Source organism: Strix aluco, chromosome 14, assembly GCF_031877795.1.
Source record: "Strix aluco isolate bStrAlu1 chromosome 14, bStrAlu1.hap1, whole genome shotgun sequence".
NCBI lineage: Eukaryota > Metazoa > Chordata > Aves > Strigiformes > Strigidae > Strix > Strix aluco.
The window spans coordinates 19970173-20022470 of NC_133944.1; the positions used below are offsets into that span (position 1 = coordinate 19970173).

Here is a 52298-nt window from a genome sequence, read left to right on the forward strand (position 1 = left end):
ACTGCATCCCACGGAGGTTCGCCCACACATGTCCTGTGTATGGGAGTTCCACTTTCCCAGCCAGCTGGCAATCTTGAGGGGTATCGACTTGCATTTCATAGTCGACAGGTGCGGCGTTCCTCCTGGCTATTACACATGGTAGTAACTCCAGAGCCGGGAGCCTTGACTCACTTCCACACGCCACCAGGCAGCTTTAAAGACTCAGCTGGCACCTCTCCCATGCAGCACTTGTGCCAGCACCAACACATCCCCACCGCCTTCCCCTCACACCTTCCCCTCACGCGGCGGTTCCACTGGTGCTGACGCGCTGAAGTCAGATCACAGCAGTGGCGCACAGGGAAGGACAGAGAGGGTCTTCCTAGGGAATTCACCATAGCACACAGAACAGAGAATAGGTTCAAAGTGTATGCAACATTTTATTGAAAAAATACGAATGTTCTGTACATAAAGTACAACTTAATGGGCTTGATAAAATCTCCAGAGACTTATTGGTTAATATAGGTCTTCTTTTCTTCTCTTTCCTCTAAGGGCATAAAGCATACAATGAAGCAGCAGGTCCCCTGTACTTGTGCAAGTGCAATCCCATCGCTGTGCGTGCAGCATAGCACCTGGCTCTACACACGGGACTCCAACATGCTCAATGTACTTTGATGGATGGTCTGCAAGAAATTTAAAGCATGGAAAAACTGCACAGGACTGGTCCTTCAATCCACTGATGAGTCAAAATTTATTGTGAGATCTTTGTTATCCTAAACAGTCTGCATCAGCGTATCCAATATTTCTGACAAATAAATACAAAAATAAATAGGGATCTGGCCTCACAGAACCTCAAGTCTCAGAAGCAACACAATTTGTAGCAAGCTACATACATAATTTCAACTATATCAACATAATTTATTTAAATCTCTATCAATAAATGTATTAAAAGTATAAATTCTTATCCAATACTGAGAGTTTAGTTCTGGAAATAAACCCAGAAAAACAAAGCTTTTTTTCAGTCCTCTCTTACAATTTAGTGTGCTCTTAGAAAATGCTTTATAGCTGAACTTCAGCAGAAACTAGCTGCTATATAATGTAATTCTATCCCTCAAACCTAATATAAAAAGCTTTTAAAATCTTTTTACAGTAACTGGCTTTCATGTCCTAACTTTACATACAGTTACTAAAAATACTGCACATTGCAGTGCTGACTAAAAATAGGTTTAGTGTTAAAACTACATGCACAAATGCTGGAGTACCAAAGCAGAAACTGAATAATGTGGCAACTTCACAATTAACTTATGTTGCTAATTGGATGGTGTAACAATACTGCAATCTCAAAAGATATGTATGTTGCAAATGGAAAGACAACGAATAGGACTGGATGAGGAGAAAGTTAGGCAAAACACCTTTTTTTCTTCTCCATTTAAAACTGGAATGTCCGTTATCGCCAAGAAGGTAAATGTAGACCAGCGTTAGAAGCTTGTACTAAATCAGGAGTAAATTGTGATGACTTCTCGGCCGCCTCCTCTAACAAGTAATACTCTCTCCAGACCCTCAGTCAGGACTTCAAGAAACTCCATGTCTGTTTCAGTAAAGTCAAGGACAAAAGAAATACCAAAACCCAAACACACAGTGATCAGCCCCTGTATTGGGTTTCTGTAGCAAGGTTTTGGTAGCAGGGAGGCTGCAGGGGCATCGTCTCTGAGATAAGACCAGGGGCTGCCCCCGTGTCAGCCAGCTCCAAAATGAACCCGCCACTGCCCAAACCTCAGCACATCAGTGATGCTGGTGGCACCAGGCTAGAGTCACGCTCCCTCCCAGCTGCTCTTCATGAATATTGACTGGTTTTCAGCCACTGTGGCTCAGCCTCTCCAGGGAAGGGTGGAGAAATAAGCATCCTCACCCATAACCTCAAGTTTAAAATCTCTCCTGAGCTGTCACAGCTGTGGTTGAAACCCCCTTATGCCAAGAGGAATGTTTTTATCCTTCCTTTGGCCAGCACACTGTTGTGAAACAGCCGTTACTACTACTACATAGATTTAGGAGAAAATAATCATTTGGTCTGAGATTTGTGACTTTTTTTTTGGCACAGACCAGTGAAAGGCTTGCTAATTTAATGCTACAAACCAAGGCTGAAGAGCAGCTGTGGACAAAGAACTGCTGTATCAACAGGCTCACCAGATCACAACCCTCAGCTCTGGCCTTGCTTAGGGGCATGGTGCAAGTATCCCTTTAAGTGCCTAACACTGTGGGTTTGAACTTTAATCTTAGCAGAGCATTGCACTTGGAGCCAAGCTCCCAGATTCTGAGGTGTGAGCTATGCCCAAGCTACGCACTCTCCTTCAGGACTCGAGTTCACTCATTGCTCTGCCCAGAGCGCTGGCTGCTGTCAATGCCTTCTTAAACATCTGCTACATCCACTATTGAGAACTAAATTAAATAAATCTAATTAAATTTAATAAATAAATAAAATCAAGTAAGAATTTAGACATGACTGAATTCAAACCTACAAGGCTTCCAGAGCAACCAGTGGCAACTTTTACTTTAAACAATTACTACATAACAGCCACAAGCCAGTACCCTCCACTCAGTGGACACTTTGTCACATATTACAGCTTGACAGTATTTGTAACAAAATGAATTCAAGAGCACAGATTAAAGATTTTCTATGTAGACCAGGCCTTGCCTGAAAGGATACAGTTTTCATCACCATCGGTATTCTTTGGAGGACCGGGCATATTGAGGAGAACAAGTCTGGCATCATGGGATCTATTTACAATAACTTCATTTAGCTTCACTGCTGTGTGCATTCTTCGGACATTGGACTGGTTCCTGTAGAAGAAGCACATTCAGACTTACTGTTAGAAACATGCCTCTGAAAACTGAATTATTAGGAAGGCTCTTAAAAGCACACCTTATATCTCCTAAATACCCTGTGAAATGTCAACTCAGCACACAGTAATTTTTTTCAAACTTAATGATGAAGATACAAAAGAGATTTCACAGAGTTCTTCAGGCACAGCTAAATCCATCGGTTTCAAGATCCCTGCAGTCAAGTCTCCAGTTTACAAAGTTATATTGCTCTTCAAGAAGCATATTTTTATAAAGATCATTTAGTCTTGCATAAGAAGTTAAAACACATTTGCACAAGGGCACATGCTTTTTGACTGTGGACACTTGTGAGTACAGAGCCTTCCCTTCGGACAGCCTCTCCAGATCCCCTCCCTCCCACAGCAGCCCAGACCATGCACCTCTCTGCACTCAGTACCAGAAAACTTTCTCAGAGACCTGTTGGAACCAAGTAGGAGACTGGTACCATTGCGCTCAGCCCACACTTGCCACGAGTGCGCTTGTCTTTTTGTGTTGAACAGCAGTTGACATCTCCAGAGAAAGCTTGGTTTGCTACAGATCCATAGGCTGGAAGGCAGCCTCCAAACGGCTGAATGTATGCCTGCTTAGGGGCTTTTCTGGTGGACAGTAAGGATTTTAACCTCTCCTTCAGCTGGGCACTAATCAACCTCTCTGCCCGGCTATTTACAAGAAACACTTATGACCCAAGTATCTTTAAAATCTCAATCATGCTTTCAAATTTGAGCAGCCACTTGGTTCAAAAGTTATGGGAGAGAAGGGAATACATGCAGCATGATCTCATAAGCCTCTGCTCCTTAAGAATCTAGGCTGAGAGGTAACAGGATTAATTATTAAGACTACATTATCACAAAATAACACCAATTCATGCAGGAACAGAACTGGAAAGTATCCTTTGGGGATTTTGAGCCAGGGAATGTTTCCTTCCTACAGAAAATCAACCATTATTTTGGTAATGTAAAAGGAAAAAGAATACAGAAATAGACTTATCAAAGGGAGAAGATATTTGCAGCTCTGAGGATTTTCCACTTTTTTTTCTTCATTTTAATATATTAAAAACAAGTATTAGTAGAAACGTATCAAATATGAATCTATAGTTTTGTTAATTCAGTTTTACATGTTATGAATGAAAGTCTTTAGTAACCTTGCTGCTCTTGGAAATATTTAGGTTCACAAAGAAATATTTTATATAGATATAAAATAGAAGATGTCATAGTAAGAATAATGTATAGTATACTAACAGCACAATCTACCCACTGTGAGTCACCTCTCTGTTATTTCATGTTCTTATTTGATTTAGAGCAAGGACATCCTCTGTCTTCACCATGTCAGCTTCAGAAGGCCAGGGACAACACAGAGGCCAGATTATATTTACAGGAAGTAAGGAAGAAGCCAGCACCAGAAACAATATACTGTTATTAACTACATATAGTTTTGGAAAAGAAATTGAAAACTAAGGTTTGGTATTCTCTAAAGTCACATTTAAAATCGGCATCTCCCCAGTGATTTGAAGGTGTAGGCTGTAAGAAAGGGTTTGTTTGGTGCCCAGAAACTGCCAGAAATTACATCAGAGCAGTGTTGTGGAACAAGAGCTTGTCTAAATGAGTAATGTTTCCCACTTTGTGTGTCATACTCTGCTTAAGAAAATAGGTTCAGACCTGTAATTGTTTTCTATCCTGACTTAGTTCTTGTCAGGACAACTCTTGTAGTTTGTTATGTGCTATTTATAAAGATACTTAGCTTAAGTGGCTAATCCTGCTCCCTTTAAAAACATTGCTAAGACTGCTCAACTCTAACTCCTTTTCTTTTCTTCCATAATTATATGTAGTTTTCCTGCTTGTAGATGAGAAAATTGAGTCTTCCCTCTCAACCATCTTAATGTACTTCTAAGTTAAATAACAAACTTACAAGTTTTCCCACTCTCTGAAAGCATGGAAGAGGAAAAAGTACAGGTAGTTAACACCAAATTCAGCAGAATTTCTACAGTATGATTCAGCCTAAAACAGATTTGAATTCTCAGTGATTTATCAGGAAGAAAAATCTGGAACTTTGCCAGGTATGCAAAACTGACTGAGTGAACTCTTCGTGTAAGATGTAGTACACCAAAGAGGTCACAGGAGATTCACACATTTTTATACAAAGCCAAAAGAGAGCTTTACTTCTAGCCTATTCAAGGGATACACACATGCTAATACTAAGGCTGTTGTTATATGTCAGTGCTCCTTCAACAACAAGTCTGTCTTAGAGGGATTTATCACACGCATATTCTATTCACAGTCATTCATCACCATCTCCACAGCTTCTTCCTTGCTGTGTTAAACATCCACACTACACATTAGATAGTGAAATTATCAGTCTGGTTTTCAATTGTGTGTTTTGTTGAGGTATTTGGGAGACAGAGGGAACGTTATAATAGAATTTAACAGCTTCAGTTTAGAATTTGACTGTATCAAGTAAAATATTGAGGGATGTGTGCCACATTTAACTGGTTAGAGATTTCTCAGGAGGCTAACTGCTGTCTTTCAGTAGTCAGGTCTCAACGTTTATTGTGCAAGTCTAAACCAAGGATTAGGAGACAAAAGATAATAAAAGCACAGCACATCTAGAGTTTCAGGAGGTGCAAGCTGTTGATTTAGACAAGACTCACGGCTTAATGCTGATGAGATCTCTAAAGCTTCCCACAGCACTGCCTCGGTTCCGCTTCTCAGCGTCGCATTTCTCTTTTGTCCAGGTCATCTGGATGTTCTCAGGAACTGGGTCCCCCTCATCTTCTTCATCTGAGTAGAGGCTCTCCAGACGTGCTATTGAATGTCTGTCCTTTACCAGCTGAGCCTAGAGGGCACATGAATGAAAGGTGAACTCAGGGACTTTATTTTACGTTCTCAGGTTCTGTTTAAGCAGTGAAGGACCTTTTGTTCCATTGTATCCTTTATCTTGTACAGCCAACCTAGCCTTTAGGACAGCTCTGATACCAGGCATCTACCCTAGTCAATAATATTACATACCAAACTGTCTTTAAACAGTTTTCATAGAATCAGAGAATGGGTTGGGTTGGAAGGAACCTCAAAAATCATCTAGTTCCAACCCCCCTGCTATGGGCAGGCACATGTTCCACTACACCAGGTTGCTCAAAGCCCCGTCCAACCTGGCCTTGAACACTGCCAGGGAGGGGGCAGCCACAGCTTCTCTGGGCACCCTGTGCTAGTGTCTCACCACCCTCACAGGAAAGAATTTGTTCCTTACATCTAATCTAAACCCACCCTCTTTCAGTTTAAAGCCATTATCCCTTGTGCCATCACTACATGCCATTATAAAAAGTCCCTCTCCAGCTTTCTTGTAAGCCTCCATGTTTTGATTGGTGTAAGCCGTGCAGGATTTGGACTAACAGAGGCCTGGATCTACACAAGAAAAAAAAGACAGTCTAGGCTCACATCATGACATGGTCTGAAACAATGGACAAGGCTGACTCAAAATTGACAACAAAAGAAGTTGGACAAACACATGCAGAAAAATTACATCATCTGCACCTTGCATAGCTATGTGTCCTAACAGTCCAAACTGGAATTAAATCTACAGTAGGAAAACAGGATATACTATAAAATGAAACAAACCCCAGACAATCCATATAAAGCAAAACCAAGGTCAAGAATGGGTTGAGACTTACATCCTCAAGTCATCGAGTATCACTTACATCACCAAGGGAAACACACAAATCATTTCTACAGCGTACATACTGCCATTGTTTTTCCCCAAAATAAGTAATTTCTAGCATGGTTTTGCAAGCACAGTCAGGCTATTCGATGACTACATGCAATTTTGGAAAACAAAAAAGCTACACTAACAGTATTTCCTTACAGCTTTAAAACACGGGAGTTAAATTTAAGCAGCAGCTATATAAAACACTACTAGGAAGGTACTTTGTGTCATCCACCTCAGCAAACCACAATAATCAACCACAAATTACATACCTCCCTTTCCCTCTCTGTTTTTGTCAGTCTCATTTGCCTTAGCATCTGAGATCTCTGCTCCATCATAAGAGTTCTCTCGTAAGTATATGCTGAGATATCACTATTGTGCTGCAGAAATAAGAAAAAAAAATATTGTGCTTGTAATCAAGTCATAACTATATACCACCATTTACACCATAAAGTGAAAAACGGGCTCAAATCCCTTACCATTTCTACCACTTCTACCTCTGCCTCTATTCGGAGTTGATAGAGGAAAGTAGCCAAGTCCTTCTTCATCTGGATGCTGTTATCATCCATCTGAGCTACAGTAAAAATTCTCATTTTGCATTTTCTCCAAACCTGGTGAGGGAACGTAAACTCGGTATTTGAACCAATAATATATTGCTCTACAAAAGAGAAACTCATCAATATATCCACTCTCATTTATCAATTCAGGTTCTGATACCAGATATTGTTCCTTTAAGCTAATGCACACAGAAGAGATGGGTGACAAACATTCTTTGGCTAGCTCCTTACTTTGTGCTGTTTGAGAAGAAAAGGAAGCAACATCAACATGCCTCCATCATGCACAATCCACCACACATCAATGTTGCCTTCATTGTAACGCTCATGGTTGCTGGGGTAGAAAGACACATTTTTGGGAACCAGCAGAGCCAGATGGGCTGCAGTTGTGCAGCGAACAGTACCTGCCAAAAAGGAGAAGAAACTTCCAATTCTGAAAGAGTGACGTATCGTTAAAAAAGAAGTCACTCACTGAGCAAATGTCAGCAAACCATAAAAGTCATCACTTACATTAAAAAAAGTGTATAGCAAGGCTTGTACAGACAGGTCGGACCACATAACAAAGGTAGGATAAAGCAGACTTACAGGAACACAAGCCTGAAATCATGTTTGAAATAAAAGCAGCAATCTTCAAAGCTAAGTATGAGGATAAAGCATCTGCTCTGCTCTAATTTGACTGTAGGGGAAGGACAGGAATATAGGCAAGGAAAGTGTTAGCGAAGAGACATGAATAGGTTAGGACCTCTGAAAGACAGAGATTATCTAGGAAACAAATTATAGTTTGCCATAAAAACAGTATCTCAAGTCTGTAATTTTTTAAGCATTCATTAGAAAGATTAATTTTAGCTGCTAGATTAATATTTGAAAATCTTTCATAGGTCTTTTACCTACAAGTAATATTTCAAACATAGAGCAGTTTTGCGAGAAATTATCCACTTCGCAATCAATACAAGACAAAACAGACTAAAAATCAAAACCAATTTCACAAGGATTCTGTTAAAATCCCCTGTGTTTACCACGTGTGTAATAAACATCTCTGTTCACAATGTTTGATCACACAGAACCTTTAAAGCTCACCTATAAAGGTCTTCCATGACCTTGGATCTTCACTTTGTCTCCAGCCATACGGCCATCCCAAAACCACAGTATTATGTTTCATGCCACCCAGTCCACAGGACTGGATCAAGTGGGCAATTCCTTCTCGAACCTTATTGGCTACAACCACTTGACAAAATCCTTTCACCTTCTCAATGTCCATCATATTCTTAATAGTCTGCAAGACAGACAAGGAAAAATCTCACAGCCAAAGGGATCTTTAAATATTTCTCTATCATGTGATTACAGCGTAAACTCCTGATTCACATGTCCACAGGTAAAACACATTTCAAGGCAAAGTTCTGCTCATCCACTTTCCTTAATAGAACAGAACAGAAAACACCCACTAACTGTGAATGCTACTTGTTTAAAATACACATAGTTCCCTTCCAGACATAATGATTTCTAACAGACCAAGATAAGCGTTTTTTGATTTGTGCTATAATCTCTTATTCATAGTGGTAGTTAGTGATATCTCACTTTATGTTTTCTAATCCTAAAACACTCACCTTTTTAAACCTAAGGTTAACTAACTTCATTTGGATTTCCAGTTTCATATTTCTATGTAACATGCTGTGTTATTATGTTCAATTTACAAATATAAGCTCCAAACCCATCACACCTATCAAGAATATCATACCCTTTATTTGTTTAAAAACTAAACAAACTTGGTCAACACATAGGCCTATGAATTAGTTTTTCCCTTTATAACAGTTTTCCTGTATAAAAAGCCTCTGAGGACGAAAACAGTGATGTGTTGGCTAATACTATACAGATGTAAACAGAGCTATGATGTCATGTTTACAGAGTAAAGATGATGAAATGATTTATTAACAAATTTTCAGGACCATCCTTCAATGCTTTCTGTAATGAATTTATCACCACACTTGAAGAGACAGCACATTTGCTAAGTTTTAAAAACTGAGTTACTGAAATGTTTCTTGGTATGTTCAGAAAACTAAATAGTCCTCTTCCCTCCATTAATCAGTATACATAAACTTCCATAGTAATTATTTCTTATAAATTAAGACAGTTTTATGCAGTAAGGCTGTTTACACAAGTTGCAAGCATTGATCTTATACTTGCAAAGCCACAACTGACAGCTGAAACATGTTTGCAAGCCCTTTACTGAACAGCTGTAGTAGTACTACTCAACTATACTTTATGGAAGCTTTATTGATACGCTTCTTCCCATGTATTATTATGAAAATTTTAAGTTATCCGCCCACTCACCCCTTTTTACTTTAGCAATTTGTTTAAAACACTGACCTGTTCAGCAGCCTGGGCTTCTCCGTAAGTTTCCAAGAAATTTCCTTGGATCACTGATCCTATGATAGTCAAACCTTTACCAGCTTTCAGCTGGGATGCAAATGTTAACAATCTAGGGTATTTTACATGCAAATCTTCATCAAGTTTCAGAAGCACCAGCAACTGAGGCCTGGAGAAAATAAAAAAGGGAATGTATTTTTTACTAATGCTTTAACAAAAACACTTTAAAAAACTGCCTCTCCTTACTTTAGTTGTGCTCGAATATTAACTCTGAAACAGTACATTCTTTCTGTATCTCACACATTAGAGGGCTTTTAATTAATATTTTATTTCTCTTGATTCAAAGCAGATTTGAGGCATTGAGGGAATTCTACTGCTGCATTGTTTTGATAGTCATAAAACCTATTCATGTACTTAGGTTAAGAGGCTTGCATTAGTGTTGTATTTACGTGGTTGATTCTCAAGGCACTTTTAAGTACTATCAGAGCAGACACTGTGCTCATACTGCAAGGCTGTCCTCCCAGATCTATCTGTATACTTGTGCCAAACAGTTGGGAAACAGGAATATTTTCATCTAAACACAGATCCCACCTGCTTTCTGTCCCTTAAGGTATTGCTACACATCAATTCAGTTATTTTTGCTCTTAAGCTATGGTTGAGCAAATATAAAAAGATTTATAACTCTCTTCTTTGGTAGATTCCTGCTCCTGTAGTTCAGAGCTTAAGAGTTGTGCGATGCATAGCTGAGAGGAGGGTTCTTGCCCACTTCATCTGTCTTCAACACACAAAGCCAGAGGGAGAAATGTTCCAGTTTTTAACCCTAGAATGATAGCAGTGACTTCTTTGTGCCCCACTGCAAATTACCATGGGCCCCTGGACCTCTGTACTCAGCAACCTCCACAGTTTCCCCAAGTTCCACTTCTGAATTCACCAATTCAGAGTCCAGTTAAAGATCCAAAGGACACAAGAAGTTCTGCCCATACAGGGCCCACACAGGATGGCTTGGGCAGTGACAGGACAGCTTACTGCGGACTCAACAACTTTTTTTTTTTCCTAAATATTCTGGGCATTTAAATACATTCGCGCAGACCAAAAGCATTGTGTTAAGATTCCAGTTTAATTCCTTAAGTTTAAGTAGATAATCATGACAGTGCATTTTATTAGTCTCAAATGAGTACCTCCAGTTCTTCGTGTGTGGAGGGCCCTCCTCCAGCCTGAGTAAGGCATATCTTGCTGCGCTGAGTGAAAGACCTCGGATGCCATCACCCCATTCCTTCTCCGCACTGTGAAGAACACACAATTTAGCCAACATATGGTTTCATGAGCACTTAATTGCACACTTAGAGTCATGCTGTAGAGAAATCATTACCTTACAATGAGTTTAATAATATGATAAACATACGTGTGATGCACGCTGTGTATCATTTGTACATGTATGTATGTGATACCACACATCACACGAGAGAACTACAAATGTTTCAGTCAAATGTATACCATGACACCACCATTCTGTGTTTATCAGCACTCCCAAGTATAAACAAACATCAGATATTTCAATACCTGATTTGTTAAAACTAAGTTATACAGCCATACTACAGTCTGACTCCATCAGATATTAACCATCTCAGGCAACCTAACCTGCAAATTCAGTTTTTCAAGGACTGTTCTAGACAGACCTTTGCACCAGATAAACTGGAATAAGATGGCTGCCTTCACCTGTTCTGGGCCTGAAGTAATTACGTGTGATAGCAGAAGGATAGATCCCAAGCAGGGTTTCTGCTTCCTGTGACTCTCAAGTTTCACCAAACACCTTTAGAGGCTTAACAACAATGCACTCAGGGGCTTTTTTTAGCACTGACAAAGTAAAACAATGAAAAAAATTAATCAGTAAGGGAAGCCCTCTAAGTCGTATCTCTGAACAGTTCATTTTCCAAGTGTGAAGGCCAGAGATAATTCACAAAAAATAGACCCAATCCCCTTCCTACCCTTTTCTATCCAGTTATTACTTACCCTTGGTATTCAATGTACTTGTAAATCATGCCTGCAATAAGCATAGCCACCAAAGCGTAATACCAAGATGAAATGAACATCAGTGCCAGGCAAATACTCATGCCTAAAAACGAGAGGGCCCTAAAACGAAAAGCAAAGATACTAGTGAGTAGTGGGGTAGAAAAGCTTAAAAAAAACCCCTCAATTATTATCTTGCTCTTTTTAATTTAAATTGCCTATTCTGAACTGGTAGTGAAAGTAAAGCTTCCAAGGAATCTCCCCAGACCCCAACAGTTTTAACATCCTGTTGTTGAAATGAAACTCTCAAGCCATTAAATATCTGGGTCTGGTCCACTATGAATATTACATCTATGTGCTCTTGTCTAGAACTGATATCCAGAAAAATAAAACATGGCCAAAACCCACACTGCAGATTACAAACTAGGCGTTGAGCGTGCCAGCCTTCTGCTTACCAGTGATAGTATTTAAATCGAGGCCGCCAGTTTGGAGTTCTAAGAAGTGTTTGTACTGCACATGCTAGATTAACAAAGAGGTAACACATCAAGAAAAACCTGCAGAAGCAAAAAAGCACAAAATTTTTTAGTACACACACACCTATAGATTCTGGCACATATTATAATCACATGAATGATTTACAGTCAAAATACAGCTGCCCTGTCACATGTGACTATCCCTCTGATTTTTATTAGCCTGAACTATCAGTATAAACTAGAACAGTTTTTTTAATCGGATCAAGTTAGATCTATCCACAACATCAACACTTTGTTCTGTGATAAAAATAATATCTTCCCAAAGGAAGTAACAATCCAGCAAGACTGAAAACATATTTATTCACAGAATACTCCAGAGCAGAAACAAACAGATTTATGTGCAGAGCCTGAAGTCAGAGAATTCATACAAATAATCCAAGTGGAACTGAGGCTCCAGTAATTTGCTTTACTGGTTTAAGATAGGGTTCTGGAAGACAATCAAATTAGCCAAACTCAAGAGAGCATTGCTCTTTCCCTCCTTCTCCCTTAAACAGCAACCACCCTGTTTCTTACATCGAAAGAATTGGAGCCACCATGTCAAGCGAAGCAATAAGGATTCCCAGCTCAGCAATTAATGCTGTTAACAGAAGAGCCCATGTTGGTTCACCATTTGCTTTTCCATGACCAAAAACCTGAAGAAACAGACACATTAAGCATATCTTCCAAGTATTTCATAAGATTATAATGAGGGGGAAAAAAAAACCAAAACCAAATGAAAATATTTTAAAAAACAATAGTAATTTTCCTACACACTATTTTCTCTAGAGCAAGGAGTCAAATTATTCTAATGGCTTTCTGTGCTTCACTTAGATGTCAGACTTCCTCATAAAATGAATGACCATATATGTCTATTCAAACTCCTTTAAAAACATTCCTAGTTTTTAACAAAAGAAAACAAAGCATTAGAATAAAAGATATTGACCTTCACTTCAACACTGGGCAAACTAGGGAAAATAAATCCAATTTCCAAGAGCAAAAAGTCAAATAGCTGCTTAATTACTATGTACAGAATGCCTTTTTTTGGAGGGTGTTTTTTGGGTTTTGGTGGGGGTTTTTTTAGCATGTACGAACCCAGAGGAAAGGAATGATGTTGTCCTTTGCTATGGCCTGCAGCAGCCGGGGGGCTCCAGTAAGGCTCTGTAAACCTGCTCCACAGGTAGAGAAGAAGGATCCTATCACAATGACCCACGGCGAGGGCCAGGAAAGGGTGCCCACAACTAAGTTCTTGTTCACTGCATCGCCGTACCTGCAGAGAGGAACAGTGAGACATTCATATTCAAAGAAGTATTCCGACACTCACACTTGGTCTACTCAGTCTGTTTTAAGATGTCATTTAAATACTATACGTTTTCTTGAGTAGGAAATACAGGAAGTAATAAACAATCTCAGTTATTTTTAATACACAGATAGGAAGTGTCTGCAACCTGATTTCAACAATTTGAAAACTTTCTTTTGATTATATATTATAAAACTCTTATGTTATTATCACAACATTATTTTCTACTTTCACCTAGAAAGATGCAGTCCTTAACAAAAAAAAAAAAGGTTAATGTTTAAAACACCCAACACAATTCAATATCAGACATCCCTACAGAAGACTTTGGGGTTTTTTTTGGTTGCTTGGTTGGTTTGGTGGCTTGTTTGTTTTTTCCCCCCCCCCCCCAGACAATTATATTCACAAGCAATTCACTGCTTCTCCACTGGAAAGAGTCCATCAATGTGAGGGAAGTTTTCAGAAAAAGCACCTGTAGACTCTAGTACTGGGAACACTGTTATTGGGTTTACAGACAGAAATGTTTGATAACTAATAATTCAACGGTGGAGATAACCAAATACCAAACTTTGTCCAGTTACAGACATCTGATATGGTTTCTATGCAAGAAAATAATCACAAATGCTACAAGGAAATACTTCTTCCTATGAATACCACTAGGAGCAATACAACATATACAGATATAGACATGTGCTATCTGCCTGACTTTCAAGAATTTTTCTTTGGCACAGGTCAGGGAATGTACATTATACTGGTCATTGACTTAGGGGACCATGGTCAGCAAGCGTAAGAAAGATTATTTGCTAACATACTGTAGGCTGAAATAATTCCAGCTATTTGGCATACAGTGTGGAAGTCACCAGTACTTTTATAAAATATCAGTAGTAGTACCTCAGATAGCAACGAAGCTAGAAAGCAGTTTGCAAAGAGTAATTTTGCCAAACTCAGTAATTAACAAAAAGAGGACAACAAATGAGAAAAAAAAAAAAAAAAGGCTCATCTGGAGAAGGAAAAAAAAAAGAAAAAGAACAAATTTTTGTTGTTTTCTATCTTGCTTCTCTAGGGAAAAGAAAGAAAAGGTATAAATCTATAGTTTATTATAGTTTACTGTTAGGGATCTGATCTTTGAACAAGTACCCCTGGAAACTGAAAAGGGTACATCAACACAAGACAAAATAGGTTGGGGTGGGGTGGAGGAATTAAGACATGGGATAGAAAATCTGAGGGAGCCATGCCAGAAAATATCAAATCGAATTACAAGAAGATTCCCAAAATAGTGTTTACAATTTACATACAAGTAGGTTTTAAAAGGCACCCAAGAGTAAAAGCCAAAAAAAAAAAAAAAAAGGGGGGGGGGGGGCAGGGGTGGTGAGACACACATTCCCTGCAAAAAAAGAAGAAAGGAGAGCATTAAAGCTGTAAAACTTACTTATCTCTCAGGACCACACCTTCTATGCAGGCTCCAAATAATAATACACAACTGAAGTCTGGAGTACAGAGTGTGCTAAGGAAATAGGATTTATTTAGATGTGGCAGACAAAAACAAGCACAGAAAGTATTGTGGGAAGTTCAATACTTTCAAAGTGCCTCTGTCCTATGGCACTGACAGTGCAGGATCTCCATAAGTATGTGGTAAAGCTGGTGAGTAAATTAATGTCTCACTACTCATATATACCTGCTAATGTTAAAGTGATAAAGTTATTATTCTAAGTTTTTAACTTAGTTAAGTTTTAACTTTTTGAAATGTTACAATAAAGGAGATAACTTCAAAGGAAATAATTTTATATGTAAACATCAATTTAATCTGCTGGTATAGAGCAGAAATGATACTAAAGTATTGTTCTTTCCTCTCTCCTTCTCTTGTGTCTGAAGATATTTTGAAGATATAGCAAACCATTACCTTGCATTTTCTCATTTTTTTGACAGCATTCACACCACTAATAAGTCTTTGAATATTGGGTTTGTTATTAAACTGTATTATTTCTGCATTGGGGAGTACAAAATACTTCAGGTTTTTTGGATCTGACACTCTTTATCTTGTGATTTAAGTTTACATGACTGGTTAAATCCTAAACTCTACCCTCTACCACTGAAATGCAATTGTAAAATACAAAGACTAATAAAAGGGGAAAGATTGATCACTCCTAAAAATTATGCTGTAAGCCTTCCACTGGGTGGCGTATCAATATCTACATATAAAGTTACCCACCACAAAAGTAAGTTTTGAGCTGCAAATATTTTAACACTAGAGCCGGGGTTACATCTGTGACCTGTTTCAATATTTATTACGTTCATAGGAAATGCAGATTTCTTGATACAGGGTCAGGTCCCAGAGTAACATCTGGAAAAGGCCGTGCTCCTAAGAAGCTGCGACAAGTGAGCTGGGATCCTGATTTACAGCTTCGCAAGTTTTGGGAAAAAACAGGTTCAAACCAGCAGAATTTCCAGAAGAGTCACCATCTCAGCCAGCTGCCCTCTGGGTGGGATTTATTCAGAAAGCTCTTACAAAGAAGTTTTGAAGTCCTTGCTCATTAATTGCCTTTTGCATTTTCTTTTTTTTAATCTCCTATGTTGATAAACTGTAGTTTAGGACACCAACAGTTAGATGAAGCTGGAAGACCGTGGCTTCATCTCTTCTCTAGCAGGAGAGAAGAGATTAAGACAGTCTTTGTTAAGCAAAGCCCCTGTAGCCCTAAGCCCCGAAGAGTTTAACCACATACAAAACCCAGCAACTTCGACTGGGACAAAGGCTGTTCCTCTGAACACACACTCAGCACCTATGAATCTGGTACAAGGAACATCTTCATATTCTGCAAATCAAGTGCTCCAGGCTCAGTGGAAACAGGCAGGAAACAGCGAGTCATTCACAGCTACGTGGAGCTTGCTACTGAGCATGGTGTTTGTAACACTTCCACACATGCCAGCTGGGGATGTGTCTAAGAATCACAGAATAGCATTAAATCAGATGAATTTGTTAGAAATCAAGGGGGAAAAAAAATAATACAGTCCTGATGTAAGATGATCGTGTTTCTTTCACTGACTTCAGAATAAATACACAAATTCATTGGTACCAGTGAGCAGTTGACTCTACACATATACCTTCCCCCCTGCCCCAAAACCACACTTGGGGAATATATAGTCTAATTTCTAATTCCAGTTTATCTTGCCCTAAAATGTTCAAAAAGGCCTATACTCCTTAGTGTCACTCAAAATAAAAGGCCTTTCTTTTTTTCTTTTAAGGAGTTGAAATTTATGATCTCTCCCATTTAAAGCCTTCCCTCATCTTAATGGTCCACTGCATCCTAAAAAAAGATATACCTGTAGTCCACCAACCTTAAAAGCTATAGACCACTGTGTAGCAAAGAAAAGGAATGGAAATGCAAAAGAACAAAACAAAAACAACACACCACAAAAAGGGGGATGGAAAACAACAGGATAATAATTCTAATGCCTTCAACTCAAGGACTGTTTGTTGGGTTTTTTTTTTTCACTGACCAATCATACTCACACTGATAATTTAGTCACCTGAAAGCAGTTCCACAAATCAGATACACAGACATTGATCTAAGTCACAACATGCCAGGACTCTTCTAATTTTAAAAGGATACAGACTAGTGATGTCGTGACAATCGCAAGAATTGTTCCAACAGGAATGGATTTCTGTGCATCTTTGAGGTCACCTGATCTGTTTGAACCAGCCATGATACCTGAAAATACATTTTGGACATAAGATCATGAGAGAGAAGAAAATTCAGAGACCCAAGATGCCCTCTCATTCCAGTATTCTCACCGGTCACTGAAGGGAAGAAGATGCCAACCAGCACCATGAATGAAGTGGCTATATCCGAAAGCACGTATAGATGGAGGTTGTTCTTCTGGCCTGCTACATCAACAGATGGGTGATGTGCTTTCTCCAGTATCTCTCCTTTCTCCATATAATTGCTCCATAAGTTGTCTTCAGTGTTATTATCACACCACAGAAAAGAAAAGCATGTTTCAGTTCAAACCTGTTCTCATTATAATGGGTCTACAACTGAAGATTACAAATGCAATTCATGCAATTCAGCAATCAACACAAATTAAGACGTATACAAGTTACATGAAAAAATGTATAATGCATGCTTTCAAGAGAATCTAACAAAAACAGTAAATATGTATGAATAGCCTACAGAAGTCTAATCAGTTTTTATCCTTTAATATTACTAAACATAACATTCTTTTAATTTCATACCTATTTTAACCCCAAGAAATACAGTGAATATTTTTAATGAACCATACCCATACGTAGTAGCTCAGAGAATCCAAAGCAGCACTATTGACCAGCTTTCTAGATATAAATGGATTTATTCTTTAGACTGTGGAAGAATTACACGGTTGGCAGTTGAAATTTCACTAATAAATGCTGAGTCCATTCTAGAAACTAGACTACTCGTTTCTGTGAAAATGAGAACCTTAGGCACTCAGCACCTGCACAAAGCAACTGTTCTCTGGAGTTCATTTCAATAACGAACACTTTTCAATGATATTATATTCAGGAGTGGGCAAAGGAGGAGGTACGCTGTTTTTATCCAAGTACTCTTATCTTTCAGGATGTGATCTTAACCTGTCTAAAATGGAGAGTCATAGCTACACATAGTTCAGAAAATTTTAACAACTTACTCATGTTATTACAACTCATAATTACAGCTGACTTTCTGCTGAAATTATGAGATGTACAAGGCAAATTTATTCAATCTTACCGCAAACAAGTACTGTATCAGGACAGAAGTGCCAAAGATTGTAAGACTTGGTTTTCTTTATTGAAGGTAATTTTCTCCATTGTAATTACATTTCTTCAGTCCCTCTTTCCTAACCAGCAAGGAACAGTTCAACCCATTTCAACTGCCCAGCATGCCTCCTCTTTGAGGGAATAAAGTATTCTATCATACCTTTTAAAATGCCACTAGCAGCTCCTGGAATTCCTGCTATCTCAGAGACATTGTTCATTAGGAAATATTCATCACAGTTCTCAGTGGTTAAGTTTGTACTGTGACAGAAGAGCTCCCAAAGCTTCGAAGCCACAGTAATGTTATCCTTAACTATGGTTTTGGCACAAACATCAAACTGATCTCTTGACAAAGTCCTGTTGCCCAACATGCAAATCCTGGAAGGGAAGCATGAAAACCAGTGTTATTATATGGTACAGGAAAATGAAATCCACCCTTCCCCATAATTCTTCTTTCATATCATGGGACTTTCAAGTGGCTCTAGTCTGCTACCTCATTTCTCAGCTTCAAAAAGATGGTGGCAGCATGACAAAGACTGTGTATCTGTTTCCTTTAAGGGTCAGAAGTATAAAGCTACTTTTCCAACAATTTTGGGAGAGGTATAAAAAGCTACATCAGTGTGATTTATTAAATTTGGTACATATACTTTAAACAATGAAAGGGAAAGATTAAGCCACTTTTTTTTCTTTAGTTAAACAGAACTACTGGAGTGGAAGAGATCTGAAGAATACTTAGCATTCAACTTACTATATATTTAGAATATCTAAATATATTTAGAATTGCATTATCCCAGTTTCTGTATAGCAGCACTCAAATGACCCCCCGATATTTTAGCTTCAGAATTAGGAACATACATTTCTATCATAATAAGCAAAAGTTGTTTTTGTCAGAAAATACTACGGATAATTGCTAAAATCCTCCAGTGCCTGTTGTGTTTCACCTAACCAAAAACAGTTTATTCCAGCACTTATTTTTTATCCACTTCTCCAAAGACAGTTCCACAAGACACGGTGATACAATGTAACAGCTTGCTGCCACTAAAAGTTCATTTAGCTTCTCTTCCCAGTGCCAGAAAACACTCACCAAAAAAAAAAAATAATCATTTCTTCCATTTTAATAAGTTTAATAGTTTCACAGGTCTTATCAGTCACTAAAGACAGGAAAATGGAAGAGATAGGGACATTTTTGTAGGGTTCGCAGGCCTGTGAACTGTAACTTCAGAGAAGCCTTACCCTCCAGAATTAAAAATAAATACAGTATCTAGTTACTTCAGCAAAAGAAAAAGGAGTACAGCCCAAGGAAGAAAGATAGAACAGTCAAGAACAATCCAAGAGATAATGAGGGGGAGGTAGAAACATTGTTTTATTTTTACTGCTGTAAACCTGCCACTGTTGTAAAATATTATAATCATTTATATCTAAAGGGAGCACTTGAGGGTTGCAAGTACTTAGTTATGGTCACAACATTTTAAGATGTGAATAATTATGCAGACTCAACTCCTCTATTTCCATTCCATTCATCTCTTGTCAGCAGTATCAGGAAATACTGTTTGCATTTCTGGTAAAACACATGTGTCCACATTATTGCTGCTCCAGCTCCCAGTTTAAGAAACTGTATTACATGTTTAACTGCCAACACACCAAGGAACATGCGTTGTGTTCAGAGCAGGGCTACTCATATGGCAGACTAATCTGTTCTCAGTCCAAGGGGAAGTTTTGCTGGAGCCTCAGCATGGCCCTGCCATCACACCTCCCACATTCCTAAGAGATGCCCTATTTCTCAGCAAGCTGCTGCATCACACCACCACAGTTTCCAACCACGAAGGCACCACATCATGTCTGGCTGGTCTGGGGAAAATGGACCTGCCAAACTGCTCCCTACGAACTGCTATAAACAACCCAGCAAAATTCTTACTAAAATTTTAACTCAGCAGCTGTAGGCCAAGATACTGGATTGTCTTTGCAGGAAGCAGAGAAATGTCAGTCTCCATCAATCTATATACTCACCACGAGATTTAATTGTCCCGAAACAGTTAAAGAACATGATAATGTGTTCATTTTAGCCTAAGACACTTCTATTCCATGAGCTCTGCATGTGGAAGACTATCACTGTCACTATATACAGATCAAAAAAAAAAAAAAGCCAAAACCCAAAAAAAACCCCAAAAATGGAAGTAATTCACTTAAAAGTTAGCTTTGACAATGTGTTATGCACAAGTTTTAAGTAACTTCCATTGAACCCCACCTTCTAGACCTGTAGGCAAAGCTATACCCCATCCAGAATTATTACTCACGGAAATTCAGGTGGATCAAAGATGGACTTGATAGCTCCAGCATAAATGGACAGTATAGATATTACTACGCAGGCCAAGAAGAGGGAAGCAAATTTGTTAACATATTTCACACCTACAAAGACCACCACTGCCATTAGGATGAGGAATACAGTGCCATACACCCTCATGTTGTTTAGCATAGCACTGGATGCATCATGGGCACCGGATGGATGAAAAATTGCTGCTTGTGGCACAATATATGTCTGAAACAAGAAGAAAGCAAGCTGAAGGAACACGGGAACAGAACTCTGTCTATATTACTGTAGTGATCTTGTTCCTATACTAGAAATGTAAATCACTTCCCAATTCGCCACATGCTCTTCACCAGGAATCTTCAATTTATAGGAAAAGTCCAGGAATAAACGGCCCATTTTATTTCAGTAGTACAACTGAGCCAACTTTATCAATGATGAGCACATGTCTTTGATTAAGGCATACTTCCATCTATATTTTCAGGAGAGCTTCCAGTCTGGATACCCACAGAGTGTGCAACTTCTGAAGAGAAGCACTATCAGTACAGAATTGGACACTGAGAAACTGGAGACCTTCTGGTGTCTCCCTATGAATGTGTACGTGAATATGGGACACGAATACTGCGATATTTCTATACGCTCTTTATCTTAAAAGCAGGACTATTCCAGTGCTACTCACCAATAAAATCTCAATGGCACCAAGGATATACATTGCTCCTGCAAACGTTGTTCCCAAATAAAAGCATAACCCTACAGCTCCACCAAACTCTGGGCCTAATGACCTGGATATCATGAAATAGGAGCCACCAGCTACGAAACAAGAAAATGAGAGTAAAATTCACACCAAAAATACAACAGAATTATACACTGCATATCTGTGTTTTGGGGGATTGGATTGAAGTATCTTTTTGTAAGCACAGGGGTAACTAAAAACCAAATTAATCTTCAGCCTAACTGATATTAAGAAGAAATACTAGATATTAATTCAGTCTTTGTATCCTGGCTTAAGCAAATTTCTCTAGAATAAAACGACATTAACAGCTTATAACAACTCTTTTTTCTGTTTTTAAAAACACAAATGAGAAGTTTGCTAATGACGCTTACCTGGAACAACACCATTTGTGGCAATAGCACTCATTGATATGGTTGTGAGCATAGTCTGGGGAAAACAAGGAAAAGGAAGCAATTGTGTCAACATTTTTTAAAACATAATTTATTTCTTGATAGAGCAAAGCTGTCACTGCACATATGATACAATATTTCTATTTATTCTGCCTTGACAGGTCATTATCTGAAAGAAAACAAGGGTAGCAGGAATTTAATCATCAAGCTGTTGAGACTTTTGCTTGAGAGATGACCACTGCTTTATCAGGTCAAATAAAGGGCGTCTGCAGACAAAGCAAGATAAGACACCAGAGGTGTCCCTCCATCTGCGGAGCTGAAATTCCAACAAAGGCTAGTCCGGCAAAGCAGGCAGCCATGACCTGGGACAGGCAAAGAAAACAGCTGTTTGCTGAACAAACACCATTTTTAAGACTGTTATCTACATTAGATACTGTTTGACCGTTTAGAAATACTAGGGGGAAAAAACTAAAAAAGAGAAATCACGTGACTACAAACAAAACAGAAGGGTCTAGCATAAATCTGGCTTTTCTGTACATACTCATCTATAATGGAGCCTCTCCAAGTTTCTCAATAGTTTCACAGAAGTTATGTCACATGTGTTATTTTACCTATATACTTACACAACAGCAGCAAAGTAATACAATCAGGAAGGACTGAAGAACTCCAGCCATTCCTACCATCCAAGTCAGCCGAAGGAAGAGAATAACCCCAAAGATATTCTGCATGCATGGTAAATACACCCCCATCAGGGTGCCCATGCTGGGTGACTGAAAAAAAAAAGTTGATTGACATTCATTAACTGGAATTATTCAAAGCACAGATAACCAAAACCCCCTATAACCTCAGTTTTTCAAATGGTAGTTATCTGGGAAAGATAAGGTAGACACAAATATTGTGCCGAAGTTCCACAAAACATGAAACAAACTCCAAAACCATGAATTTCTGAACAAAATTCTGATCCTACCACATCTTCACATTTCAAGTAATTATAGTCAGCATTTAACACCAATTACTAACAATAGTACAAACATGTATTTATTTTATTGTAGAACTAGAGAGTTTCTAGTACGAGACCTGTTCAGTGCTACAGACCCCAAGTAACATAGATTCTACCTCACTCCCCAGGGTTTACAAATTAGTTTCATGGAAGACATACTTTTGTGATGTTACAACTAGAAAAGAATTGGAATCAATCTGGAGACATGCAGAATATATTTTCTTCCATTTTATACATTCCATGTAGAACTAATTGTTCTCACTTATGTTTAATACTAGCATCAGACTCTGAATTACTTTTGACAGTGACTGAGAAAACACAAGTTAGCTACGTGACTTCACAGGACTGCACATGACTGGCATTCAACACAGTATCTTGTAGAATTCTCCTTTGCCCAAATAGTTCTTGTCAGAGGACAGTCAGATCCAAAATAATGACATCAAAATGTCACTGATAAAGGGTTTTATTTCAAGGAATACAAAAGCTTTCCCTGCATTGGCACACCTGGCACTAGCAGCATTTCAGAGTCCCAAATCTCTGTGGTTTCCTGCCAAGATACTTCACTGTTTCTGCTTTGTGAGGTTTTATTTTGCATTTAAGATTACACAGAATGTTGAAACACAGGGCGAATAGAGAGTGTAACTTCTCAAAGGTTCATCCCTTTTCATAATTCTTCCTATAAATAAACCTGAATTCCAAAACATATTACAGGTAGACAGCATTTAAAGAAACCCATGAACAATCATCTAAATGAGAAGGATATTAAAAGGAAGTGACAACACTTGTTCAAATTTGACTCCACATAGCATTAACTAAATGCAAAAATACACAGGTCACATGCACCCATATAGACCAATTAGTCATGAATCAAAACCCATAGTTCCTAAGACAAGCATGTAACTCTTAAAGTGATAAAATGCCTGTCAAAAACTTTGTTCTTGCCCTGTCTTCACTATGGAAAAATTTAGTTACCTAAGGTAAGTCAAAGGTATATTTTATTACACAAAGCAAAATCCTAGAAAAATCAAATGGTTATAGGTTCACTAGGTCAAAATAAGCAACCTAGGAATTTAGTGCTTCAACTTGGAATTACATATTACAAATCAAAATTTCCTCATCTGCATTAGGAATCTGCCCTGCCAGAGATGAAAGAAAACTGTGCCTAAGAACATGATCTGAACAGTTCTTTGTTACAAATGCCAGGAATTGCTGACAGAATATTTTAAAGTCAGCTTTGAATTCCTTGTGTGACTAAGGCTAGATCAGATCAACCAGACTTTCCCCATACACGCTTGAACTCGGGTGAACCTCCTGAAGTAAAGTGAGCAGCAGAACAGCGTGCTGATGGTTTCCAACAGACTTACCCTATGAGACCACCCAGCATGGGGCCAGAGAGCAGTAGTTACTCAGCTGTTCCAATGCCACAGTACAAAAAAAATCCTTAAACCATCACCTAACATTTGTACAAAAATTATCATCCTGACCAGCTTTGTCATGATTATGTACGAGTACAAAAGGAATTGTTGTCTTCTGATACTAACAAGAATGACTTGTACATAAGTATCCTGAGCAGGCTAAGGTAAGGATTTTTAAATGAGTTGTCCCAATGCTACAGTGGAAGAGGATCATCTCAGGGTATTCTTTATAGTGTACCTGTTTCCTCAAGAAGGGGAGGTTTAGATACTTTTGATTTACACTGTGTCTTCAACTGCATAAACATTAACTGAGAAAGGACTAAATACTGTTGCCAGGCACTGGGCAGATTTTGCCCTGGCTTCCTATTATCACGTTAATGTACTCTCTGCCCCTCTTAAAGAGACATTCCACATAAATTTATCATCTACCTGACCATTCATCCGTCAGTCACTCCCTCACAGTATCTCTGAACACAGCCGCCAGCATCAAGTGAATTTATCAGATGTGTGGGTATCTCGGTGGTAAAGGAGTTTCTAAGAGTTTGTCAAAACTGGCATCAGGGAAAAGGAAAGAAGCTCAACCTATTGCTCCTACACAGGAGAAGCAAGTGGAGCATAGTTATTCTATATTCTATATGACAGTTTTCCAAGCACTATCAAAGCAGGTGAGTTTTCAGCCTGCCCTTCACACATCTCCCAACACCTGCTTCCTTTGCATAAGAATTCACCTTAGCTCAGCTCACTCCTATCTTCTTCCCTCAGCAGCCCCTGCAGCTCTGCATCTTCTCCCTCTCCCTCCTAAGTGGCCTCTGATGCATATCAAGTTACAAGCTAACTTCAGCCACAGAGGAAGAGAAATTGTGCATTAGTTGTATAGTTATTAGACTACTGCAGAGCAGAGCAGCCTAGGAAATGCACAAGTGCCTGCCCGCAGACAAAACCCAACCCACAGTATTACTAAGTGTACCTCAGGCATAACAGTTTACTCTGGATTTTCTTACCCTGTGGAATGAAAAATACTGGTATGAAAGAATCATCCACAAATAATACCTGAACCAGCTTGTTCACAGCAATATTTAACACCAGTAATCTGCAGTGACTTGACTGTTTTTTATAGCATCTTATAATCAGTAAGTGATCCTAAACCAGTGCTGAAGTCTCAACAGAATGCAATCTGAAATAAGAAGGGTATTATGTTCAGTCTCAACAGCTATCAAATGAAAAAAATTAAACACTCCATGCATCATAAAGGAAATAAAACACAAAGACATTTTGAAGAACGCTGGTTTACATCAACAAGGAAGGGACAGAAAAATCTCGAAAACGGTCTCAATTTCAGTGATGCAGACCACGTTTCTGTTCACTCTAATCAGCTGCAGACACATAATTGATACAAATATTGATTTAAGTCTGAAGGACACTATTTCCATTGTGTCAGCGTGATGGGTTATCAAAGCCCTTGGCTGCAGGGCTCAGGGACATTGATCACTAATGACAGCTCCCACAGTTGCTCTGTAGCATGAGGACAGCAGCACAGAAATGAACTGCCTTATTAAAGATACATGAACTAAAATAGTCAATCTAATTTTTTTCATCATGAGAAGGGGATATTTTTACAGCACTGCCTGTAAGTGCTTTAATAGAAGACTGTATTTCGAAAAGATAAAAAGCAACCCAATTTCTACCCTATTACATGGAGTAGTGTCAATTTTATCTGATGAGTACCTAACACAGAATGGGAATGCTGAAACAGGGTAATATGTTTGTATTAAGCTGTTTTGCTCTGAAATTGTCCTGATCTTCATTTGCATCTTCCACAAACTCTGCAGCAATTATTCCAAGAAATTAGAAGGGGGATAGTCAGGTAATGTATTTTCCAGAGCCTGTGGAAATGCTCAGGTCTCTTTTGCTCTTCAACACTGTAGAAAGCAGGTGCTGAAAACTATGATGTCCACAAGCTTAAGCTTAAAGGAGTAAAGAATGATGTGCTTTAACTTTGGAAGAGAGATCTCATTTTTTCAACACCCACCCCTCAGAGATTTGACCACTTCATGTGCACACCTTGTCTTTTTTTGTGTCTGTGTTTTTTTTGTTGGTTTGGGTTTTTTGTAGTTTGTTTTTGGGTTGGGTTTTTTTTTTGTCATTTGAATGGGTATGATTTGGCGGGCAGGGGTGTGTTAGGTCGCAAGAAGGTATTCACTGAGAGACCTGTCTTACCTGCTCAGATAGAGACATACATTCACTTATTGAAAGAACTGTTTTCTTCATTCAATTTTTGAATACCAGATCTAGAGTCTGCTCACCCTGACACATCAGGACAGGCAGCTTACCCTTTGTCACACTGGCTGGGTACGTATTTGCTGAGCACACCCAGTAGAGCACTCAGCAAGGAGTCAGTTAACAATGCTGGAACTTAAAAACAGAACCTGCTATCGTGCTGGGGTGGATATTCATGCTTCTGTACTAATGCTCAAACGGAAAGGATAAGGTAAGAGCAGCATGTTGATTTATACTTCAGAGATTGTTAAAAACAAATGTGTGCACAGTTTCTGGACACCTTCAATCCACAGCATTGTACAGTTACTGCTTTTGAATCTCCTGGTTTTAATGGTTATAATTATTGGCCAAGTTAATGTTCAACCTCCTCATATTCTACAAGATGTTTAAAATTTCATATTGTTTATGGCAAGAGAGGAAGAAGAAATTCAAACTACAGTTATGATATTGCAGCTGATGTAATTTATCCCGGAGACAGACATGCTAGACAAAGATTCACCTAAGGAAACTGCAGTGTTTACATAGAAAATACTGAGATATTAACACAGGATGATACTGTCACTTTTGGAATAGTTACCCAACCCATTCTACAAAAAACATCTGAGAAGTCTGCAAACACACATTTTTGGGACACGGTAAAGCAAGTTCAAGACAACCTAAGTATTAAGCCCAAACTCTATTTTACCACAGAAGCATAGCTTTAACAAGGACAACAGTCATTTTTAATGGCAGTGAAGAGTTTGAAAATATGCAAGTGTTTACATAAATTATACATATTAACACCAAACCTTACATGTTACTCTACCAGGGATTTAAATCAACTTCTCGGTTTCCTGTTATTTGCTCCATTTTTACTTCATGAAGCTATACCGCATTTGCTTTAACCAACTTTAAACTACAGACCCATCACCAAATTCTCCCAATTATTTTTGCAACAGGGAAGTAGTAAGTGACTAGCTTTCAGATTAGACTTCATCTTACCCTGGTACTCTGGTCAGGCAATCAATAAGGAATTAAACAGCAAAAGCAATCAGAAATTTCTCTAAATAGTAAGGACTGTACCTATTGTATCCCACTCCATTCTACCTTTGTTAGGGTAATAATCAATCTGCTTTCGATACTAAAAGGCTGAAAATTATTTTAGATTATACAGTAACACCATATTAACAGCTGATGCCTGACATTATTCCCACCAAAAGCATGCTAAAACAGAGACACAGCTGACATTTCATATTAGTAATGCGAAGGTAAAAAACTTTGGACAGACTCAGCAATTAGTATAACACCAAGTACCACACTAAAGAAATTCACAGTTAAAAATGTTTAAATTGCTTTTTTAATGTAAGCTTGTAGTACAAGAACAGTTATTGCACCCAGACGACCTTCACTCAGTCTTGTAATGATGTCATATTAACCACAATATTACAGCACTTTAGTGCATGTGGTCTCAGATAAAATTTAATTTTAAGCTTCACGTTGACTAAACAACTTTGTTAACCCCAGTGTAAGACCATGCAGAGCAAGGAGATGAAGTGTGAGTAAGGGAGCTGGAATCCAGTATTCAGCATGGGGTAATATGCATTCTCTTTGAGAACAATGTGCTGTTTTTCAACATTATCGTTGCCATCTCTTTCTGAAATAGCTCAAACTTTGACAGGGCAGTGCTATAAAATCTGTAGAATTCAAGTGTTATCTTATCTTTTTGGAAAACTTTATTTTGACAAAATTTGCAAGCGAACTGACAGGCCTGCAAGTGTCATAAAATGCAACCCACCACTTGAGGGTTTAGCACTGAAACACTTGCTGGACTGCCAGAGCAGTAAGAAGAGCAGTTAGAACACAGCCTTCCTGATAGAAATCTAACTACCAACAATCAAACCCTACCTTCTAATTAGTTATTACAAGGCCAGCGCAAATGGGCTAACCATCTAAATGCAGATCCTTTGGGGCAGAATTCAGTTGCCTAAGTGCCTAACACCAGAATGACTCTTGAGCTGCCCCAGGGTGTTGGATCTGACCTCCACCCACCACTCTAGGAGGGTGTTGTCTCCTTCAAGTCCTGTGTCATACCTACCAGGCTTGTAGAGATGTGTCAGATACTGCTGGGCAGCTAAAACAGCACTAGGAAAAAGCTGGGGTTTTTGCTTTGTTGTTTATTCGATTCACCGCTAAAAGCCTATCCATACCAAATGTATGCACAGTGCTTAACCACGACATCTGCCCCAATTCTTTGGTAACATCTGGTTACCTACAGACTTCTATGTTATTTCTTTGCAACACTGTCATGGCTCCTGACAGAAGTTAAGATAAAGCAGAAAGAAGTCCAGCTCCCCAAAAATCACATCGGGAATCATCCCATTCATCAGCTGGCCACTGAGAGAATCCTTACTTACTTTTGATACTTTCTTCTTCGAGCCATCAGTACTTTCTGCTTCTTCATGTTCCTTAACACCTTGGGTAAGATTTGTATAGTTGACCAACTTGCCAAGCAGAGATGACACTTTTGGTCGTATATCAAGTTCTTCCTGTGGAAGAAGACAACTAGTCAAGTTCTGCAATTCACAGCGTTTATTAAGAGTGGCTAGGGTCATGCCTGCCTTGGCATGCCTGAGGCTGCCAGGAAACACACCAGGAAAATCATACAGGGAATGACAGAATATTTCATTGTGCCTGAACCACTGATGAGAGGACTTAATTTTCTGAAAGGAGGGCAACTCTGACAGGAAGAGGCTACATCAACAGGTCTGCACTGCATGCACCCTTCTCCTTAGGTGCTGCAAAGCATGAATCACAGCAATAAAAAAGTCTGAGCCTTGGGACTGTAATAAAATGGATGTGTACCTTGCATATCTCTAATGTCAGCTTACATCAACAGATATACTTTTAAAAAGCTCAAGTTGCCAAAAAAAATCAGAGATTTAGTGATTAAACTCCAGACATTGTAGGCATGCACGCACTCTGATAATTTTATTACATTTTTCAACCTATGTCATCTAATTCACCTGGATCTAAAATCCCAAAAGCCACGAGTACAGAGACCTTACACCATTATATGCATCCCATCCAACTTCTGTGTCTGAAAGTAAGTTTAAAGGGAAAAAAGAAAAAACAAAAAAATCAGAACAAAATCATTCCCTTCCCTTTTCTCTTTGAAATTAAAACAACTTACATGTCTAATTGCATGGTAAAAACTTCTATGCAGGAAATAAAAAACAACTAAGAAATATTTCACTGTCTGGAGTTTTATCATATCTTCATGTATCATCATGAACCGTTTCTGGTAGGATCAGTAGTGTCACATGCTTTAGGCCTGATGCAGAAACTGACCCCAAATGGCAGAACAGATGCCATGAGCCAAGCACACCTTTTCTTACTCCTTCCTCTGATCTGATCTGCAGTTCACATCTTTAAAAACCTGATTACAATTCTTTGCAGAAAGAGGTTGAGGCAACACATGCTTCCTGTTCAGCTGAGCAGCACGGCCTTCGCTCTAGTACCACAGAAAAAGCCTGCAGACCTGGTGCGGTACTGTATTATTGCTTATGAAAAAGGCAGGTGTGTGACTAGCACCAGCCATGCCACAAGTGGCCAACTCTCCATGACCTACAAGTGGGTTTATCCTGATCACAGATTTACCATGCCTTGGAGGGAGGGGACACCACAGCTGGGAGCATGCTTCCAAGTCTTTTAGCTCAACCACACTGCCTGCAAACACGGCTGTAGCATTTCCACAGTGAGTTCCTATCTAGTAGCAGGTTCGTTATACTTGTGCAGGCTCGATGCCATGCAGCTGAACTCTGCAGGAGCCAACCCGGCGGGGTGTAGAGCCAGCTCCGGCTGCCCCACACCGAGTTCCCAGAATGGGAAACACAGGGTACATGTTGCCAGCGTTGCTGTGAAGCTGTAACTCAGAAGCCCAGCTGGAAAGCAGCTGCAGAGCCACACAAAGGCTCTCTGCACCACTCCCCAGCACCTGAGCTTCTGAAAACATTTTTCAGAAACTTGGTCTTTGCGCACTGTGATGTATTTGCATTTAATGCAGTGAGGTGAGGATGTGGAGCATTCTGCTGGACTTGGTGTGGCTCCAACTGGCCTCCCGCATGAGAGTCTGGTCCTCCTTACTTTCACATGGAAACAGTCATACCCCTCTGCCTCACAGTCCCCAGTGGTCGTAATACTGGAGCTTTTTTATCACACAGGGTATCTCTGCCTACTGGTACCTCAGACAACAGACACACACCCATAAAAAAGCATCTGGGGGAGAAATCTGTACTACTGACATACCACAGTTGTAATACAGGACACCCAGGCTAATTTGAGTACCTCATTTTAGGCACTCTCCTACAGAATAACATGGTCCTTCTTAATACAGTGAATCAGCCCATGCTCGTTTTCCACAATGATTAGCCCACAGTGCCACAGCTTCACTGTTTAAATTATTCATGTCACCGCTGGCACTATTATATTTTGCTACATTGTAGACATACCTCTAAACACACCGATGGCTTTTAGATTTGTCATGCAGCAAGAGTTATGTACCAACCCAGTGCCTGGAACTTTGCAATGATCTGACTTCCACTTAATATGATGTGCTTGATCCCTCCCATCTTGGAAGATCACAAATCACAGTAGAAGTACAAAAAACAGTTAGAAATTACCTCAAACAAGGCCAGATTTCTGTCATAGTAATCACCTCCCTTGACAGCTTCTGAACTGTTCAGGAAAGGACTGTTTTCTTTATGGTTGCCATGACCTGCAAAGAAAAAAATAAAAGAAGGTTTTGACAAGAGCAGAAAGACAGCTCTGCCAAGGAAACTTTGTAACCTTGACAAAAACCATAGGGAATAAACTTGTTTGGTCAATTAAATCTGTTTATTTTTAATATCTAAAGTTATGTAACATTATCAGAGATGTTACTCTCCAAGTAGAATTTTTTCTATTTCTACTTCTCCGTTTTCATTAAAATAGGATGAAAACTCACCTCAAAGTAAAATGTTCAAGTAAGGTCACAGCTACAACACTATCTGCGCCTTTATTCTCTAATGTTCCCTTTTATAGCTATTTCTTGTATAGAATGGTGACAAGTGAAAATAGTTTCTGTGTACTTAGAAATCATTACTAAAGCTAAGAGCAACTTTTGAGCAGTATGTCCAAACAGATTAGATAGATTTAGAAAGACTGAACAATTCAAAGACTAGATTCTGCTATTACAATACAGGTAAATATCAACCAAATCCCACCCTTTTTTTTGTTGGTGGCAGGGTTTTTTGTTGTTCTTTGTTTTTTTACTATGCCCACTAATCCTAGGTATCAAATGTGCTCACTTCATGATGCCTTTACCCTTACTGTATTTTGAACATTTAGACTGTGCATTCTTCAGACTCCTGTTAAGTTTTTAAGTTAAAGCCCAACCTGAGGTACAGTAAAAGCAAAGCATTCACATCTGCAAGGAACAATGTTAAAAAAAAAAAAGATAACATGGAAGATCAGTAGAGCTTTTTGTAATAAGTAGTAACTTTACAAAAAAAAAAAAAAAAAGGCACTACAGTATAAAATGAGCTCTGGAGAAAAAAAAAGAAAAAAAGATTAAATTGATTCCAGTATTCAGAAGTTCTCAGGCCTGTGGCTCCCATTACACTCTGTTTGACAAACAAAAATCCCTTTCTTTTGTGTGTAACTCTTCACTCCCTGCTCTTTCAGCCAACACAAACTACAGAGATTTCCAAGAGTATCTCCTTAAGAAAGGATCAATCCAAGGAATACTTTTTTTTTTGCTATTTACACTAAAGAAATTGAAAATTAAAGAAAAATCTTATTGTCTCAAATGAAAATAGTGCAAGTTAAAGAACTATTGTACACTGAATATATAAAAAGCAAGAGATTGAACAGCTGGATTTTTTGGTGCGTATTTTCAATGATTAAGGTAATCAATTCAACAAGGTTACACTAAATTAATATAATTGAAGTGAAAGTATCTCTCCATTTTGAGATCTTTTCTTACTGAGGGGAAGGGATGCATGGAAAGAAGCACAATTTGCTGTAAATTGATCACAAGTGCTTTGAACAAAACTGCTGGAAAAATTATATTCACAGAGGTCTTTTTAAGCTTCTGGAAGTAAACACTTAGCTGACCAAAAATATTTGTAGGCAGCAGCCCACTGTGTTTACGTGCCTATTGCTTTTCTCACAGCTCTGACAACTAACACCAAAATGTTAATTAGCAGTTGCCTTGCACAAGTGGGCTCAGCTTATTTGCTGACCCCACCTACACGTAAGAGATGTTCACGTTGCTGTACATTGTAGAATTTTTTGTACTACTAGAAAAATGTCAGTAAGCTTAGCAACACAGCATCAAAATAAAATATTTATCAACTTCAACAAAGGTAAATATTTACTAAAAATCTGCAAAAACTACTTGCTTGCTGTATTTGTTATGTCTATATTGTCAGTATGTATTTAAGTTGTGCTGCAGTCCATTCTGTCCTACTCTGGTTGAAGTACACGTGCAATTTTTGCTCAGGAAATGGAGTTATCTGTCATATAGGTTTTACTCATTAAATTGGACAAAGGTGCAAGTGATAATGACAACATCAACAGAAATACTGTCAACTTGATTCTTCAAGACTTTGGTCTGCGCAGTATCTTCTCATCATTACACTTACCAAACACAGCAAGGTCATGAGTAACTTTGGTTTGTTTTCTCATTTCCTATATACTAGCTCCGGTAACTGAATGTTTGAAAAATCAAAGTGATTTTTTTTTTTTTTAAATCACTTCTCTGCTGTCTAGTTTTCCCACATTCTTCCATCAGAAACCTTACCTTACAGATGCAGCTTACCACTGTCTCAAAAAAATATAATGGCGTTTCTTTACTTGTAATGCTCACAGAAGCTCTCGCCCTTTTTATGTATAAAATCACACTGTTGTCAGGATAACTCATACATTCAATCTCTTGATTTTTATATAAGATGACAATTGTTTTGCTCTTTCAAAATGTGAAGCCTCTCATTACTGTCATCAGTATAACCTATCCTTAGTTAAGAAAGATTACTTCATATCCTCTCACTGAGCCTGACAAAGACCAGTGACTTAAGATGAATCTTCAAGTTAACTGGCATTATTTTTTAGATGCATCTTCATTTTACCTCCAGTAAATTTTTCATAATTGGTCTCTTCAGAAGCTGGCTCTCCAGCTCCTCTCTCATTCTCCATTTGCATTTTCAAGCATCACCCAATTCCCTCCCATTAGACTTTCCCTCTGAATTTGACTCCTTGGTGAGCTTGCTTTATACGTCTTCCTGCACAGAAGAAGCCCAAACAAAGCAATAGAAAAATCAGTAGAACTAGTGACTGGAAATAAGAGCATTGGTTTTGCAATTGCTAGGGTACATTTTTCTCTCGATGGAAAAGTTCAGATTATAGAAAAATACAGCTGTCTTTTTACCACATTCACGGCACTAGCTCCATTATCCTAAAAGTATATACAGATTATGAATTACTGAAGACAATGGAAAAATAAAAGTGAACTTTCGAAACTCTATTAATCTACTGATCCAATGAAGTGCACATTAAGCCCCCTCTCAAACACTGTACACTTTCAACAGGAAGTAAAGAATGTAAGTTTTTATTCAAGTTGTTTCCAATTACATTCTACTTTAACTTCACCAATATGTAGAACTGGGTGCTGCAGAGATGTGTGCCGATTCAGGAAGAGTCCTACCTTGCTAAGTTAAATACAGCTAATTAAGTGATAGTCAAAATCACCTTCACCACAGCTGCATGTTTGGTGCAATGTCTACTTTACAGACGTGTTCTAAATTGCACTATCAAAGAGTTCACCTCATTTTCTCTCTTTCCATATTCTCTCTCCAATTTCATGACTAAAATCTATGGCAGATGACCCATTTCCTCAACAAGAATCACAAATGTACTTTGGCTGCAGCACAGTATACAATATGTATGTACTACAAGAAAAAAAAATTGTCTAGTATATTCTGTCTGCCAATGAGCAGCTTCAAAGAGACTTACTTGCATGGGAAGAGCTTGTTATCTCCATCAGTTTTGGAAGAGAGCGGAGGTGACCTCGGAAAGCTACTCCGGGGAATTCTTGCCCCAGCTTCACACGAGGACAGTTTACATTCGGAAGCATGAAGTCTCCTGGGCAAGCACCATCTTGTGACATGTGTACTGTTTTCCACATTCTTAGTTACCAAGTCTTTGGTCTTGGACAGTAGCTATGTGATGTTAGTTTTCATCATGCAAGATTGTTTTGCAAGGAACTTTTCTTAAAGAGGGAGTTATATACTCTGCAACAGAGAATAATTTACTGGCCTTAGTCCCTAATTAATGTCAGTTTTTGAGGCAGGCAAGCTATATTCCAAGTAGGTTAATGTTTCCTCTTCACTTGTTTCATTGCTTCTCAGTCTTCATTATCGTTCAATAATTAAGGCATTTTATTTCTGCATGCTACCAGTTCTCTTCCAAACCAAACAATTCTATTTGTAGCCACCACTACAATTATACAGTTTATCTAAACATCTCCACCATAGTTCCCTGAACTTTTTAGAGCTCCCCTACTCAGGTACAGACACAGGTCTGTAGAACAAGGTTCATCATCGTGTGGATCACCTGAGTTCCATAAAACATCAAAGATGGTCCATGGAACAAAACCTAAAAATCCTAAATGTGCATACTCTCATACATGCAAATACACAACCCCAGGAGACAGAATAAAAGCAATAAATAGATGTCCAAACTTTCATCTCATTGCCAAGAAAAAACACTGTGGCAAAACTGTAGCAGATATTCTACTGACTGATTTTATTTTGTCCTTCTCCAAAAGTTTTACGCTGTCTTTACTTTAAAAAAAAAAAAAAATATTAAGAACAGAGAGGATAGTGTTCACATTACTGCTCTCCTTCTAGAGGGGATTAGGCCAGAGACACACAGTTTTTCTGCTTGAGCATGCCGAGTGCAAGTCTTTTGTGCAAGCCATTGTGTTTTCTTTAGTAACTGAGGGATGCACACCAGAATTTAGAGAGAATTACAAACAAAACAGATATATGAAAGTAACTATAAGAAAGATTAGTGAGGATAAATGAAAGCTGAACAATTGGGCACAGTGAGACCATCGTAAAGAAAGACCAGGAAGCTTCACAGCGATAAAGTGTGCTCAGACAGACTACTGAAAGAATAATCATCCCTGGGAGAAGGTGGCAGGAGCGGCTGCATGACTGGACCTGTTGAGGTTTTATTCTCCTCTATTGTCAGTTTCTGAACTCCCTTAAAGAAAACCACCACTCCCCTACTTCATCATGTTCAGTTAAATAAGTAGAAATTAGTACATCTTAAAACAACTTCAGATCTTTCCATTTGGACATGACTAACTCAGAGACACGCTCACCTAGTTCTTACGGAGGCTCTATCTCCCCGACAAGTTAAGGCGTGCTGAAGGCACAGAGGGACAGTCTGAGTAGCTTTAGTCTAGCCAGCACAGATAACATAAGCGAAAAATATAGCAGAGCTAATTAAGCTGCAGTAAGGTTTAAAACATTTGGAAAAAAAAATTCCCAAGAGGGCTGAACTTTGGTAACAAACTTATGTCACTTTGTTTTTACAGGCATATATCTGAGCTAATTAAATGAAAGCTGGTAGAGGCACATACACGATGCTCATCACATCCCGAGAGGAACGCACAGACTCTTAGACATGCCTTGCTAGGCAGGCAAGCTGGGCAAAGCTCCAGCTATGGCTATGACCTGTGACAATGGCATGCGGAGTTGCCATAATCCTCCCTGCCTGAAATATCAAGAGCTAAATCTTAACCGAGGGCCTAAATTTCTTCAAAGAATTTTAGCATGAATCAGAGTTAGAACTGAAATGCTAGGCTTGACTAAACTTAAACCTGTTGGTTGATTTACCTCTTTATAACTGACAAACAGCAGATACTAGCAAACCAGCTCAAAGGACAGCCCAACACTCCACCCCTCAATGCAATTTCATTTCTGGAGCAGCATAAGAGCTAATATCTCACTTGTAATTGTACTATGCATGTACAGACTCCTTTGCGTACACCACAGTAAAAAAAAAAAAAAAAATTGTAACGAAATAGACTGTATAGCAGCTAACACCAGGGGTTTTTTGTCTTTCAGACACTCTTTTACAAGCACCACTGGCCACAAAGCCTGTGACAGCTAGGGACAGTAACTGAGCCATTTTCATGCACAGAAAACATTATCTTAAACTTTTTTTCTTTTAATTTAAAAAATAATCCGTATTTTTAATAGTCCATCTACAAATAACACTGGAATCTAAGATTAGCAATTGGAGTTGATACCAAAGCAGTTGGTGTGGGTTTCCTTTAACCTAATTTCAGCTATCTAAAGAGCAAGCAGTTATATTCAAGTAGTCATGTAGGCTCGATTTTTACTCGTAAAGTAATGGCTCAATTAACTGATCCCTGAAGTGCCTCTCCTGTACACGCATCTTGGCATGCTGCAAATTACCTCTAAAGAGAGCCTAAGTTAAATAAAAACCTAATTTATTTAATTTTATTTAATTTTTTAGTTTATGATATGCAAAATTTATCCCACTTTGGAAAGCAAGTTAGTTCTGTTCTATTTACGCTTTTCCAGATTTTCACATGTCAACATCTTCTGCAAATTTCTATACAACTGGTAATTAGGCCAGATTTCAGTCTGATTTTTTTGATGACAAAAACAAAATAGGTTTGCTACACTTACTGTTCTCACAAGACCTAGAAGCAAATGAATACACCCAAGATAAGTATTCTATAGGAAAAAAAAAAAAAGTCATAGGAACAATAGGATTGCTGCAAACAGAAATTATTTTCAGGTAGAATATTTCTTCCTTGCATAATCAGATCATCTTATCAATCACAACATTATTTTTGAAGACATTTGTTCACAGCTTTAAGGACAAAGTTTTAATATAAAAAGCTGTTCATGTCCATCTTTATTACATTTAAGGGGCTTGGTTTGTTTGTTTCTGCAAAAGAAACTGTTTTAACACAGTTCTTGAGAAAAGCGCTTTCCAGATATTAACAATTACACTACTTTCCCAAGCACTTGTATTGTGAGATAAAAGTTGGTTCCCTCCAGAAGGCTGAGCTATGTTCAGATAGCACTGTCATCGTCCACAGCAGTAAAGTTTTGCAGAACTGAGTATTGCTGAAGAACAGAAAACCCTAAACAAGTTTCTTGATAGTAATTCAAGAACCCCGATATCTCCCCATTTCAGCAGCAAAGAATTCAAGAGTATTCCTGAAGTATATCAAGGGACTATCATGTTAAGATAACTTAAGAAACATGTAGGTGACAAACTGATTTCAAATACATCCTGAATCTGCTTATATGCTTTATTTATGCGGCTCCTCACACGTGGCTGGACTAAACAAAACTCTTATTCTGTCTCAGAACTGTTACGAAACCTCCTTCTTGCTTCATTCGGGAGACAGTAACAAATTATTCAATTTACAATTATATTTTTGCAGAGATCATTATCTACAAATTTCAGAAACAGAAGTCAGATAGTGCTGCTTCTCTTAAACTACTTTCAGCTGCTTCACAGAAATCCTAATCCAACACCACTAACTGTCCAAAGTAGAGATCTTATTTAAAAACAGTAACTAAAAAAAAAAGACAGGCTGTTAGAAATGTTTGTTTCTTCACAAGGCAACACACAGCTAGCCAGAAACACGAAGCATTTCTAAAATGAAACTTCTGATCACAAACTCATTCATGGCAGTAGAACTGGCAGCTTGACATCACAAATCTGATAATGCGGAATATTTATTTTCACTTTAGCTACAAAGTGTTCAATATTATCCAAAGCACTTTTTTCATGCAAAAACTGAAAATCATGATTTATCTTTTAGGGTTTTCAAAACTGAAAACAAGAATTTCGTTAGTTTGCAGTAGCAAAAGATTGATCGTGACATTTCAAGCCCTGAAAAAAGAGTTCTCAAAATATTTTGAAAACTTTACTAAGTTCTTGGTGTTGCATGGTGGGGGGGTGTTTTGGGTGTCTTTTTTATCAGGAGTGTTATATTTACAGCAGAAATGGGAGAAACAGGAAATAAATAGCATCCAGTTAGGTAAAGCTCATTTATTCACACTACAAACTAGGCATTGATAATGAAATAACTAACTGAAATCTGTTAATGCCAGCTCACTTAAGACCTTGGGCTACCAGGTCTTTTTCACTGAAGGTGGCAGAAAACATGAGCTGTACATTCTGGGCTGACCCAGTATTTTATGAAAACAAAGGCCAAAGTTGCACTAAACAACAATCTATGCAACAATAAAGCTGTATGAGAGGAAAGAATAGCAGAATCACAGGATAGATCTTTACCTGGATAGCTTTTAAGGCAGCAAAGAGATCCTCTGTACTTTAAACACGGGCTCAAACTATCAGTCGCACTGACAACACTGAACTCTTACATGCCAAGTCCAGACACACACTTCATCAGAAACTGCAGCTTAAAGGCCAAACTATTGACATTCATGGGTATTTTAAGAATATAATGTGTTCATTCACCATTTTAAGAATACTTTAACATTATTTCACTGTTAAATTGACAGTCATTGAAGTACTGAATCTTTCCCAAGTAAGGGTGTGCTTCTTAAAATTCATTACACACTACACTGCAGATACCATGTCCATATTTACAATCAGCAACAGCTTTGGCATCTACAGAAGTGACACAAACAAAGCACAGTTAAAAGTAAATTAAAAAGCTGTATTGTTGACAATATATTAGTTCCTCTGAAACAGTTCAAAGACTGCATTTGTTTGTGTTCTCCATGAAAGAAACAGCCAAAACTTTCCCAGACAACAACCTATGCCATGGTTAGACTGCACCAGAGTACAGAATTAAGCGTACAATTAAGCACAGATCTTTGTTTCATCCCTAGATAAACACGTGTGAAGTTACTATCAGACTTCTACTGTACTTTGCAAAACTAGATTAGAGAACAGCTTTACCAATCAAGTTGACTGATACTACACAACTCAAAGGATTTAGCGATTTAATAATCCCGTGTTTCAGAAAGTGCAATGATTTTATTCTTCAGTAAAGATACACTGATAGTTTCAAAACACTATAATCCTTTGTAGGTATTAATATCAACATGACGTACTTACCCTTTAGCAATAGCTCTTTGCCATTTTCAGTAATTTGGTTTACCATTATTCTTCTTCCTGCTCTTAGTACACACTTTAGTAAATGTCTCTGTGAAGTCCTGAGGATTGGACAAGTTTAATAATATCGTATTCCCAAAAGAACTTTTTTCTGCCTCTTCTGACAAAGTGACTGCTGGCTGCAACGTTGAATGGGACTGATCTCTTTCAGGAAGCAAAAGGGTTTCTTACAGAAAACTAAGCCAGCACCAACATAATCCTGGCATTATAATCCTTTCAACACTGAGAAAATATACAAATGTCGGGATCTTACTGAAAATGCTATTTGTGAAATCCAAACCCAGTCACATTTTGGAGGCACACTGCCAGCTGTTTGCACACTTATTCAGAAAAGTGTGTGTGCCACAAATCTGCTGCTTGCTGAGTGTGGAATCAGACAGCGTTTTAAACCTGCTAATGCCACGAAAAGTATAGCTCTGTGACGTTAGCCCTCCAGGCATTTCAGCTTTCAAGTGAAAACAGTGATGTGTTTCTTTCCATCTTCAATACTTTTTAATATGATTACCCATTAATGGACAAACCCTATGCAAGCTCACCAAAAAAAAGCAACAGCACAATGAAATGGAAATTTATATAAAATACATAAGTAAATACTAACTTGTTGATTCTACGCAGTTCATAATTACCAGAACCTCCTCCATTCTGCTCATTCATAAGGAGATCCTCTGGATACCAGCACACACCACACTGAGACTTATCTGCATTATACAGTAGGTGTAATCACCAAGAATGCCTATGTAATTGAAGATGCCAAGTCACTTTTGAGAAACTGGATTTAGGAACTCACATCACTTAGGAGCTTTCATAATATAACTTGTCATTGCCAGCTGAAAAAAACACTATAAAAACAACCTTTGTACTTCACTGTAATCCACTTCAGAGATTCTTTCATGTGGAACGACTCCAAATCATTTCTCATGGCTATCCTCCCTGAAGCACTGTCCCTTCACATGCATGAAGGCACCTCAGATGCAGCACACCCTGTACCAAAATATAGGGAGAAGCATTCTAACATTTTCCCTGCCTCAGGAAAAGCCTCTTACCTTGCTGTAAAAAGTTCTCACTTTCTCTGAGAGACAGCAACATACATCTATGAGAGGAGCATGCAGATTCCATGCAATATTCAATTTGCCTTTCTCTCCGATACCAAATACAGAAAGTTGTTTTCAGCCCTATACCAATTCAGCTGACCATGGCTGCACAGTAAGAAAGATGAGAGGACAACAACAAAAAATCCAAACTCAGAAAAACCCCACAACACAGACCACAATTTCAGACGTATCTGCTCCCTTCTCCAGCTCAACATGTGCCAAAGAAACAATTGTACAGGCACAAACCACAGAGTGAGAACAAGCAGATGGGAACAGTGAGCATTAAGTCAATATTGCCACCAGCTCAAAAAACTTCCTACAGGAAACAAGTGGAAATAGAGGAGAAATGAGCCAGGGTGCTAGGTATCTCCAGACGTACAGAAAGTGCAGAAAAAGAAGGTACAATTACTTTAAAAATTTCTATGTATGTACATTCTATGAATTACATACTATACAATGTACATTAACAGACATCTACTATCCATTTGTGGAAGACAGCAGAAAGACATCTGTAATCGGTTACAGCTTATTGTGAAGCCCTTAATGTTTTAGTAAGTTTTCAGTTAACTCATATAGAAAGTGCTGAATCCAGATTCTTCTTACATTTGAGAAGTACTTTGTTCCATGTGAAAACAAAGTGTGCAAGAGATTGTTTTTAACTAAGGAAAAAAGAAAATAAGAAAAAAGACAAAAAAGAGCCAAGCTTGTATATGCTCCAGGGATGAAGAGCTGACCTTTCAGTGCGAAGTGCTACAAACAGCCAAAACCCACCATAACTCCGATCATAATACTCAAAGAAAGTGTAAGTCAGCATGAGCCATCTCCAAGCAAAGGAAGTCACTTCATCGCACTAAACATTTTAGAGGGTGGAGAGCACTCTGATATTGCACCTGATAAGCAACAAACCACAGTACTTGTAAAATACATGTATTCAAACACACATTTATAAAGAGCTCACAGGTCTTCCAAAATAGCATTAAGTACTTCACACTGCACAACACACAGCACAGACCAAGATAAAGTCAGGTATCTGAAGAAGCCACAGTGGCTTTTATCATCATTTTACAAAAAGTCAATTGGTCTGCAAGAGCATCAGAGCAAAATGAGTACAGCACATTAGCTTACAGAAACTCTTCAAGAAGCAATGGGCAACATTAGATCACTTGTCTTCTGCTGCACCAGTCAGGAATTAAATCAAGCACATGCAGCAGAATCTAAGTCAGAAGAAACTCAGGGACAGTGTGCTTACTCCTGCTAAACATACACTTCTACCACAAAGTTCAGAATACAGTGCCTTAAACGGGCAAAGGCAAAATATTGCAACTAAATTATTCTCTGTGCATTGCCTTGAGTTACAGCTTTAAAGCTCCCTTCACGTACCGTAACACAAGGCAGACAATCATCCCACTATCTGGCTACATACTACTGGGATCTACCAAACATAGCTCAACTCTATCTCCCTTCATGTTTGGCTGCAATGTCCCCAAAATTAATCCCTGACATTGCCACCACATTCTCTGGAACATACAGCCACATCAAAAGGGAACAGTTTGTGTCTGCTTAGGCAAAGTAGCCAAGACATAAGTTACATCCATGCGGGAACTGGATTTGGATAAGGTTGGCAAGAGTTGGCTTGTGATGCTCCAGAAACAGCTATGCCCTGGAGATCATGTCCCAGTACAGGTGCAGAAAACAAGTACAAATTGAGGGAAAGGAAGAGATACTGTTGGGGGGAGACAGACAAGTGGTATTGCTGATGAACAATTCATATTATAAGAATCACAGATCAGACAGTGAAAACCTGAGCAGAATAAAGATGAAAATATCCAGGAGCAGTAGGTTCTTAAATCAGACCTGCAAGACTATTACCTTCATCCTTTACATCAACTTTGGATACAAATATATACTATAGCAAGTAGTAGTAAAAGCGATGTCAGTTATATTTAGAAGTGGATTAGGAAGGCAAAGCTCCTGAATGCAAAGGTAGAAGGCAGAGGAGTAAATGTGCTGTTTTCCATCAGAGACAACAGCAGCTACAGCGTCTTCTTGATTTGCTCCAAGTCCTGACTCAGATCTGACCTCCTACATGGAAACCCAGAAGTGGACTTTGCACACAGTAACCAAGCTCTGGACTGCTCAGCTTGCAAGCACAGACAGGGTTATAACACCAAGTAGCATTGCTATAGATAATTTTATTAAAAACAATTATACTCCAGGGCATAAAAATTGTGGTTTACTGCAGCAATCAGCAATCTAAAGTATGCAAGAGCAAGTCTCAACAAGTTGGCCCTCCTTAGGAGTTACCTTAGCTCAGCAAATGAGCAACTTCTAATGGCACACTATAAAAATCCTTTTTTCCCCTTTGACATGGAATTGAAAGGCAAAAGTTTCAATGGTCTAACCTGCTTCACAATAAGGAGGTATTTGTAATGATTGAATGATGTTCTAAATCCCTCAGATAAACACAAGAAATTGCTGGGTACTGGTAGATGAAAATGAAGGTTGGCAATTGGACTGTAGGAAAAAAAAACCAACACATACAGTTTTCTTCTGGCACAATTAGCTTGAACCTATACATCGGACAGCACGCCCCTGCCCTGAACACAGAGCTCTGCGTCATCCCTCCTCTCCCAGGATCCTGTTACACAATCTCTGCTACAGTTTCCTGCAAGCCAGCTTCCAACATCAGCTTACAGCTTTGATTCTAATTTTCAAAGCAATCGATAGATTGCACCCTAATTATATTACAGACCACATGTCAGTCAATGAAAGAGTGGGCTTCTAGGACAATGCAGGTCACTTGGGTGGAGCGGGGAGAAAGGGGCAAATTAAGCATTCTGGATTCAAGGGGATGGACCAGTGGGACAAACTTCCAGGGAACATTAGGCAAACCCAGAATCTGAACACCTTTGGAAACGCTGCTAAGCCTTGCCCTAAGCAAATGAGCTTCCCCTGTTTCCTGTCAGAGCACTGTGACCACAGAAACAAAGGTGGGATGATGACCGTCCCCTCACCAGTACCAGCAGTCTCCTCCCTCACCTCTTGCCCCAGCTGCCCAGCCCAGCCTGGCACTGGCCTCTCATCTGCTCAGCAAAATGCCATTTCATTTACACTTCCGACAAGGCTGCCTCCAGTCAGCACAGCTAACCTGGCAAGACTGCCAAGTTATCAGCCTTCCCCATTCATCCATAAGCTAACTGAGTGAAAGCTCTTTTGGGGCAATTAGCGCTTTATTCTGCACTTCAAACTCCACCTCTCTGTCCTACCAGGCAGAATGAAGATCAAAAGATGACTAAGAAAAAATTCTACCACGCACCTTTAATAGCAACAAAAATTTTGAAGAGTATGTATTCCCAGAACTGTTCTAACTTATATCTCTGTTGCTCAGACATGAATTAAGACTGAAGAAAAGCAAGCAGTCTTTTTTCCAGGACAAACCTAATACCTACCACAAAATCTAAAGACCTATTACATGACTTACTAGGAAAGAAGTGCTACTCCTTTAATTCCAGTAACTTATTTTTATGGTTCAGAAGTGACAGTCTGAGACTCGGGAAACAATGTTTGAAATAAAGAGTCACTGAGGACAAACAGGCAATAGACATCCTACAAAAGAACCTGCAGAGGATGGTAGAAGAAAGGGGACCTGCACCACACAACAGCATACAAAATGCTACCAAAGCCAAAATCCAGCAAAGCTTACCCTACACGCGTTATAAGAGCTGTATTTTTCCTGGTCATGTAGACTTTTAATATTTAAAGACAGAACATATTAAACATACGTCAAGTATTTGATTTTGCTAAAAGACTAATATTATTGTGTATGGTATTTTGTTATTTTGCTTGCTTAAAAAGAAGATATTGTTTGCTTCGCATTCACTACAGCAGCCACTGTGAAAGATGCACAGTTCTCCATGCATGACAAAATCCAAGTATACTGAAAGAAATCATCCAAAGGAACTCAACTGAAAGAACAAGAACAGTACTACTCATTGCTAAGGGATCACTTGGCATCATTTACACAGATGCCTACTGAAAACTAATAGTTAAGAAAGAGGTTTTACTAAATCAAACAAAAAAAAAAACCCTGAAACTTTCTTATCTGTGAGAATAAAAATCATCTTAGTACAATTAAGAGATTCAAAATTTCCAATTCAAAGGTTACTGAAGACAACGGAAACATCCCTAAAATGTAATTCCAAAAGGCTTTAGAGCATGTCTTAAAACGGTGCATTTTCTTCTCTGTAATTCAGGTCACAGATCAAAGTATTTAAAGAAAAACCTTGAACCAACAGGTTGAAGACAAAACCTTTGATCAAATAAATCTTGCTCCCACATATTGGTGACAATAGCAATTTTTCTGTAGTATACATCAGTCTACACATTATTTGTTACATCATAGTCAAGAACAGGTGCAAATCTTTAACTTGGTCTTGGAAGGAGAAACTCACCAAATAGAGCTTTTCTCTCCCTGTGGCACTGAGCTCCCCCGTGCTGTTACATGCACTTAAGAAGAAAGCAGTGATCACTAAGTTGGATCTTCCTCAAAGTGGTTGCTGTTCTTTAACTTCAGCAAAGCCATTTATTACCTTTGGCTACATCTCCTAGTCAATGAGGCTGCAAAGGACCGTAATCTCCATTCTACATAGAACTTTAGAGCAAAAGCCAAATTTAAACTTTATATTGAAGAGCATGCAAAACCATATTCTTTACTTTTGTTGCAGTGGGGAAAAGAAAGGCAATGTCACTATTTTCTTTAAGGAAGTGAAACACTGAAGAAATTTGCAACAATACACACACAGGTCAATTTTACACATCCAAGAGAGATGTACTACAAACACAATGTAAGAAACCCAAAACCATATTTGAATTTCCTTAGAAAAGTGCAGAGACTGAATAAAAGACATAGCTTCAGCATGTAAAAAAATTCCCAAACTTAGTCTCAACTCAAGTTTGAAATGGGCACTTAGCAAGTCAAAATGAGTGAGCATTTGCAGATAGAATTAGATGGAAAATCCACATCTTTTCATGTGCAATTGCTTAGTCTTCTAAACCAGGTGATTTCTGGGAGGGAAAAAAAAAAAAAAAAAGCAGCTACAAAAGACCAGCAGAGGGTTGTTTGGGGGTTTTTTTATCTTCTCTTAGCTTTTTGGAAAAACATACAGACCCACACATACACAGCTATGGGAGTTGCTTTCAAATCACTTAGTCATATCACAAAGATCCTTCCCAGAGCTCTTCCAAATAACTGAAATACCAGAGAACCCACAAAAAGGCCCATGTTTTTCTATATTTAGCCAAGTCTCCTGGCTGCCAGCAGTTGGCACAAAGATTCCCTTGGTACCGGACAGCTGCAGCCTCTCCATCTCTGTCTTAATCACTGCACAAATTAGAAGAGGTATGAAAGACATGCTCAGCAAAAGTAACAGTTTATGCAGTAACATGAACTTTTCTCTTTTCCTAGATGAGCATTTTAATAGATGAATTAAACCTCACAACACTGCATGCTGCCAAAAGAAACCTGAGGTATCCACCATGGACTCCATGAAAATGAGCTTCTCTGAGAAATTCTTTGCTTACAGGCTACAAAGTATATACCATCTCCTTCACCCAGCCAACTGTTATAAACAGCTAATGATGTCACAAGGCACTTCTTCACTCTCATTTTTCACATACCACACTCTTATCTTTCTTTATCTGAAGCAGAAGTCCACTTATCTATGTACTTGTATTGTTAAAAACAGTATTCTGGAGTTTGGCACTGCTCAGTGCTGTGCTACTCGTCAGTTGCACAAAAAAAAAAAAAAAAAAAAACCACACCAAAAAACCCCACCATACTAGGACTTCACAGGGATGGCACTGCTGCTAAGACCCCTTCCAGGATCTGCGCTTCAAATTACAACCATTGCTGTGTAGCCTACAAGTATCTCACAAGTATCCTTTATGGAACAGGAACAAATACGGACATATTTAGCATTGACAGGACACCTTTAATATCTCCAAATGTACACATTAAACTTTACAGAGAGGGAAAATGGGTGTCAAGCTTAGCAGAACAGAAAAAACACTCCTTCCTCCTCAAAATGCAACTAAATTGAAGATGCAGTCTCCATACCATTTTCAGCAAGACAACAGTGAACAAATCACCAGAAGAGATAGTTCACTGACATCAGTGTATTTCTGTTCTCAGGTTACTTTCTTTCCTCCCGAACAATTCAGAGCTTCTGCCTCAACTCCTCCCCAAGCTCCCTCCCCCACAATTTCCTTCTGCAGTTTTGAGGCAACATGAAAAATGCTGATGATGCACGTGCTACAGAGGTTATGCAAAAATATCCTGCTATGACTACTGTAACAATGCCCTTTACCCACATTGCTGCTAGCAAAAGTTCTTGAATTTAAGATAACCTAAATATATTTGGACATATGTTTCTGTCACTCCTGTATAGCTGTAGTATCTAATTCATTATATGACTAATTTTATCTTATCTCTGGATTTTGCCAAAACACCTATATATAAGAATTAAGCGCTTTGAAAAGGAATTTTTGATTGATTTATGTATCCCCATTGAAAGCGTCTTCAGACATATTTTATGTGAGCTTTATTTCAAGTCTTACAAATGACTTAAAACCTTTACTAGTAAGTTAACACCTATTAAAAAGCAATGAAGCAGGAAGAAGCTTAAAGTAAAAGCGCACTGCTATCGCACCAGAACTTCCTTTATCAATCTTCTCAAAAATAGCTTATTGCAAATGACCTGCATCATCTGTTGCTGCACAAGGGCAGACTATAAGCATGAGGAAAAGGTCTCAAGTCTAGTCAGAAAACTGTGGGCTGAAAGGAAGCCATGTGATAACTGAAACATAAGCAGAGCAATTCACTGGCAAAAACCAAGGGTGGCAGCTGACCAAAGCTGGTTAGTGACACCAAGCTGATTAGTGTCTCATTTCCACAAACAAAAGTCACAGGAAGATAAATAACTTCCCACAGGACACATGACATTGCCGCACTTTGGTTAACAGGGTGCACAATCACTGTGGAGCTGAGATTCCTATTAAAGCAAAGCTTATCTGCTTTTTTTAAACACTATTCAGACCCCACTGTCCCTCTTCTTACCCTGTGTACCCAACCTAACATGCTGGCATTATTTCAAAGACTGAAGAGATGCCAAATCCACATTTCTCATCCCTGCCGATCCATAAAGCAGGGCTCACAAGTTTATCACAGGATAATTCTTTGTACTTCTTTTTCTAAATGGAAGATGTCAAAATCTATTATAAGCAGTGGCAGCTGGTGGAACCTGCTTAGAAAAAAAAAAAAAAAGGCTGATTTTATTCACAAGCAAGCACTAGAGCTATCTGGGAAGACTAAATTATAGCACACTGACTAATGTCTTCTTACGGGAATTGTTGACAAGAAATTCTATTGCAGAATGGCTTCATGTCTGTGGTGTTTACATGACACCATATCACTTGATGTCCCAAATAATGCAAAATTCAGGAAAAACATTCAAAAACAAAGCTATGACAAATAAAAGTTGGAGTGAAAAGGTCAGAGTGAAATAAGAATCTGTCAGAAACATAAGCAACAGCCTAAAAGATTGTGCAAGGAGTATTGGACAACAAACCCACTCCTTTGCACACTGTTACAGACCAGCTATAAACAGATACATGACAGACCATACGCTTCAAGGGCCATATCATTACTGAGTCACTTAAACCCACCTCTGATCAAACCGAGCAATCCAAAGACGTCTTTAAATAAGGTTCTGAACAGCAAGCTGATAAAATAAAATTTTCCCTGGAGAAGATTCACCAGAACAACAGCAACCAATTCCTCACACTGACTATGGTGGCGCTAATCGATCGCACAAAAAGACTGGACAATTGGCATCGCTCAGGCAGCTCCCTGTGCCAATGTGAATTGTATGTACTTTGATAGGGCCACAACCTACAACTCTGAGACTGTGCACTCAAGTCAAACAGGGTTACCTTATCTGGAATCAGGGGCATCACCAACACCAAAAAATCCCTCCATAAGCCCCATAATCAGCTGCCACAGAAGGCTCTGGATGGAGGGTCACTCTTCTCCCTCCTGCCTGCAGGCTCCAGTCCGTGGAGCTACTCTGTCTTCAACAGGAGCTTCCCACCTCCACCATGTCAGATTACCAACCATCCCCCAGTACAAGAGGCTACTGTACTCTGCACAGGATGTAGAAGGAAGCACCCAGAACCAAAGGAGTAACACAGAGGAGTTCAGATTCCTCTCTACAGGGCCATAAACCCAAGAAACCTAGGAAGAGACAGAAAAGGCTAGTGGGGAAGAGCTTGTCAGTACAGGCAGGCAAGGCAGCATATCTTTATACGTACACCCTGAGGATATGAAACAACACTTAATTACTGTGAAAGTAAATTAAAAAATAGAAGGCAGTTATAGTTCAAACAGAAACAGAACTAACTACCATATATTAATAAAGATGTTACTAGATATTTATCAGTTTTAAAATAGAGACCCAGCTAACTTCCAGCAGCATGGTTCTGTACTGCAGTCAGAACAGCAGTCCTTAAGAGATCACAGCTTTCCAGCTACTGATAGACTGTGACAGGGAGCTGAGTATCTTCCAGCGTGTTGTTCGCACACATCCTACAGTCTCATATCCGAATGACAGGCGCTTTGAGTTGACCTTCCTTTATCCACCACAGCAGCTTCCCCAAGTCACACTTACCAACCCATGGCCAGGGCTAGCTAGTGGGAAAAGTACTCCATGAGGTCTCCACCTCGACCTGCTGAGACGGGCGAAAAGCACCTGTTACTTTCATACACATGAACTATACATTATGTGACCCGGGAGTAAAATAGACCTTTTTTTTCAAAATGAAGACAAGGCCTGGCACAGCCTTCAGGGCTAGAGCCTCAAACTGTCTGTGATAACAGACAAGTCAGGAAAAGCACCTACTTTTCATCATTTCAAAATGCCCACACTAGAGCTGGAAGGAACTGACATAATGGACATGAGGCCTATGTAAGCAACTTGGTATATGACATCTAAACTTCCTTTGAAAACTATTCAAATAGAGAAAAAAAAAAGAATGGCACATATTGGAGACTGAAGCACAGATTCGCAGAGAACCAAACAAGATGACAAGGCAGGAACTGGACCTTGATCTCATGACAACTGAGTATCACTCAGCAAAACAACCCTTTTCTCTTCCTTAAGCACAGGCCTGACACTTCAGGGGTTACTGTGCATCCAATAACATTTGCATTCTGAAAAGTTTGACTGCACGGGCAAGGAAGAACAGGTCAGGTGTTTACTAACTTGTGTTGCCTAGAGTCACGCATGATTCACAGAGGGCAAGTCAGATTCACCAGCTGGGCCCATGGGAAGATCCTCTTCCTAAAGGTTACAGGACCAAACATAACCAAGGCAGAAAAAAAAGAAACAGATCCCACAAAGAGCTAAAACAAGCTTTTACCAGAACTACTCTACTCTCCCAATCTGGGTGTCCTTCATTTTCTCACTAAAAGCACTCACTGTATTTAAACTGATTTATACCTAAAAGTCACAGCAAACCACCAAGACAGGGTGAGCACTGATATTAGCTGCCTAATTAAAGAATGTACTTCTCACCACCCAAAATCCCCTCCTACTTACGTGATCCTCTTCTATAACTGGAATAAATTAACCCCTAACAAAAAGCAGCTCTGCCTAGCAGGAGCAGTTGTGAAAGCCACACAGACACAATACACACGCTGTGGTATTCAAGGCCCGGTTTGAGGGAGCGAGACCTAGTTGGGCAGGCGCATTTTTTAAGATGACATAAGCAAGAAAAGCAGTCACCTGAGATTCGGCTAATTTAACTGCATTCTCCATCACCCGTTTACTTGGCAGCAGAGCCCTGAAAACACTCGAGCCTCTCTCCACGTACTCTTATCGCCTCTGGAGACCGCAGTTTGTGGGAGCGACGATAACACCCGTCCCCCCCGCGCCGGCCCCGCTCCCCGCTGCGCCCCGGGCTGCCAACAAGTGGCGGCGGGAGTGCCCGGGGGGGATCCCCGAGCCTGCCCGGCTCGGCCCCCACCGCACAGCCGGAGGACGCCGCGTCCACCCGCATCGCCGGGGCACCCGCCGCAGCCGCCGGAGCTGCGCTGCCCCCGCCCGGCCCGGCCCGGGCTGACAGCCGCTCATCCGCCGGGCCGGCCTCCCCGCGGGCCCCGCCACGGCGGAGCGTCCCGGCCCCAGCAACGGCGGGAGCCGGCGCCCGCCCCGGCGGACCCCGCGGGGACTTCTCCTCCGGGCGCGGCGCCCCCGAGAGCCGCTACCGGCGCCCCCGCCTTTGTCTGCCGCGGCCGGCGGGAGCAGAGCGGAGCTGGGCTGGGGGGGGAAGCCAGGCTCGCCCCGGCCCCCCGCCGGGAGCGACCGGCACCCCCAACCCCCCCGCCCCCGCCCCGGCCGTGCCCGCTCACCGTCGGAGCTGACGGTGTCGTAGGAGTCACCAGCGGCGGGCGCCGCGGCCGGCTCCCGGTAGTCCACCCAGCTGAGCCCCTCTACGCTGTCGTACTCGGCGCGGTGCTTGTCCTCCACCGGCACCACGGTGAAGTGCGGCATGGCTGGCGGGGCGGCGAGGGCTCCCCGCGGCACCGCAGCGAGGCAGGCGGGACGCGGCGCGGAGCCGGCGGCGCATTCCTGCCCCGTGCGGTCACTTCCTCTCAGGAAACCGCGCTCCTCAACTCCACCCATTCCCCTCCGAGCGCCGGGGCGGCGAGGCGGCGCGGCAGCCGCCGCCCCCGGGGCCGGCAGGCGGGCGGGCGGGGAGGCCGGGGCCGCCCCGCAGCGAGGACCGGGGCGCGCGGGAGGGGGTCGCTCCGCCGGGCGGGCGCGCTCAGCAGCGGGGGCGCGGAGGAGGGGCCGGAGGTGGCGAGGCGGCGCGGGGAAGGGGGAGCCTTCCTCCCGCAGTCATCGTGACAGGAGCCGGGCCCGGGGGCGGCGGGAACCGCGGCGCGCTGGGAGCGGAGCGGAGCGGGGCGGGGAGGGGCGGGCCCCCACCGCCCTCCCTTGCCGGCGCTGCCGGGCCGCCTTGGGGGGGCGAGGGCGGGGGGGGGAAATTTCCCTCCGCCGTGCCCCGGGCCGCCTCCGACTCCCTCCCCCCGTCGCCGCCATTTGCTGGGCAGGAGCGATGCGGAGAGGGCGGTGGCGCCGCGCCCAGGCCCGGGGGGCGGCTGGGGCGGGGGAAGGCGAAGGGGGGGCGATCCCCGGGGCTGCGGCCCCGAGAGGCCGCGTCGGGCGAAGCGGCGCTTCCGCTGGGGCTGTCGGGGGCGTCCTGCGCTTCTAACGGGGACCGGGTGGCCGCAACCCCCGGTGGGGTGAGGTGGGGGGGTGCGTAGGGGCAACACGAGCGAGACGGCGGGAGATGAAGCGGGAGCCCGCTGGGTGCCGAAGCGGCCGAGCGCGGCAGTTGCCCATGGCGTTAACGCCCGGCCTGCGGCGGATCGACAACGAGCCGAGTCAAGGCGCGCTGCCACCCGAGAGCGGGTTCAGTTCTGTGCGAGTTATCGTTAACTTCAGGTGCAGCAGCTGGCCCCGCTTCCTGCGTTTGTGGGGGCGGCGGGGCGGCTCCTGCGCCCGCTCGCTCTCCGCTGGCTGCACGAAGCCTTCAGAAATAACGCGGCGAACGGAGCGAGCCCGGGGGAAGGCGGAAACATGGCTGCGGGACCGGCAAACGCCGCTCCGGGGAAACGTGACGGCGGGCTGGAGCCGCGGGTGTTTGAGCTCCATGCAAAGCAGGCAGTTGCTACGGCAGCAGACTGCCAGGGCCGACCAGCTGCG

The 52298-nt window shown here is 40.3% G+C and overlaps 1 protein-coding gene across 5 annotated transcripts; it reads right to left on the minus strand.

Moving 5' to 3' along the window:
* Positions 1–392: 392 nt before the first annotated feature.
* Positions 393–51226, minus strand: SLC12A4 (solute carrier family 12 member 4). 5 transcript variants are annotated; one of them, XR_012625121.1, is made up of 25 exons: positions 50939–51226; positions 30820–30914; positions 28555–28686; positions 22093–22239; positions 21452–21506; positions 21027–21157; positions 20337–20578; positions 18206–18420; positions 17068–17232; positions 16886–16984; positions 14707–14764; positions 13076–13250; positions 12518–12636; positions 11927–12025; positions 11475–11594; positions 10643–10747; positions 9465–9633; positions 8178–8373; positions 7335–7504; positions 7026–7157; positions 6819–6926; positions 5498–5682; positions 2681–2814; positions 1389–1564; positions 393–659 (listed from the first exon to the last, which is right to left on the minus strand). XR_012625121.1 is itself a non-coding variant. In XM_074839796.1 (25 exons), exons 2-25 carry the CDS (start codon positions 34359–34361, stop codon positions 1473–1475), a joined length of 3315 nt encoding a protein of 1104 aa, XP_074695897.1. In that variant the 5' UTR covers positions 34362–34467; positions 50939–51041; the 3' UTR covers positions 393–1472. The 5 variants fall into 5 exon arrangements, 4 of the variants coding, with proteins under 4 accessions (XP_074695897.1, XP_074695898.1, XP_074695899.1 ...); XM_074839796.1 differs by adding an exon at positions 34190–34467 and having other exon boundaries at positions 393–1564; positions 50939–51041; XM_074839797.1 differs by lacking the exon at positions 50939–51226 and adding exons at positions 34190–34467; positions 50313–50410 and having other exon boundaries at positions 393–1564.
* Between the last annotated feature and the right edge of the window lie 1072 nt (positions 51227–52298).

What these genes read in the sequence shown, in the direction of transcription:
- SLC12A4 (XM_074839795.1), bottom strand. Translation starts at nt 51,212, where the DNA reads ATGGGTGGAGTTGAGGAGCGCGGTTTCCTGAGAGGAAGTGACCGCACG. An exon ending in TTTGATCCACCTGAATTTCC is followed by an intron (nt 18,421 to 20,336) that starts GTGAGTAATAAT and finishes CTTCCCTTCCAG; the next exon opens with GATTTGCATGTTGGGCAACA. An exon ending in GTGGCTCCAATTCTTTCGAT is followed by an intron (nt 12,026 to 12,517) that starts GTAAGAAACAGG and finishes TTGCTTCTGCAG; the next exon opens with GTTTTTCTTGATGTGTTACC.